The 72,089-nt window shown below is 38.4% G+C and overlaps 2 protein-coding genes, 3 long non-coding RNA genes and 1 pseudogene across 6 annotated transcripts; 3 read left to right on the top strand and 3 right to left on the bottom strand.

Moving 5' to 3' along the window:
- Positions 1-15,364: 15,364 nt before the first annotated feature.
- On the bottom strand, positions 15,365-15,483 carry LOC117134451 (annotated as a pseudogene).
- An 8,012-nt stretch (positions 15,484-23,495) lies between these two features.
- Positions 23,496-26,186, top strand: LOC103874788 (ethylene-responsive transcription factor ERF022). Its single transcript, XM_033291660.1, has one exon. The coding sequence runs from the start codon at positions 24,157-24,159 to the stop codon at positions 24,712-24,714; it is 558 nt and encodes a 185-aa protein (XP_033147551.1). The 5' UTR covers positions 23,496-24,156; the 3' UTR covers positions 24,715-26,186.
- A 2,462-nt stretch (positions 26,187-28,648) lies between these two features.
- Positions 28,649-30,823, bottom strand: LOC108872162. 2 transcript variants are annotated; one of them, XR_001958879.2, is made up of 3 exons: positions 30,373-30,823; positions 29,667-30,300; positions 28,649-29,483 (listed from the first exon to the last, which is right to left on the bottom strand). It is a non-coding gene; the product is annotated as an uncharacterized LOC108872162 (long non-coding RNA). The 2 variants fall into 2 exon arrangements; XR_001958878.2 differs by lacking the exon at positions 30,373-30,823 and having other exon boundaries at positions 29,667-30,366.
- A 19,755-nt stretch (positions 30,824-50,578) lies between these two features.
- Positions 50,579-52,515, top strand: LOC117134076. Its single transcript, XR_004458191.1, has 2 exons — positions 50,579-51,259; positions 51,340-52,515. It is a non-coding gene; the product is annotated as an uncharacterized LOC117134076 (long non-coding RNA).
- Positions 52,315-54,592, bottom strand: LOC103874789. The gene is made up of 5 exons (XR_634294.3): positions 54,335-54,592; positions 53,746-54,184; positions 53,061-53,143; positions 52,750-52,955; positions 52,315-52,672 (listed from the first exon to the last, which is right to left on the bottom strand). It is a non-coding gene; the product is annotated as an uncharacterized LOC103874789 (long non-coding RNA).
- Positions 54,593-59,675: 5,083 nt separating this feature from the next.
- Positions 59,676-67,718, top strand: LOC103874790 (probable serine/threonine-protein kinase At1g09600). The gene is made up of 7 exons (XM_009153231.3): positions 59,676-61,826; positions 61,913-62,197; positions 62,286-62,603; positions 62,683-62,910; positions 62,980-63,080; positions 63,157-63,496; positions 63,572-67,718. Exons 1-7 carry the CDS (start codon positions 61,386-61,388, stop codon positions 63,737-63,739), a joined length of 1,881 nt encoding a protein of 626 aa, XP_009151479.1. The 5' UTR covers positions 59,676-61,385; the 3' UTR covers positions 63,740-67,718.
- The last annotated feature ends 4,371 nt before the right edge of the window (positions 67,719-72,089 follow it).

The raw sequence follows: 72,089 nt of genomic DNA, 5'->3' as shown, positions 1-72,089 counted from the left end.
ATTTCCAAGAAAAAACTAACCCCATTGATGATGCGAGATCCTTCCGCAACGACTCTCGGCCTCGCCGATTCTTTCGTAGGAGGAGGAGCATCGAAACCGATGGCAGCCCAGCAAAGAAATCATCGAAGTCCGGAATGGGGGCCTCGCTCGAACCGCTTCCGTCGCCGTAAGCAAGGTTCGGATCCCATCCTGGAAGCATAGAGTCATCCATCGAAAACTCTATGTCGCCGAGATCGACATCTTTTCCCTTCCAAGAGCTCGACTCCGGCGCGGCTGTCGGAGCTTCAACGGGACTCTGGCCGTCGGGTTCGGAGTCGCTTCCCGTATCCGCGTCCAAAGCTGGACCAGGTTGCACAAATTTCAGTGCCTTCCGAACCCTTCTCGGCGTGAAAGAAGTCCAGAGAAGAAGGGACCATTCCTGAGAAGATCCCTCACCGCGATAATATCCTCAGGGAACGGAGCAAGAGGATTGATGAAGGGACGATTGTTCGGCAACCTCCGGAACAGTGGAATGCAACTCTCTTCGACGGACGCAGCGTCCAAACGAACAAAGAAAAAGAACTTCTTCCACGAGTTGAAGTTCGAAATGAACTTCTTACCACCGACATAAATTTCCGAGGGACAAACCTATGCTTATCCGTATCCTGACAAGTTGAAGCCTCAAAGCGCTTCATAATGATCGACGGAAAGGGAAAGGCCATGCTCATAGCTTAGGATCAAGATCCCAATAAGGTGCTGAATGGCAAGGGGTTGTCAACTGACTTATCGCGACTTCGAAACGGTCCAACACTCGGACGAGAATTTTGGGTATGGGGGAACCAGGGGCGAACAACGCACTATGAACACCTCATAACAAGTAAAGTACCCTCCGGGGGGTGTTAGCACATTCCCCGCGGCAGGGAACCCGGAACTCCACAACATCCGGGATGCGGTAGAACGACCCGCATCGTCGCGAGAAACTCGTCAGTGGTCCTACTTGCGTCTTTTCCCTCGACTACACGATGGACCAGGACCGGGAATGGCTTCTCCTTGGAGGAGGTCAACGAGCCGTAATGAGCAACCCACCATGCCTCGTTTCCGCAGGATGCACGAGTGAGGCACGAACTCCGTCTTCGGGACGACGAGCTCTTCGTAAGGACTCACGGACGAAGATCTTTTTCGCAATCTTTTCTTGCTCGACATCTTTACACTTCTCTTAAGAGAATAGAGGAAAAGGGTGGAGAGAAAGATAGAGAGTTTTTTTTTTTTTTTTGAAAAGATCTTAGAGAAAAACAAGAAAGTGAAAAAATTATGGAATAAGTTACCTCTCTTCTTATAAGACATGAGGATTTACTATTCAAGCTCGGACTTTCGCATATTAATTCCATCCATCACGCCTAACTTGCCAAAACATGCCTAACCGCACGCTAGGATCCCCCCATGCATGATCCTAACGGGCTGGGGCTAACTGTTGGGGTCAAAAACGGTTAAGAAGGAATTACCACCCGAAAATCCTCAGAGATCGTATTTTCGAAAGAGTTAGTAAAAGAAGGGATGTAATTTTCGTATACGAGGTTATTTCTTACGAAGAAGTATTCTTTGGGATTCAAACCAAAACGATCGTCCCGCTCGATCACTACGTAGCAACCAAGCTCGGGCCAAAGCTCGGTCGCTACGTAGCGACCGAGTGATCGTCCCGCTCGGTCGCTACGTAGCGACCGAGCTCAGCCAGCTCGGTCGCTACGTAGCGACCCGAGCAATCGTCCACCCGCTCGGTCGCTAATGTAGCGACCGAGCTCGAGCCAAAGCTCGTGGCGCTACGTAGCGACCGAGCTCAGCCAAGCTCGGTCGCTACGTAGCGACCGAGCGATCGTTCCCGCTCGGTCGCTACTTAGCGACGAGCTCGAGCCAAAGCTCGGTCGCTACGTAGCGACCGAGCGATCGTCCCGCTCGGTCGCTAACATAGCGACCGAGCTCAGCCAAGCTCGGTCGCTACGTAGCGACCCGATGCGATCGTCTGCCCGCTCGGTCGCTACGTAGCGACCGAGCTCGGGCCAAAGCTCGGTCGCTACGTAGCGACCGAGCGATCGTCCCGCTCGTCGCTACGTAGCGACGAGCTCAGCAAGCTCGGTCGCTACGTAGCGACCGAGCGATCGTCCCGCTCGGTCGCTAAGTAGCGACCGAGCTCGAGCCAAAGCTCGGTCGCTACGTAGCGACCCGAGCGATCGTCCCGCTCAGTCGCTAATAGCGACCGAGCTCAGCCAAGCTCGGTCGCTACGTAGCGACCGAGCTCAGCCAAGCTCGGTCGCTACGTAGCGACCGAGCTCGAGCCAAAGCTCGGTCGCTACGTAGCGACCGAGCGATCGTCCCGCCTCGGTCGCTACGTAGCGACCGAGCTCAGCCAAGCTCGGTCGCTACGTAGCGACCGAGCGATCGTCCCGCTCGGTCGCTACGTAGCGACCGAGCTCGGGCCAAAGCTCGGTCGCTACGTAGCGACCGAGCTCAGCCAAGCTCGGTCGCTACGTAGCGACCGAGCGATCGTCCGCTCGGTCGCTACGTAGCGACCGAGCTCAGCCAAAGCTCGGTCGCTACGTAGCGACGATGCGATCTCACTCGGTCGCTACGTAGCGACCGAGCTCAAGCCGAAGCTCGGTCGCTACGTAGCGACCGAGCACTCGTTTCGCTCGGTCGCTACATAGCGACCGGGCTCGAGCCAAAGTTTGGTCGCTGTGTAGCGATTGAACCTTTCCGAACATCGATACGACACCAGTCCTTGCATTCTCGTCAAACCTTCGAATGCTATCTCCCGAAGACCGTAGCAAGCTCAGTCTATGTTGCCCGCTATTCTAATTCATCGATCAAACTTCGCGGATTAGAAACCGCGGAAAACTCGTAGTAAACGTGTCGAGTCGGAAGACGGCCCAAAGGGACCTAAAACACGACTCGAGGCCCATCCTACGATTTTTCCTAACCAAAAACCCGTGAACCACAGCATGGTTCGCGCTTGGCTCGCGAGGAAGGATAAATGTCAAGTTTCCGCGGATAAATACGGAAGTTTTGAAGATAATTGTGAAGATCGGGAAAAATGGAATATCTCCATTTTTATGCTATGACGGCTTAAGGGCAGAAGAGTAAAAGCGTAAACCGATCTTGGAGCTAGTATATAAGGAGTCCTAGGCGAGGAGCACAAGGGAAGAACTTTTTTCAGAGCAAACTTAGCACTTAGAGCGATTTAGGCAACTTTCCGTTTTTGTTATTTCGAGCTGCGACTCAATTAGGTTTAGCCGTCTTAGGGTTGCTAGAACTAGGAATCTCGCCGACAGCTCTCGAGCCCAGGCTTATACCTTGTTGTAACGCTCATACGCAGATTCGGAATTAGATCTACTTTGCTCTCTTTTCGATTTCTTATTTTTATCGTTGTTATTCTCGTGTTCTGATTGCTTGACGTGTGGTAATTAACAGATATCCGGGTCCTCTGGGAAACTAGGGTTTTCTTAGTTTCCTTATTTAAACGGAAATCGACAGTGCGAATTTCGGTTCCCACAATAAGGACCTTCCCAGTTTGCTCCGAGTATTCCCGCGTTTCGTTCAGCGGTGTTTCCCGCCTTATCTCCCTGATTGAACCTTCGGTTCCGTACGTTGGAGTTATAGTATCTCGCAGCGGCGTGCTGGTAGTTTTGAATTCGGATGAGCGCTCGATCCCGGCGTTCGTTAATGAGGTAAGATCGTCCAAGAGCATAGCATTGTTGAGTTCCTCTCGTTCGGGTAAGAACCTTCTTCGAACACCGGGAAATTCTACTTCCGCGGGAATCATGCACTCCGCGCCGTATACCAAGGCGAAGGGAGTTTCTCCCGTTGCTCGCCTTGGGGTGGTACGGTGAGACCAGAGGACTCCCTCGAGTTCGTCGTCCCATCTACCTTTTTTGGCCTCCAAGCGTTTCTTCAGTCCGTCGAGAATGGTCTTGTTGATTGTTTCAGCCTGTCCGTTGCACTGCGGATATCTGGGAGTTGACTTGTTGAGTCGTATCTTCTACTTTTCGCAGAATGCCTCGAATCGGGTGGAAATAAATTGAGACCCGTTATCGGTTACGATTTCGTAAGGAACTCCATGCCTACAGATGATGTTTTTCCATACGAAATTCTCGACTTGGACGTCTTTTATACTCGCGTACGAGTCCGCCTCTACCCATTTTGAGAAGAAATCGGTAAGGACTAGAAGGAAACGCTTTTGCTTTGAATTATGCAGAGGTCCGACAATATCCATGGCCCAGCGCATAAAGGGATAAGGCGACGTGATGGAGGAAAGAACTTCGGCGGGTTGTCGGATAGTTGGCGCATGCCTTTGGCATTTTTCGCATTTTCGTGCGAATTTTTCGCAATCTCCGATCATTGTTGGCCAATAGTACCCGTGGCGTTTGATTTTCACGGCTAGTGATCTTCCGCCGGAATGGTTGCCGCATGAGCCGGAATGTATTTCCTCCATTACTTTCCTCGCCTTTTCTCCTTCCAGGCACGTCAGGAGCGGTCCGGAGAATCTCCACTTGTAGATTTCGCCGTCCACTGTTACGTAGCGTGCGGCCTGTGTTCGGATCTTGCGAGCTGACCATTTTTCGGCGGGCAGTTGCCCGTCGATAATGTAGTCTCGAATCGTCTGAAGCCATGGGGTATCACAACCGTAATCGGATTGCTCCGATGGTGGTGGTATCGTAATCTCTTCTTCCTCGTCGTCTTGACCCTCTATGAGATTGACAACGACTGGGGGTCCGATACTCGGATGTTCGATGAACTCGACCGGAATTACCCTTTTGAGTCCTGGATCGGAACTTGATGCTAAGGCCGCGAGGGCGTCCGCCTGGACATTCTCGGAACGGGGGATCCGGGTAAGGGCGAAACAGTCGAAGTCTTGAGCTAGACCTTGGACCAGTTTGAGGTACGCGTCCATCCGTTCGTCTCTGGCTTCATATTCTCCGCTGAATTGACTGGCCACTAACTGGGAGTCGCAGTAAGCGTGGAGATTGCGTATTTTTAAGCCGTGAGCCAAACGTAGACCTGCGATCAATGCTTCGTATTCGGCCTCGTTGTTTGAGGCATGGAATTCCAGTCTGAACGATTGTTCCAGGATCTCGCTTGTTGGAGATGTGAGACGGATCCCGATACCCGATCCTTGCTTGGATGAAGATCCGTCGACGTGGAGGAGCCAGGTGGAATTTGGTTCCTCGTTGGTTATTGCTCCCGTTGGAAGTTCGACCAAAAAGTCCGCGAGCACCTGTGATTTTGCGCTCGTCCTTGGTCGGTATTCGATGTCATACTCGCTCAACTCGACCGCCCACTTCGCCAATCGGCCTGATTGACTTGGGCTATGCAAAATTGTCCGTAAGGGAAAAGTCGTGAGGATAACAATCGTGTGGGATTGGAAATATGGTCGTAGTTTTCGGGCCGATGTTACGACCGCGCATGCCAATTTTTCCATCAACGGATACCTAGATTCGGCATCCAGCAAGGTTTTGCTTATGTAAAAAATAGGTTTCTGCTCCCCGCGTTCTTCCCTGATCAGGACTCCGCTTACGGCTGTTGCCGATACCGCGATGTACAAGAACAAAGGCTCTCCTTCCACGGGTTTTTGCGAGGACTGGAGGAGTAGCTAAATAACGCTTCAGCTGTTGGAAGGCGTTTTCGCACTCTTCCGTCCATTCGAATTTTTTATTTCCTCGCAGGACGTCGTAGAAGGGCAGGCACTTATCTGTTGATCGTGAGATAAATCGGTTAAGTGCTGCGATTCTGCCGGTCAGTCTTTGGACTTCCCGTTTATTCTTCGGCGAAGCCATCTCGATTAGAGCGTTGATCTGTTTTGGATTTGCTTCGATACCGCGGTTGGTGACCAAGTAGCCGAGGAATTCTCCTGATGCCACGGCGAATCTGCATTTCGTCGGGTTGAGCTTCATGTTATGGGAGTTTAGTTGTGCGAAGCATTCTTCGAGATGTGACACGTGATCCCTTGCTTTGAGGGATTTGACAAGCATGTCGTCGATATAAACTTCCATCGTTTTTCCGAGTTGTTTGGAGAACATTCGGTTCACGAGTCGTTGGTAAGTTGCTCCAGCGTTTTTGAGGCCGAAGGGCATTACCTCATAGCAATAGGTTCCGCGATCGGTAATGAACGCAGTCTTCTCACGATCGTCGGGATTCATCCTAATTTGATTATAGCCTGAGAAAGCGTCCATGAAGGATAGGAGTTCGTTGCCCGCCGTTGCTTCTACCAATCGATCGATATGTGGTAGAGGGAAGCTATCCTTTGGACATGCCTTGTTTAGGTCGGTAAAATCTACGCAAACTCGCCACTTCCCGTTTTTCTTTTTGACTACTACGGGGTTGGCGAGCCAGTCGGGGTATCTTACTTCCGTTATCGACCCAACTTTAAGCAGTTTTTCGACCTCATCGTTTACTGCGGTAGCACGTTCGGGTCCCAGCTTCCGTCTTTTCTGTTTGACGGGTTTGAATGTTGGGTCGATGTTCAGCTCGTGACATGTTATGTTAATGTCGATTCCTGGCATATCTTCCGCAGCCCACGCGAAAGTATTAAGGTTCTTTTTTAGACAGGTTATGAGTTCTGTCTTTAAAGGCTCGTGGAGATTGGCTCCGATCTCGACGCAGCGTTCTGGGAAGGCTTCGTCGAGACAGATCGTTACCACGGGTTCACAAGTTGGCTCGCGTTTTTCATCTAGAGCTGCGAAGATACGAGATTGCCAGAAGAATTCCGCTGAATCCTGACTTCGCGTATCTTTGCTGGAGGTCTCTTTCTCCGCTTTCTTAGGAGTAATTTCGAGGATCGGTCTCTTTCGTTTTAGTTCCGCGGCGAAACAAACCTGAGAAACTCTTGGATTTCCCCAGATTACCTCGACTCCGTTAGGGGTCGGGAACTTGAGGCAAAGATGGTAGGTTGATGGGATTGCGCGCATGGTGTTCAGCCATGGCGTCCCCATGATAACGTTGTAAGATGCGGGGCGGTCGACGACTAGAAACTCTGTGATGTTTGTCACGGTTCCGGCTTTGACAGCGAGTCTAATCGATCCGTAGGCCATGGTCGTTTCCCCCGAAAGCCCTAGCAGTGGGCTTGGGCATTTTGCGATCTCGGATTGACTGATCCCCATCTTTTCAAGAGTGTCTTTGAAGATGATATCGGCCGAGCTTCCGGTATCGATTAGTACTCTAGCGACATCGGTATCTCGAATTGTCAACTCGATAACAAGGAGATCGTTCCGAGGTTTGGCTCGATCGACCGTTTCTCCCCCCCTGAATGAGATGACATTCGCGCACGTCGAATCTCGCATGTCTTTCCTGATCGTTGAGTGGTTTTTGCGGGTTAGATTGATCCGTAAGTCCCCCTCCTTCTAGCGCCAAACTGTGGGAACCAAAATTCGCACTGTCGATTTCCGTTTAAATAAGGAAACTGAGAAAACCCTAGTTTCCCAGAGGACCCGGATATCTGTTAATTACCACACGTCAAGCAATCAGAACACGAGAATAACAACGATAAAAATAAGAAATCGAAAAGAGAGCAAAGTAGATCTTATTCCGAATCTGCGTATGAGCGTTACAACAAGGTATAAGCCTGGGCTCGAGAGCTGTCGGCGAGATTCCTAGTTCTAGCAACCCTAAGACGGCTAAACCTAATTGAGTCGCAGCTCGAAATAAAAAAACGGAAAGTTGCCTAAATCGCTCTAAGTGCTAAGTTTGCTCTGAAAAAGTTCCTCCTTCTGCTCCTCGCCTAGGACTCCTTATATACTAGCTCCAAGGTCGGTTTACGCTTTTACTCTTCTGCCCTTAAGCCGTCATAGCATAAAAATGGAGATATTCCATTTTTCCCGATCTTCACAATTATCTTCAAAACTTCCGTATTTATCCGCGGAAACTTGACATTTATCCTTCCTCGTGGGCCAAGCGCGAACCATGCTGTGGTTCACGGGCTTTTGGTTAGGAAAAATCGTAGGATGGGCCTCGAGTCGTGTTTTAGGTCCCTTTGGGCCGTCTTCTGACTCGACACGTTTACTACAAGTTTTTCCGCGGTTTCTAATCCGCGAAGTTTGATCGATGAATTAGAATAGCGGGAACATAGACTGAGCTTGCTACGGTCTTCGGGAGATAGCATTCGAAGGTTTGACGAGAATGCAAGGACTGGTGTCGTATCGATGTTCGGAAAGGTTCAATCGCTACACAGCGACCGAACTTTGGCTCGAGCCCGGTCGCTATGTAGCGACCGAGCGAAACGAGTGCTCGGTCGCTACGTAGCGACCGAGCTTCGGCTTGAGCTCGGTCGCTACGTAGCGACCGAGCGGGACGATCGCTCGGTCGCTACGTAGCGACCGAGCTTTGGCTCGAGCTCGGTCGCTACGTAGCGACCGAGCTTTGGCTCGAGCTCAGTCGCTACGTAGTGACCGAGCGGGACGATCGCTCGGTCGCTACGTAGCGACCGAGCGGGACGATCGCTCGGTCGCTACGTAGCGACCGAGCGGGACGATCGCTCGGTCGCTACGTAGCGACCGAGCTTTGGCTCGAGCTCGGTCGCTACGTAGCGACCGAGCGGGACAGCGACCGAGCTTGGCCGAGCTCGGTCGCTACGTAGTGACCGAGCGGGACGATCGTTCGGTCGCTACGTAGCGACCGAGCCTTGGCTTGAGTTCGGTCGCTACGTAGCGACCGAGCGGGACGATCGCTCGGTCGCTACGTAGCGACCGAGCGGGACGGACGTTCAGTCGCTGCGTAACGACCTGTTTCGAGCTTTCGTCGGACGTCTCGATTCTTTCTTCCGCCAAGCTTTTTCGTAAGGAAGAATCTATTTCGAAAAGTACTCTTCGGAGAAACTCTTATTTTCTTCTTCGGACGTTTTGAATGTTAAATTTGTCGTAACCGTTTTTGACCCCAACACTCCTGATCCACTTTTACTCCATCTGCACTCACAACAAAGCCTAGGAAGACCAAGTTATCCGTACAAAAAGTGCATTTCTTAAGGTTAGCAAACAGTTTTTCTTTTCTCAATACATCAAGAACAGACTTGAGATGATCTATATGTTCTTCTAGGTTCTTACTGTAAACAAGGATATCATCAAAGTATACTACCACAAACAAACCTATGAAAGTTCTAAGCACATGGTTCATCAATCTCATAAACGTGCTAGGAGCATTGGTTAATCCAAAAGGCATGACTAACCACTCATACAACCCATGCTTAGTCTTAAAGGCTGTTTTCCACTCATCTCCCTCTTTCATTCTTATTTGATGATATCCACTCTTCAAATCTATCTTAGAAAAGACACTAGAACCATGCAATTCATCAAGCATATCATCTAATCTAGGAATAGGGTGGCGATACTTTACTGTTATATTGTTGATTGCTCTACAATCAACACACATGCGCCAGCTCCCATCTTTCTTAGGCACAAGGAGCACAGGTACAGCACATGGGCTCATATTCTCACGGATATGGCCTTTCTCCATCAGTTCCTCAACCTGTCTTTGTAGCTCCTTGGTTTCCACAGGATTAGTTCTGTATGCTGGTCTGTTGGGAAGAGTAGCTCCTGGAACGAAATCAATCTGATGCTCAATCCCTCGAATAGGTGGCAAACCTATGGGATTATCTTCTGGAAATACATCATGGTATTCCTGTAAAAGAGCTGACATCTCACTCGGATACACCGGTGTACAATCAGTTAGAGACAAAAGAGATTCTTTAAAAATAAATAAGAGAACCGGTTGATGAGAATAAAGAGATCTTTTGATTTCACTAGCTTTAGCATAGAAGTTGTGTTGCTTATCTGGTTTGAGATCAATCTCTTTCTTTTTCTGAAGCTGAAGTTGATCTTCATGCACTTCTTTAGGAGTTAGAGGCACCAAGACAGTTCGCTTGCCGTTGAACTCAAAAGAATGTTTGTTGGTGAAGCCATCGTGAATGACACGTCTATCAAACTGCCAAGGCCTTCCAAGTAATATGTGGCTGGCTTCCATGGGTATCACATCGCAGAGAATGTCATCTTCATACCTCCCAATGGACAAGGGTATAGAAACCTGAGTAGATACCCTCATCTCGCCTTCTTCATTAAGCCATTGTAGTCGATAAGGTCTAGGATGTTTCTGAATTTTCAATCCAAGCTTCTTTACCATTATTTCACTAGCAACATTGACACAGCTTCCACCGTCAATGATCAGGCTGCAGACCTTTCCTTGCACCAGAAAACGTGTGTAGAACAAGTTCTCTCTTTGTTCTTGTTCCTCAGTTTTGTTTTGCAAACTGAGAGTCCTTCTTGCAACCAAAAGTCTACCTTGAACTGGTTCCTCCTCATACTCTGCTTCTGATAGTTCTTGATCAGTCTTTAGTTTCTCATCTTCAGATTCAAACTCTCCATTCTCCAGAAGAATCATAACTCTCTTGTTAGTACACTCATTAGCATAGTGCCCACGCCCTTGGCACTTAAAACACTTCACATCTCTTGCACGCGAACTTGTAGCCTCCACTTTACCCTTATCTTTGTTGTAGATGCTACTAGACTTAGGCTCTTCTTTTGGCTGTGGCTTGCTCTCCTTCTGATAACTTGGTTTATCTTCCTTAGAGGTCTGATATCTACTGGAACCATAGCTGCCACGCGCATAACTTCTTCTCTTAACTTGCTGCTCCACCAAGATAGCTTTGTGTAGCATCTCCTCTATTTCCAAGTAGTGTTGCATCTCCACTCTGTCTTGTATCTCACGGTTGAGGCCACCAAGAAAACGTGCCATAGTAGCTTCACTGTCCTCAGATACACAAGCTCTCAGCATAAGCAATTCCATCTCTTGAAAGTATTCCTCTACAGACTTTGATCCTTGTGTAAGCAGTCTCAGCTTTTGATGAAGATCACGGTGATAATGACTTGGTACAAACCTCTTGCGCATCACAGCTTTCATCTCTGCCCATGTTTCAATGGGAAATTCACCATTGCGCCTCTTGTTTGTAACCAACTGATCCCACCAGCTCAAAGCATAATCATTGAACTCGGTAGCAGCCACTTGAATCTTCTTAGTCTCTGAGTAATGCTGACAGTTGAAAACGAGTTCTATCTTCTTTTCCCACTCAAGATAGGCATCTGGATCAGCTTTGCCATGGAAAGGAGGGATCTTAAGCTTCAATCCTGATAGCTCATTGCGTCTATACCTTCGGCCCTCATGATCATGTCGAGATCTTCTACTGCTATGTCTCGAACCGGAGCTATGGCTACTTCTCTCATAGAAGTTATCAGTTTCTTCTGATCCAGCATGCTCACGCTGGCCTTGTCTGTTTCTTCTTTGCTCACGTATCTGGCCAGATGCTTGTTCTTGCCCATCATTCGGTCTCTGATCATACTTCTCTTCCAGAAACTTCACCATCGCTTCCATCACTTGTTTGGTGATTGCTTCTTGTAACAACTTATTCCTTCTCACAAAGGTTTCATCATCCTCCTCAGACCCCATTGCTTCCTGATACACGAAAAGCTTGAACCAGTAAGTAGTTCAAAAGAATTCAGAACTCAAGATTCAAATAAGGAAACAAAGTATTCAAACAAAGCGGCAAATGAAGATACTTGAACAACACGCGACGATTTGAATTCTATCACTTTCGAAATTGAAACAACAACTCAGATTTAGCAGAAAAGGATTCGAGATTCAACAGGTGATGATTTGAGATTCAATGGCTACGGATCTTATGTTATCAACAAAGATCGAAACACACAACCACACTAAACTTTCAGATTTAAGAAACCGTAACGTGATCAACAAGAATGCGAAAGGTTTTGTATAGAACTTGATCGAAATTCTTAGATCTAGCAATATGAGACACGAAACAATCAGATCTAACAATCTTGATAATGAAACAAACAGATCAAGTGAGAATAAACACACAAGAACCAAATGATCAAAGATATGAAACGATAAAGAGTAGATCTTATGAACAAACAAAAGAGAAATCGAAACTCCCCTTCCAGAGTGCTCTGATACCACTTAATGAGATCCTAGGACTCTTCTCTGGATGGTTTTGGATAGATCCTTGCATAAACGAATCAAAGACTCAAGTTTATCAAGGTGGTGGATCGAATGGTGACACAAGAGGCTGCGGAGAGGCTTCTTGATACTCCTAGGCTTAGATCGGATATGACACACCTTTCTAAAGCCCTTGGGCGTTGGATATTACACACCAACAGACTGGATACTACACACCAGACACTCTCTTAACTCGTGAAAGCAAGGGAGAAGAAAACACAAAGGTTTAAGTGAAAGAAAACTTGATGGATGCTAGGGTTGCCGTCACACACATATATATAGTGAAAGGCTTGGAACAGGCTCCAAGCATTTCGAAATTAAAGGAACAGGCTCCTCTAATTAATGTAGAAACAAAGACATAACTTAGATAGAGTTTTGAAAATAAAAGACATAAGTACTTAGAAATAAAAGATAACATAAGGTTCTCCATGTGGTTTGGTCCGAGAGTATCAACTAGGTGATAAGATAGCAAGACTATGGCCTCGTTAAAAACCTATCATTGCAAAACCCAATGGGACAAAAACAATGATAGGAAAAGAGCACACATAGCTTGCTAGCCTAGATGATACTCAGCTTGATGGTAAGATGGCTTGAATGGTGATAAGTGTATCTTGAAGTATCAAGCTTCCTCCAAGACATTCTTCTTGCTCCAAGGACTTCCTGATTAGTCCTCCAATAGCTTCTTTGAGTTTCCTAGCTCTGGCTCGAGTTATGGGACCTTTAGGAATGGTTAAGACCTCATCTTCTTCAGCTGGTTCATATCTAAACTCTCCATCTCTATCTCCATCAGCTGGCTGGTCCATGATCATATCATATCACAAGATCGATATGCTAAGAAGATCCTCGAAGAAGATGGTATGAACAATTGCAATCTTACTCATATACATATGGACATGAACGTCAAGCTATCTAAGTCGTCACGAAAAAGAGACATCGACGAGAGGGAGTATAGAAGAAGCATTGGGTGCCTTCGCTATTTATTACACACACGGCCTGATCTTTCTTTCAGTGTCGGTATGCTTAGTAGATATATGCAACAACCTAAGGAGTCTCACGGTGCGGCTTTGAAACAAGTACTGAGGTAATTGCGAGGTACTACTAATCTTGGTTTGAGGTTTACACGATCGTCAAGGCAAGCATTGGTGGGATTCAGTGATAGTTCTCACAATGTCGACGATGATGATGGCAAGAGTACAACCGGATATATCTTTTATCTTGGAGACAGTCCCATAACCTGGTGTTCTCAAAAGCAAGAGATTGTGGCATTATCATCCCGTGAGGCAGAACTTATGGCCGCCACGGAAGCTGCGAAGAAAGCCATATGGCTCCAGGAACTGTTAAGTGAAGTCGTGGGTGATGGTTGCAAAAGGGTGGTTATACGGGTTGATAATAAGTCTGTGATTGCACTCACTAAGAACCCCGTTTTTCATGGTCGAAGCAAACACATTCACAGGAGGTTTCACTTCATACGAGAGTGCGTTGAAAACGATCAAGTTGAGGTGGAACACGTCCCGGTAAATAAGCAACGAACTGATATACTTACTAAGTCCCTTAGCCGAGTTCGTTTTGCTGATATGAGGAGTTTTATTGGAATGCAAGTAGTATGTGAAGATGAAATCAAGCTTAAAGGGGAGACTGTTGGTTTAAGCTTGGGAGCTAGCTTGAACCACAAGCTATCCTAAATCTAATGTTATGTTTATCAATAGAGATTAGGAAATACTGAAAGAATAATTACTAATAGGATTAGGATTATCTAGTCCTATATATGTTGTTGTATCACCGACAAATTGTGAGAGGTGATTAAGCTTTAGTTTTTTAGTTATTTTTCTAAAGCAATACGAAAGTGAGTTTGTGAATTCGATCTTTTGATTTCTATAAAAATAAATTATTATTGTAGAGATTTGCAAAATTCTTTCGAGCTAAACTCATACCACAGTATTGTTAGACTACATACAACAATGATCACTCTCATAAATATAATGGTTACAACTTAATTTAAGTAATCATACTTTTTCATGTTTGTCGCAATTTTATAAATATCAAAGCTCATTTGAAATCATAAAGACTCATGGTTAAATGTGATTTTATTTAAAGTCAGTGAAGACCATATTAACTCATTTTGATATCTATATGTATTTAACAGAACATTTTTCAAAAATTTGTTCGGTTTTCGGTGCGGGTTGGACTGATATTGGTTTTCGGATATAACATCATAAGAACCGCTCGAATATATAGGTCAGGTCTAATAGAGTATGAGACTTTGATTTCTGGGTCGATTCCAAGTTGGTTTTTTTGGGTAAGAATATTCTTTATTAATTATGTTAGGTAACTACTAAGAAAATATAATATGTTGCAGACTTTAGGAATAAAGTTTAAATAATTAATTAAATTAATATGGAACACAAATATTATTAAAAAAAAAACAAAAATAAAAAATTAAATTTATTATAGTTAAAACAAAAAATATACCCGCCTTTTGAAAGGGCGGGTCAGAATCTAGATTAATTTATTCAACTAGACATTAGTTTATTCAAATTTTAAATATTTTACATAGACATTAAGTTTATCAATTAACAAAGCACATGATGTTAAAAATTGGGTTTAACCAGGTTTAAGTGGAATTTTAATAGAAATAAATATTCATAAAAACTCATTTAGTTTAATGGGTTTTAAATAGGTTATTCGATTAAAAAATATTTATTAAATGTGATTTTACTTAAAGTTAGTGAATACCATATTAACCTACTTACACATATATATATATATATATATATATCAGAATATTTAAAAATTAGATTTTTAAAAATATTTTTCAAAAAAATTGTTCAGTTTTTGGTGCGGATCGAGTTTGATATTAGTTTTCGGATATAACACTTTAAGAACCATTCAAATATATAAGTAAGGTCTAATAAAGTATGAGATTGTGATTTTCGAGTCGATTCTGAAACGATTTTTTTAGGTACAAATATTCCTGACTAATTATGTTAGGTACTAAGAAAATATAATATGTTGCAACCTTTATGAATAAAATTTAAAATTAATTTCTGAAATGCATATGGCATAAATGTATAGTTATGCAATTTGATATATTTAATATAGTTACCAAAAATTCAAATTAATATTAAACACAAATATGATTACAAGAAAAACAAAATATAAAAATTAAAATTTTCAAAAAAAAATTAAAAAAAAAATATACTCGTCATTTCAAGAGCCGGTCATAATATAGTAAATTATTGAACAAATAGACATATATGAGAGTTGTTTCAAAAAAAAAAAAAAAAGACATATGTGAGAGTTCAAATGAATAGGCTGATTTTTTTTTGAAACACCTTTTTTTTTAGGGGTGCAACACGAGGACTTCCCGGAAGATCAACTATTCTAATACTACTCTCGCCCAAGCACGCTTAACTGCAGAATTCTGATGGGATCCGGTGCATTAGTGATCATATGATTGCACCCGAATAGGCTGATTTATCTTTGGAAAAAAGGAATAGACTGAAAAGTTATTTTTGTTATATTCATTCATATGTAGGGTCCCTCGAGAATATGGACGGTGAGATTGACATGGAGACCTTTTTGACCACCGGATTATCCAGGTCCGTACGGATTGCGAGTGTGGTGGTTAGTGGCGGTGGTAGTGACCTCACGTAACCATTTATTTTCTTTTAGTGGAAAATTCGACACGCGAGGCTTTACTATAATCCAATAAATTATTTGGATGACAGTCTTTTTTTTTTCTTTTTCTTTTTTGTGAAACATTTTGGATGACAGTCTGGCTTCAGTAGTTTACATCTATTAAATCGTGTTTTGGTTAACATTGATAGATTTCTCTTTCTCCGCACCTTCGTAACGAACTCTACACTAATTTGGTCAACTTGATAGTCTATGGGTAGATACAGATTTCATATTCTTTGAGAGTAAATGTCATCATCACACTTCTGTCAGGTCTCGTGCTCCTTTTTTTCTACATCTTGACTCTTGGACATACGTTCAAAAATCGTGTTATGCTGTTTTATGGGATAATCAAGATTCGAGAGACTACGAATTAAACCAACGCGTGCTTGAAAGTTCAAACCAACACATAGAAAAGTAGAGAACAATTACTGTAATCAGCATTTCAAATAGTAAATGATTACATTTACTAAAACCATTTACTTGGTGATATCAAAATACTAAAAAGGAATTATTGGACAACAGATTTATAGAAACTCAAAATTTTAAGACTATCTAAATAATAAGTACCTATTTTTTCTTATCAAAACCATTTAATATTCTGTATGATTACTTGATTAGTACTGAACTTTAGAAAATCATATATTTAGAAATAATAAATACTAGGTAATAATTCGCGTCTTACGTGGAATATGATTATTAAATTCATTATTTTTTTAATAAGGAGACAGTAAATCTGGTTAAGTTGGATATCGGTTTGGTTTTAAGTTAGATTGAATTTCCTAAAATATAACAATCATTCTAAATCAATATTTATTTTGGTTTGTTCAGTTGAAATGTTTTATGTTTTTGGTTTTTCCGGTGATAACCAAAATTTACTATTATTTGTTTGCTTTCATGTTCTGAATTTTAGATAGTTTTGATGTCGAACCAATGGTTTCTTATTGTAGCTTCTAAACGGATATATAATAGTTAAAGAAAAAGAAAATAAAATTATTAAAACAAATCATTTCATTACAATTTGGTCGATAGAGACATAAGCATTAAGAAAAATTATATTTCAACTACCAAGAAAATTAGATACTTCAGTTGTGGTGAATATTTAGTTATAAGGTGTTTACGTCAAAGTCCACATGTATGTGTATGTAAAAGTATATAAAGGTGGTTGATAAATATATAAAAATTATGTTAATTAATATTAAATGATATTTTTGTTCAAAATAACACATGACATATAAAATTCTTAAAAGAAAATGAATTTAAAATAAAATAGACCTAGACATTAGTAAAATAAATTTTATATTAATAAAATCAAATTTTATCCATAAATAGGGGTGGGCAAGGATCGAATTTTCGGATATTTGGAGGCATTTGTGTCCATTTGATCCTTAGCCACATGGATATTTGGTGTCTCGGATATCCAAAAATTTTAGAATTTTAAAGGATATCCGATTTGATCTGTAAGCAAAATAAATGTTTTTAAAATAAATGAAGAAATCTAAAAATAATAATATTTTACTACAAAAATAAAACATTATTTAACCTTTTAAATTCTAATACCTAATATAATAAATTAAAATGTTGTAAAACTTATATAAACTATAATATATAACTTATATATATAATTCTTTAAATATATGTATTTATATGTAGATAGCGGATTGAATTGGATATTCGTTCCTAATAATATTAGTATTTGTGATTTACTTTTTTTTGCAAATATTGCATTTTTTTTTTTCTTAGTAGAGTTACGAATATCCAGATTTTTCGGTTCGAGTCAAAACATATAACGAATTGAATCAAAATTTATGAATACTTTGTCCAGCTCAATCTGTAAACAATAAAAATAATATTTTATATATATAATTGGTTTTTGATTCGTTATCCATTTTGATTCGAACCGAAAATTTCGGATAACGTGAATTTTATTTGAATCCTACATGTGAGTTTTATATTGAAAAAAACGTAATGTATATAGTGTTGACACATTTATATAGAGTTTAGCTAAGAAGCTTTCTACACTGTGATACGTCAACATACTAATTCTTAAATTGCTATGAAACTGTCTTATGTTCATTATAATATGAACGCATTTATTACCATGTTTATCTTTTAATATATAAAGGATGTGCTCACAATTCTAAATATATAAAAAAAAAAAGCAGCGATGTTGTCCGTATAAACAGCAGCGGGGAGATATAAAAGAAAAAAAAATGTTTTATATTATTTTTAAAAATCGGTGGCATTAACATAATTGGCTGTACAACATTGCCAATCGAAACCTTAATTTAAAATCAATGTTATAACTTATAAGTATTTTAAAATGTAAGAAAGAAGTATAAGTAAGTTTTTGTCAAAAAAAGAAAGACGTACGAACCAATTAATAAATTTTCTTTGCATTTGGTCTAAAAAGTTTACAAAAAAAAACACAATCTACTAAACTGACTAAGGGGACGACTGGTTTTCCCGCTACCACCCGCAAACGCAGCTTTTACGATTGGTAGCGGTTATCGGCGGTTTGCAACAATCACTCAAATCGCTTTAAGCCGCTTCAAACCGCTATGAATCTCATAAATTCAAAACTGGCTCCAGCTAGCGTTTGTGGTTGCGGACGGTTGCGGGAGGGTAAAAAAATTTTTTTTTTAAACAATATATATACAAAAGTAAAAATATTTAATAAAAAATTTAAAATTGAAATTATTAAAATATTAAAATATATCTATTATATTTTAATTAATATTATAAAATTTTATAATAAAAACAATTTCAATAATTTTTCAAAAATTAAAATTTTAACTTTCTAAATATAAATTTTATATTTATTATAATTTTATAATTTTTTATATTTTTATAATTATATTAAATGTAAATATTATTAATTTATTATTTGACTGTTACCGCATTTGGTAGTTAACCAGTCATAAGTCACCCGCAAACGCACTAATTTTTAACCGCAGTACCAGTCATACAAATCTCTTAAAACCGCTAGAAACCGCAACTGCCCGCATCCACAAACTCCCGCAACCGCAATCGATGCGTTTGAACCAGTCAGGCCCTAAGAAAAAATAATCAATAATCGTATAACTGCCAGCAAGGATAGTAAAATTAGATCCTTACGAAGTCGTTTCGGGCTATTTGAAGATCATGTATGTTTTTGTTGAGAAAACCATGTATGCATTTTTCTTTTTCTTTTTTTCATGTATAAATTTTGTTATTAAAGACATGTAACTATTGATTTTCTTTTAAAAAATAAATCTCAAATTATATAAGTATTTGAAAATATAACTATAAATAAATAATGCTAAATTATATGAATACTAGATTCTGATGCGCACTTTTAAATGGCGAGTATATTTTTTTTGTTTTTAATTTTTATATTTGTGTTTTTCTGTAATCATATCTAAGTTAATATAACTTTTGGTAACTATATTAATTATGTCAAGTTGCAGAACTATACATTTGTACTATATGCATTTCAAAATTTATTTTTAAGATTTATTCTTAAAATTTGTAACATATTATATTTTCTTAATAGTTATCTACCATAATTAGTCAAGAATATTCATACCTAAAAAACTTGACTCGGAATCGACCTGAAAATCAAAGTCTCATAATCTATTAGACCAGACTTATATACTTGAACGGTTTTTCAAGTGTTATAACTGAAAACCAATATCAAACCCAATCCGCACCGAAAACCAAACAATTTTTGAAAAATGTTTGAAAAACATATTTTAATATATTCTGTTAAATATATATATATGTAAATGGTTAATATGATTTTGGGGAATTTGCCAAAACTAATCCACAACTTGATTTTAACCCTAAACCTATACTCAAACTTGAATCAAATGCAAAACTAACCTAAAAGCCTTGTGAAATTACAGTCCAGCCTCTTGTGACCAAACAAAAAAAACAGAAGCTATTTTTACGATATAGCCCTAGTAAGTCGTCTGAGATGCTGGAAGTCGTCTGGACAACTTCAAAGTAAGTCTTCTGGTGTAGCTGATCTTAAAAATAATTTATAAATTTTTTAAAAAATATTTTGATAAGCGAAAAATTAAAATCATGTAATTATAAACAGTTTTAAGTGATATAAATTAAAATATAACAAAATTGAATTGTTTTCAACATAGATGAGTATAGGTAGTGAATCATGGTATTCTTTGGTATAGGATTTGGCAACATATGTTGTAGTATTGTATGTATTCTTAGGGTTAGATTTTGGAAAGCTTGAATGTTTTTTTGAAAAATTAATTTTTTACCTATACGTGTTTATTTTTGTGTATAGTAAACACATTTTAAGTTTAATTTGATTTTATGAAGTGTATAGTTAGTTAATTAAGTTTAGGGGTTATGTTTAGGGTCTAGACGACTTACATTTCAGTCGTCTGGTGAAGAAATTAAAACAGATGACTTACATGTAAGTCGTCCAAATATTCCCGCCTAAAATTTTTTAAAAAATTATTTTCCCGCTTAAATAATTTAAACCAGACGATTCGTCTGGAAAGTCTTCTATTTTAGTTTCCCGCTAAAAATATTTTAATTTCCCGCTAAAAATATTAAACTCTTTTGGATGACTTACAAGTAAGTCGTCTAGGAAGTCGTCTGAATCAAAAATATTTAACCTAATTGGATCTTTTGTCTCCCTATATAAAGAAAAATTTACACATTTTCTCTCCTCCTCTCAAATGGTTGCAACAAAAATGTAATGTTCATCATTCTAAAACTCTTCAACCTCTCTCTAATCTCTTTGACTTGAAAACACCAAACTTTATATGAATTTTTCAGTTTTGTCTCATGTATTTATTTACTAATCTATCTCTTTTGCAGGTTTTTAGTCAGATGGTACTCATCTTCCACAAATTTAAAGGTAGATCTATTAATTTTAGATATGTATTTTTGTGTGTTCTATAAAGGTAGATTTATCTAATCTTCCACTCATTTTCTCTATTTTTAAGTCATTTCAACGTTTTTGGATATGCAGGTTTTTCAGATCTAGATTTGAAGTCCAGATGACTTCTATACAGTCTAGACGACTTCGAGGAAGTCTTCCAGTCGTCTGGACTTCCTGGAAGTCATCTGGACTTCATGGAAGTCTTCTGACGAAGTCTCCCTTTCATAATAGATCTGAGCGTTTTGGTAAGTTTTTATTTCTGAATTTTCTTTATTTGGTAACTTCTTGTTGTATAAAGTTCTTACTTTTTTCCCAAACTAAAACTCTCCAAACCCACTCTAATCTCTTTGACTTGAAAACACCAAACTTTATATGAATTTTTTAGTTTTGTCTCATGTATTTCTTAATAATCTATCTCTTTTGCAGGTTTTTAATCAGATGATACTCATCTGCCACTAATTTAAAAGTAGATCTATTAATTTTAGATATGTATTTTTGTGTGTTCTATAAAGGTAGATTTATCTAGTCTTCCACTTATTTTTTCTGTTTTTAAGCCATTTGAACATTTTTGGATATGCAGGTTTTTCAGATCTGGATTTGATATGCAGGTTTTTCAGATCTGGAAGACTTCTGTGACGACTTACATGTTAGTCGTCTAAAATATAATGCACTAGACGACTTCCAGGAAGTCTTCCAGACTACTTCCACTTCAGTCGTCTAGACTTCCTGAAAGTCGTATGGACTTCCTGAAAGTCGTCTCGACTTCCTGAAAGTCATATGGAAGTCGTCTGGACTTCCTGAAAGTCATCTGGACTTCCTGGAAGTCTTCTGACAAAGTCTTCTTCCATATCAAGTGGAGTCCAAGATTGTATTTGTAGAGGAATGATCTATAATAGTTTTGTTTGTGGTCTGTTTTGTGAATTGCATGTCTACTCTTTTAGTTGTGAATTTTTTGTAAAATCAGTAATAATGTTTCCCAAGATGTAATACATGTGCTAACAATGTGTTTACACATTTACAAATCAATGAAATAATAGACTTCAGTAGCCTTTTTCTTATCTTTGGATCTCTCATATGCAATAATAAACTCCAATGGTTTTTTTCTCTTCTTAATAAACAAGAATGTTGGTAGCTTTATATTGATTTAACATTTTAAGAAGCATTTTATCCCTTTTTCCAACTCATAACAATAATCATTATTATTGTCTATAACAATAATACTTAAGAGATGGAAACAAACAATAGTAACTAGTCAAAGCATATCATATTTTTTATAAGTTTGCGTTGAAAAACTTAATCAAATTTAGTAAAACTAAGGGAGAGAACATATTTTGTAAATATGAGTTTTACATATCTTGAAGTTACCTATCACTCTTAAAAATACAAATTATTCAAAAACTAACGTAGAAGACATAAAAACTAGCGGAGAAGACTTCCACTGAAGTCTTCTCGGATCAGTTAGAAACTTTAATTAACGTGAATGTTGGTAACCTCATAAATATCACCAATTAAGTTATAAATTTCATTCAGTAGCCCAAATATTCATTAATAAACATGAATTAACAAGAAAATGTTAAAAAGTCTTTATAGTTTTAGAGAAAATGCAAGTTTATTAAACATTGACGCAGACGACTTCAATCTAAGTATTCCAGATGACTAAATTATAAGTCGTCTGGTCAACGCAGAGGTTATTTTTGCAATTGACTTTGAAATCTGTTATTTGAGACGACTGAAAAATAAGTCGTCTACTTTTGTTTTGTTAAAAAAAAACTCCAAAAAAGCTAGACGACTTACATTTCAGTCGTCATAGGTTAGTTTTGCATTTGACTGGATTATTTCAGAAGTTTGACTTTCCTGGACGACTTACATTTCAGTCGTCTCGTGAAAATTAAAATATCAATATTTTTTTTAAACTAGACGACTTACAATTAAGTCGTCATAGGTTAGTTTTAGCAATTGAAAAAAAAACTTTAATATTTAATTATATATAGACGACTTACAATTCAGTCGTCTGTCAGACGACTTACTTGTAAGTCGTCCAAGATTTACGAGGTTTGGCCAGAATCTCGGAATAAAATCATGGACGACTTACATGTAAGTCGTCGGGCGGATGACTGAATTGTAAGTCGTCTGGGTATGATTAAATATTGAAGTTTTTTTTTCAATTGCAAAACTAACCTATAACGACTTAATTGTAAGTCGTATAGTGTTAATAAAATATTGATATTTCAATTTTCACCAGACGACTGAAATGTAAGTCGTCCGGGAAAGTCAAACTTCTGAAATAATCCAGTCAAATGCAAAACTAACCTATGACCACTGAAATGTAAGTCGTCTAGGTTCTTTGGAGATTTTTTTGTAACCAAACAAAATCAGACGACTTAACTTTCAGTCGTCTCAGAAAACATATTTCAAAGTCAATTGCAAAAATAACTTCTGCGTTGACCAGACGACTTCCAGGTAAGTCGTCTACTGCCAGACGACTTCCCATGTAAGTCGTCTGACGAACAGATCTGGAAAAAAATTTGATTTCATACCTTAAATTGGTGAGATAACTTCCTTAACACACATAAGGCTTCTCCAAGCACACAGAATCTCAAACGAAAGTGACCCACCCATAATCGTTAGCTTATATGACTTTATGAACCATAAAAAATGTAAAATCAAAATCTTGGTTTTTTTTAGCTCAATGTGGAGAGAAAGTGAGAGATATGTTGTGTTTAGTTCATAAGAATGGAAAAAGAAGAAGGGTAACTCAATTTTGGGAGCATTAAGAGCTTCAAATTGGTTGTTCACGGTGGTTAGGGTATTGATGACAATGGCAATCTTGTAATTACTTGAAGATGATGAGGGTGAGAGAGTAAAAATGTCATTTTCGAAAGAAGAAAAAAATTTATGGCATTTTCGTGAATTATATGAACTTGTGGGGTGAATAGGGCAAAACCAATTTTCAAAAAATAAAGAGGTTAGTTTTGTGTTTGACTTTAAGTTGTAGGTCAATTCTGCAAAAAGCCTTATGATTTTTACCTGTAATATATTTTTATTGTTTTATATCTAATTTATTTTAATGTTTGTGTTAAATATTAAATGGTTGGGATGATATAATCAAGTTGTAAAAAAATGGCAATAATACTGATTTTCAATGAAAATATAAATTGTTTTGAATATCCTATAATGTTTAGCAGAGATTATAGCTGAAAATGCACCTATTTATTCACTTATTTATTTATTTAAAACAGCTTTCGAAAAATGCACTTGTTTATTCATGTTAAAAAAACAGCTTTTTAAATTATAGAAACCCATCGATTCTGTAGAATTAGACACATGCATGCATGACAGCATAGTCCCACTCCACAGGTAACTACGTGGGAAGCTCACTTCACCTGAAACCAAACAAAGTCATCCACAAAACTTCCATCCCATCATTTCATGTCTGTTCTTTTACTCTCTATATATACGATTCCACTTAAACACGGACTCTATAACTCTGTCCTCGATCTAATTAAGCACATTTCAAAACACACACCCCTCTCATAGGTATTAAACACGTTTGTATTAGTTACATGGAAAACAAAAATGTTGGTCAACTAGAACAATTCTCTGTTGACCAAGTGTCTTATAGAGGCGTTCGCCAGAGGAAGTGGGGAAAATGGGTGTCGGAAATCCGAGAACCCGGTAAGAAAACCCGTATTTGGCTCGGAAGCTACGAGACGGCCGAAATGGCCGCAGCTGCTTACGACGTTGCGGCTATTCACCTCCGAGGACGTGGGACACATGTCAACTTTCCGGAGCTTGCTGACAGTTTTCCTCAGCCGCAAAGCTCAAGTTCCGAGCACATTCAAGCTGCTGCTCAGGAGGCAGCACTGCTGTTTAAACCGGGCGTGTCGTCTACTGAAGCAGATCTCGGGTCGGGTCAGGGACATTCTCGGGTCGGATTGTCTCCGGATCAGATTCAGGCGATTAATGAATTTCCATTGGACTCGCCGAGGAGGGGGTGGATGCAGGATTTGGAAGTGGATGATTATGAAGAGTTGTACGGACGAATTTTTGGTCAATGCGATAGAGATGAGTATTTTGAAATGCAGCAGCTTCAATCCATATGGGATCTTAACTGCTTTTGATATACATAATTGCTTAAACATTTAATTCTTATTATGAGGCTACCAACCATTTAAGGTTTTGACTTAACTAATTATTTATTCAGTGACGTATAATAAACTTGGAGCCCCGAAGTATTTTTCTTGGGTTTAATTTGGAATATTCTAAGTTCTAACATTGAAGACATCGTATTTTCTTACACCAAAAAAAAATAAAAATCGTGTATATATATATATATATATATATATATATATATATATATATATATATATATATATATATATATATATATATAATCAACCAAAAAAAGAAACAGAAATTCAAGTGTTAATTACAAGGTTGGTTTGAATAAAATTTTCTAATTCAAAAATTACAATACTAGCTTCGTTTGCCCACTATATGTTTCGCTAGAGCGCTCTGAAATTGTTAAAGTATCATTAAATGTTTTCTGTCTTCGATGATAACCACTTAAAAAGTGAGGTTTAACTCATTGCTTCGGATGCCGGTTCTTTTGGAATCATTGCCGGAGTAGCTAGTCTTAAATGATCGCTTCAAGCTTACTTTCTTCATGACATTACAAACCCCGAATGGAAGAGAGGCTGTGATGATACATATGGCCTCGGGAACCAGCAGGTGAAGATTGAATATGCTGGATGATCTCGGAACCACCAAACGAAATCCATCCATCCATCCTCAGAACAAATATGGGATGCGGTAGAGACAACATCAAACACCAAGATCTTCAGAAATCAGAACCCAACTAGCACAATTTAAGGCTCTCAGCTAAGGTCCAGAGAACCTGAAACCGGTCTTCTTTACGCCTCAGGGCTGGCCACGTTGGAGAGGTGAAGTGAAAACCAATGAAGCATGACTAAAAGAAACTCAAAACCACTCGCAAAATGGCTAGAGCAATCTTGATTCTCAAACATGGAAGGACATGAGAGGAACAAGAAAACAGAGAGCAGCCTCGACATTGAAACATAAGCTACCATAAACGACAACTCAGTACAACAGTACCTAAACTGCACAAGCTAAACCCCCAAGGAAACAACAATCACACAACTGCCAATACCCTAAGCATGCGCCGACAGAGAACAAGACATCTGCTGCCTCCCCTGAGCTTAATCTAGACCTATTTCCAAGACAGGACACCAAGCCTCGATACAAAGAAAGTTACACACTCCACTCCACACCGAAGAACTGACTTCGCACACCAACCAAATATGAACCAGAGGAGAGAGGCAGTCATGTACCTCATGTGCCTCCACCGCTAAGAACGCTGAAAAGATCTACAACGAGAAAACTATATCCGCCTTAGCCTTGCCCTAAAAAGCTGACTTCTTCTGCCACAAAACCCTCGACGCCTCGTCTAAGCTCTAGAGGAAGAAGAGCTCAGCAAGCCAGATCTATCTCCCCCTGGAGCAGATTTTGAACCCCAACGGCAAGACCTCCACCAGAGAACATGCATATCGACGTTAAGCAGAAAGGTGAGAAGAGGAGCAAAGAAAAATGAGTAAGAGGAGGAGAAAAAAAATCATTTTCTCCATTGTCACTGAGTCAAATTTTCAATTATATATGTTAATTTTTTACGATAAACCCTTGGTATTACTTAAGAAGGTGAAGTCGAGAAATAACAAGAACTACCAGAACTCTTTAGTAGGAAGAAATCACTACAGAAAATGTGGATATTAATAGCGTCGTTAAATGCTATGAGTTTGATATAATAGAGTTTCCTAAAACGCTCAGACAGCGCCCATTATCATAGGTCTGACACTTTTGATATCAGATCTTTTAGATGCTATAGTTAAATAAACATCGATAGCGATTGGTTCTACAAAATTGTTAAAATGACATAGATATAATACTATAATTAAAAATTAAATTAATTATTGATAAAATTTATTAAATTAATTGATTAAAAACTAATTAATTTAAAATAATTGATTAAAATCAAATCAAAACTAATTTAGAAATAAAAAATTAAAATTTATTTATTAATTATAATCAGTTTACAAATAAATTCAGTTTACACGTTAAACCAAATTTGTTTTAATTGTAAACAAAAAATAAACAAAAAAAAACATAAAAAAATCCCTAACTCTTCGCGCCTCCGCCTCCTTTGCCGCAGAGCTCCACTTCCGCGGCCACCTTTACCGGATTCTCCACCATCGACACTTCAAACACGCTGTCAGCTACACCATCTGATGTCTTCTTCCATCATCCACCATCACGAACTTTTTCACCAATTCTCCTTCCCGTGTCATCATCTCACCGTCTTCCTCCGCATACATAATCCGACACAGCTCCGACTCGACTCCCTCTTCGACTCCGGCTCGTTCCGATTCCGGCAAGATATCTCCTTTGAATGGCATCGAGCCAAAGACAAGGACTTTCTATGAGAATATGACCCCGGTGAAGACGGATGGATATGAGAAGCGATGGTGGTGGTGACGAGCGGATGTACCATCGTCTCTTCAGCTTCTCATTTGTTGAATCGACCCTAAAAACAAAACAAATAAAATTAGATTTGAACTAGTAGAGAGAGACAGATCCAGCGTTGTTGTCATGTCTTCCTCCAGCCATGGCTTGAAGAATATGCTTTGATATTGAAGGAGATGACTGAGGAAGAAGACGGGACTGAGATGCCAACACGTTTCAAGTTCGATCCACCTGCTGCGCGAAACTAAGTCACAATTATCCTGGTCACCTAACACAGAAATGAGCCTATGCTTTAGGGCCCATTTGAATACCCGGAGAGAGGATCTATCCGTGGGCTGCACCTCCTCTTGGGGATTAGTCTGGGCCTCTCCATGGGCCTGGGATACCCCCAGGTTAATCAAAAAAAAAGTTTTGAATTTGTTGATAGGGATATTAAAGATTGAGAGAGAATCTACAGAGAGATGAGTTTTCAGAAGAAAAAAAAATAAAGGCAAAGAGATAGTCAAAGAGTCTGTCGACACGGAGAAAGAAGAAAAAGAAAGAGAGAGTATAGTTAGATTAAATCCAATCCAATGGTAAAGAATGTGATATGGATAGATTAATATTAGTGGTCAATGACAGATTTTTTTTTTCTATCTATTTTATGTTGTTTTATCTCTTAGTAGATTTGTATAGTAATTTCTATGTTAGATAATACAAAAATATGATTTTATATTTTGGTTTCATCATTAAAATTCAGTTTTTATTTAAATGTTAATGTATGTGATATAGCATTTGAAATATGTGATATGGTCTAATGTTTTTGATGTAAAGTAATGATAATATATGATTTGAGGTATATATATATATATATGTAGGTTTATAGTTTAGATATATAAAATAAAATGTTAAAATTTAAATTTTGAAAATTAACTTTTGTAAGTATTGGATAGTATAAATTTAGGATCTTTTAAATTTAAGACTTGATGTTAAAAATATTAGATTAGACTAAAGACTTTATATGTAGGGTTTAGGTTTGGGGTTTAGGGTATTAGATTTAGAGTGTATATTTAGTGTTCAAAGTTTTAAATTTGAGATTATAATTTTTAAATGATTAAATTTTGAGTTTAAGTTTAAGATTGAAGTTACATTATGAAAAGATTGAATTTTTAAAATTTATGTTTAGGGTTTAAAGTTTAGGGTTTAGGATGTTGTTATTTAAAAAACAAATTACAATTACCACATACAAATAAACAAAAAATATATTTATAAAATTAAATTTTTAAAAATTACATCCGGTTATAACTGTGAAAAAAAATAATTTTTTTTGTTAATTAAAACTAGAATTCTGGAGTATGAATGTATGATTAGGTTATATAATTATGGTAAATTTTAAAGTATACAGTTTGAGAGTAAAGTATGTTACTAATTATACTTTTGGTTTTTCATAAATATGTTTTAAATTTTGGATTTTAATTATACTTTTGGCTTTTCGAATACTTTTCGGTAATTTCAGATATTTAATTGCCAAATATTATATCATAGAAAAAAAATCAGGTACTGACAATCTAGAACCGGTCCGCAACCAAACCGAAACACTCACTTTCAGAACAATTTGGTCACAAAAACAGATGAAAGTAGAATTATGTTATACAAATGAAAAGACATGTATTGGTTCAAGGTTTCAAGATCACAAGCGTTTTGCAAGTAAACAAGCTGTTGGCAACCATGTTTTCTTTTTTAACCGAAGAAAATGAAATGTCCAGCTTACGTAGATAGCGATATACAGCAATCTCAACCCACCCTTGACTCCCATAAAGAAAGACGCAAGTTTTCTATGACAGGAGCTCTATGTAATGGCAGATTCTTGTCGATAAAATCCATAAGTACAAACAGTGAATGTTGGAACTAACGATAGTACCCTCACCAACAGTTCATTAGACAATTCACTGATGTTATCCATTTCTTACAATACCCTTCAAGACCTCAAAGAAAACAAGACCATAAGAAACAAAAAGCATTTGTCATTCAGAACATTTGACAAGGACTGATCTAAACTAAGACAACGACTCTCGCCTTGTTATGATGCTCCTCAGTCTAATTCAACACAACACCTTTTAACTACTTAGCAGAATCTAAAACTAAGAAACAGAGTGAGATTGGGAAACGTACTTCCTTAACAGACTTGGTTTTGGAAGCTTGCCTAGAAATCTCCTTCTCAACATCATCGCTGTCTTCGCCAACAGGAAGAAAACAAAGATGTCACAGAAACGACATATAACAAGAACATTATAACAGTCATTACCACTGAAGAATGCAAATCTGCATACACAGCAACATCAGCTGCAGATGGCGTCAAACCATTTCCCAAGACCTGGAATATGCAGAAACAAAATGTGCATTACGCTAAAAGATAAACCGAATAAAAATTCATCCTTTACCACTATAGATAAGACACTGCACTGTAACTCAAACAAACTAATCCCAACTTGTCAAAATGTGATAGAAACGAGAATAGAGCTCAATAAAAATTTCAATTTTTAAAGTTCAGAAGTACCTCCTCGTTGTTTTGTGAAGACACTTCCTTTCCTGATGCCTTCAATACATTATAATACAGCGTCTTGACATCATTCTCATCAGACCAATCTTGATGTACAATTCAATTTCACTACCCCCATTAGAACGAAAAACAGAATCAGACATACTCGGCTACTTTGCAACATAATCATGAAGAAAAAGGTGAAGCTTTCTTCGTCGGACTGATTCTTCACGGAGGTTTCTCTGCTTTAAAGTGACCGGTGACGAAAACCCTTTTGCCGACCGATGGAAAGTGGGGAATTGAAGAAGAATCTGGGAAGGAGCGAAGGATGCTAGAGACGAGGTGATGAGTCCATGGCTTCGCGGCTGTTGATGTAACTAATTCCTTCCTTGTGCTGCTTTGCCTTCGGCTTCTCCAATTCCATGGCTTAAGCGCTTGAAGCAGCCGTGCTTGGATTCTCATTATCATTCTCCTGCATTTAGATCGATAAACCTTTCCGCGACTTGTCTCTGAAACGAATCTAACCCCACCTCCATTTGATTCGACAACTCGTTGCGGCTGCCGGCGATTGTCATTGAGTCAACCGAGTGTTTCGATATTGAATTTGGAGCCAGAGAGAGAGAGAGAGAGAGAATGAGTGATGATAAGAACCCTAATCAAGATATAATTGTTATTTTTTTCTCAATGAGATAGAACAAAGAAGAACGATTGAACGAGAACGTACCTTATTGTAACAAATTAAGCAGCAAAATTTCTTTATTTTCCCACCGTAACAAACATAACGTTTTTAAATTGACAAACGCTAAAAAAAATCAAGCGTCGTTATACAAATAGCAAGACTGTTATAAGCGCTATAATATCCTTTTCTTATTAATAGAGAATCATTTTTGGAGAGTAACATTTATTTTGTAATCAATCTATACTATATAAAAGCAGCTATCAAGGCCATCCACATAGAATTTAAAGCCACCAATCATATTGTGACAAATCAGCATTTTAGATTGTTATTTCTAAAAATGTCAATATTTCAAAATAAATAGAAATTACTATCTAACAAGGTAAACTAACAAAGTAAAAGAAATTATAAATATGTTAACTTAATATCTATATCATTATTTCAAAATTTAATATAAAATAATGGGCAATTCTCATAAATAGATAATTTTTAAGTTTTGTTCACAAAAATTGATCACAAGGAGGAAAATGACCAAAATGTTTCATTTAATAGGTAAAAGGACACTAATACCCTAGATATATAAAAAATAAAAAAAAATATAAAAAAAAATAAAAAAAATAATTTTTTATATAGTTTTAGATTATATGTTTTCAAATTCGAACTTTTTTATTACCTTTTTTTTTAATTTTGTTTTTCGAAAATCTTTTTTATATATTTTTTACAATTTTCTTTTTGTAATTCGAAAATATTTTTTGAAACTATTTTTAAAATTTTTATTTTCAAATTTTTAATATTTATTTTATATTTTATAAAATTTTAAACCTCAAACTCAAATCCCCATCCCTTAACTCTAAATCCTAAGATTTGGATTAGTTAATCCTAGGGGTATAAGTGTATATTTACTTCTTTAATAAAACATTTTGGTCATTTTGATTCTTAGAATCTATATTTGTGATAGAAACTTTTTTAGTGCTATCCTAAGGTATTTCCCTAAAATAATTATAAAATATAATAATTAATTAAAATGCAAGATTTCCAAACAATTATAACTATATAAATTTATAATACATGATTTTTAAAATTTAGGCTATATGCTTTTGAAAATATTCACAAATAACATATAATATATATAAGTTGAGGCTAAAATTATTGAAAATATCCACATATTATTTTAAAGCAGCAAAAAATGTCAAAGCAGAAAATGTCAAATCAATACCCAAAATATGTTTCTTTCAAAATAAAAATAGAAATAATTATTAAATTTAGTAAATAATTAAAGAAAAATTAATAAATCGAAGAAATTTGATATATAAACAAAATCTTTGGAAGATTAACATAAAAAATGTTAAAAGGCTTTCATTAATAAGAGAAAATATGAAAGAGGCAGCAAGTTAGTACAAAAACAAGGAAAAGTAAAGAGGCAGCAGAATACATCCAAATTTACTTAGGGCTCTAATCTCCCGACCAGAATTGCTGGGGTGGAGCCCCGGTACAACGTCTAAGATTTACCAGAGCAGTAGCCTTGTTTCTTAGCAGAGAAACCAAGGAATTAAAAGTCTTGTGAGGAGGCATTGTAATCCCGTCATGATAACGGCTGTTCCGCCCATCCCATATAACATGGATTGCTCCTTGCTAAGCTTGAAAAATAGCCACCTTCAAGGTGGTAGATCCAGAATTTGAGATCAGCCACTGAATCAGAGTTGGCCACGAATGAGGGGCATTGAAAATCCCTAGCTTCACCATAAGATCTTTCCAAATATATAGAGAGTAATGACAGTCCAAAAACAAGTAATTTCTTGTCTCTTCATGGAGACCATATAGAATGCAAGTTTTGCCGATGTCATAACCCCAAGAATGTAATCTATCCAAAGTGGGATTCCCGTTGAGGACGAATAACCAGGACGTCAAAGAATGACGTGGAAGAGCTGTCCTGTGCGAGAGAATATTTGGTACTGACCACGTGGGTTTAGAGATTCTTATGTTATTCCACACTTGCCCAGAGATAAATATATCATGAGCAGGACTGATCATGAATACTACCTTCCATTGTTACACTGAGGCGTGTCCGAATCAGAAGACACATTTGTATGTCTCAAAGTCCCATGTATCTCTAACCTCTTTTTTTTTTTTTTCTTTGCAGCATGCAGGTGATCGATGGTAAGATTTTGTTGATACCCACGTCAACCAGATCAGTGAAGAAAGGAGACCTCGGCTGCTTACTTTCTGTTCTATAAACGTTTAGTAGAAGAATAATGAAAGCAGAAGCTGAAAAAGAGAAGAAAGAGGTACGTGAAGTTTTTCCACTGTTAGCGAAGCTTATTAAGAAACATCACTGGCTAATTCTCATCATTAGTGCAAAGATCAGGATCAAAGCAGCTGAGTTGAGGACTGATTACAGGATAGGGAGAGAGGAGAGTAGGGAAGAAGAAGATCAAAACCGGAGAGGACATGTTGCGGAGAATTCATTTCATTTTTAGAAAAAATTGGTATCCAATAACTATATTCAATTAAAGAGGAAGATTAGATAAATGCTTTTGAACAAAACCCTTGTGAGATATCTTCTAATTGTTTTTAAATAGCACATACAAAATAAAATAACAAAACAAAATTAATTTAAAATAAATCAACTTGCTATATATACTATTTTTGGAAAATAGTATATAAAAATAAAACTAACAAACATTTTTTAAAAAGAATACCATACCTTTAGAATCAAAACTATAAACATTTTAAAATTAATATCAAATTAAAAACTAATAGAAAAGTCATTAAAAATCATTTGCATCTTTGGACGAAAAAAATTATTTATTTTCCAAAGCAAATATGAATACAAATGGAATAGTATAATAACAAATATGAAGGCTAATTAAATAACTATAATACTAAGATATATATTAAAATCGAATTTCCTACTTGATGACAATTACTATTGACTTATGAAAACATTTCAGAGGAGGTTCAGACAGATAATGCTAGGTCACAGGAGGATATTGTGGAGGTCTCCAGAAAGTTACAAGAAGCTTATAAGGATGAAGAAGATTATTGGCACCAGAAAAGTAGGAATATGTGGTACTCTTCGGGGGATCTAAATACCAAGTTCTATCATGCCTTAACTAAGCAACGACGAGTTCGGAATAGGATTGTTGGCTTACATGATGCTGCGGGGAACTGGATTACAGAAGATATTGGAGTGGAAAAGGTGGCTGTTGACTATTTTGAAGAGCTGTTTAGTACCACTTCGCCGACAGGATTTGATAGTTTTCTCTCAGAGGTAACAACGGGTATCACTCCTCAGATGAATCAACGATTGTTGAGAGTGGCGACTGAGAGTGAGGTAAAAGAGGCTTTGTTTATGATGCATCCAGAGAAGGCGCCAGGACCGGATGGTATGACGGCTCTTTTTTTCCAGCATTCCTGGCATATCATTAAGAATGATTTGGTAACAATGGTAAATAATTTTTTGGTGTCTGGGGACTTGGATCCACGGTTAAATATTACTAATATATGTATGATCCCAAAGACGGAGAGGCCTACTAGGATGACGGAATTGAGACCCATTAGTCTATGTAATGTCGGGTATAAAATTATCTCGAAGGTTCTGTGCCAGCGGCTGAAACTTTGTCTGCCGTCTCTTATTTCGGAAACGCAATCGGCATTCGTGGCAGGGAGGTTGATAACTGATAATATTCTTATAGCTCAGGAGATGTTTCATGGATTACGGACTAACAAATCATGTCAAGGAAAATATATGGCAATTAAAACGGATATGAGCAAAGCGTATGATAGAGTGGAATGGGACTTTATTAAAGCTTTACTAGAGAAGATGGGTTTTGATCTTCATTGGATTAAATTAATGATGGAATGCATATCATCGGTTCAATATCGGGTTTTACTAAATGGACAACCAAGAGGCCTTATTATTCCGAATAGAGGGTTACGGCAAGGAGATCCGTTATCTCCTTATTTATTTATTTTGTGCACTGAGGCTTTGATTGCAAATATTAAAAAGGCGGAGGATGGGAAACAATTGACAGGAATGAAGGTAGCTCGAGCATGTCCTTCCATTTCACATCTACTGTTTGCGGATGATAGTCTTTTCTTTTGCAAAGCCCAGAGAGAGGAATGTCAAACTATTCTCAGAATCTTAAAGGAATATGAGATGGTGTCAGGTCAACTCATTAATTTTGAGAAGTCTTCGATCCAATTTGGACATAAAATTGAAGAGTCCAACAGACAGGAAATGAGAGACATCCTGGGCATTCAGAATCATGGAGGAATGGGAACTTATCTAGGATTACCAGAAAATCTTGGGGGTTCAAAGGTTCAGGTTTTTAGTTTTGTGCAGGATAGACTAAACAAACGGGTTAATGGTTGGACTTTTAAGTTCTTTACAAAAGGAGGAAAAGAGGTGATTATTAAATCGGTGATTACGGCATTACCAAATCATGTGATGTCTTGCTATCGATTGCCTAAGGCAACCGTAAAGAAACTGACAGGTGCGGTAGCCCAATTTTGGTGGAGCCCCGGGGGAAGTACGAGAGGTATGCATTGGAAATCTTGGGATAAAGTATGTGTTAGCAAGGAGGAAGGAGGACTGGGTTTTAAAGACATCACTGATTTCAATACAGCGATGCTTGGTAAACAGTTTTGGCGATTGATCGAGAAGCCAAATACTTTATTTTCTCGAGTTTTTAAAGGTCGATATTTCAGGAATGCCTCACCCCTGGAACCGATTCGCTCATACTCTCCGTCATATGGATGGCGGAGTATTACATCAGCTAGATCTCTGGTTAGCAAAGGACTAATCAAACGGGTGGGATCAGGATCTTCTATCTCTGTATGGAATGATCCTTGGCTCCCAACCACTCGCCCGAGACCAGCAAATAAAAACCAACACAATCTTTACCCTGACCTCACAGTGGCTTCTCTTATAGACCCCACTTTGGGAATTTGGAACTCGCAGGCACTTCAGGCTCTAGTGGATCCACAGGATGTGAAAATTATCGAGAGTATACGACTGAGTAGATATCAGTTGGAGGACAAAGATGGATGGCATTTCACAACAACTGGGAAATACACGGTTAAATCGGGATATCAGGTAGAACGAGTTTACCCGGATAGAGCAAAACCACCAGCATTTTTTGGACCTACGGTCGATGGTTTGAAATCATTCTGCTGGAAAGTCAGGTGTCCACCAAAGCTTAAACATTTTCTCTGGCAGTTGGTGACAGGGTGTATAGCGGTTAAGAAAAATTTACAAGCGAGAGGGATAACTGGCGATATATGTTGTACAAGATGCGGAGCTGAGGAGGAATCGATAAATCATGTGTTTTTCGAATGTCCTCCAGCACTTCAGGTTTGGGCTCTCTCAAAGATACCATCAAATCCAACTACATTTCCCACACAATCCCTTTTTGCAAATATGGATCATCTTTTCTGGAGAGTCTTTCCGCAGTTAGATGATCATCAGTTCGCATGGATACTATGGTATATCTGGAAAGGAAGGAATAGTAAGGTTTTTAGTAATCTGGATATTGATCCTAGGGATACGCTCAAATTGGCGGAAACAGAATCAACCCTTTGGGCTGAAGCCCAACTAGTGAATGAACAGAGAATGGTCCCACAGGAAGAGATTAGGTCTTCACTGTTAAATCCAGGACGATGGTGTTTCACAGATGGTTCCTGGAAAGAGAAAGATACTTTCTCCGGCCAGGGTTGGCACAGCACTTTAGAAGGCTTCGCTGGGTTGCTGGGGGCGAGGAATGTTCGGGCTAGCCTTTCTCCTCTACATGCGGAGATGGAAGCACTACTATGGGCTATGGAATGTATGAGGAATTTACGTCAATCTCAGGTTACGTTTGCAACGGATTGTTCTCAATTGGTGAAGATGGTTTCGGAACCAGAAGAGTGGCCAGCGTTTGCAAGTTATTTGGAAGACATCAAAAGTCTGAGAGCAAGTTTCCTACAATCAGAGATCGTCCATGTACCAAGAGCGCAGAATACAAAGGCGGATAGCCTAGCACGCAGTGTTAGGATTCAGCCGTCTTTCGTCGTTCACATGGATCAATATCTTCCGGCTTGGTTTACAGAGTCTATATGAGTCTGTAAAGTTGACGACAAAAAAAAAAAAAAAATGAAAACATTTCATATGTTAATATCTTCAGAGGGAAGTGATAGATAAGTTGATTAATTAGTATTTCTCTCCACAAACTTTCGCTAATCAGAACGTGCTGTATCTATTGTTACTTTTTTTTTTTCACTGAATTTTCATTGATCATCGAAAATTTAAACATATACAACATTACAGAGGAACATCAACAACAAAAAATGCCTTTGTATCCCCACTACCACTCAAACAACACAACAAAAGGCTCAGGTAGAACTAAGAACAAACATTCTCCCCCGAAACCCAACACCATAACTAACTGCCCATGAGAATCACTTCAGAGGTAACGGCTTTCATTGACAAAGAATTCAAAAAGCCAAGGAGGGTAACCAGTCTGAACATATGATCTCACCAATCCCTGCTTAGTAACGCTTTGAGCAATGAAAGATGCTCCTCTGTTCGCTTCTCTGCTTACCACTTGCAGCTTTCAACCAACAATTCTTGCCATACTGATTCCTATTTCACCTGCAAAGTGAAGGAAGGAAGGCCATGCTTGTGGTCTTTCAACAGCTCTAAACATTTCACAGAATTCACCAGCTATGATGATATGGGACATTCTGTGACTCTCCATACTCTCCAAAGCCCAAAGTATCACCACAAGCTTAGCCTGATCCCTAGATTGGATATTACTGAACGCTCTTCTACTATGGCAAAGCACAACACCTCTCTCTTACGAATCACCCAGCCACCACCCGCAAGATTTTTGGATTTATTCCAATCAAATCCTACATTGCACATAGACCAATCTTTTGGTGGCGGCTTCCACTTCTCCTTTCTCTTCTGAATATTAACTTGAGTCTCGGAAAGAATTTTTTCCTCCACCACTTGCGCTTCAAACCATTCATCGGCATCTTGATTGGCACACAGCATAACATTTGAAGGAATTGGAGTAAAACCTCTGAACAAGAGCTCGTTTCTCGACTTCCATAACGACCATAAGATCCAAGGCCAAACTCTAAAAGAATTTGGCACCACCTTGCGTTTCTTCCCCAAACTCAGCAGATAACTGAAGTTTACAAAAATCGAAGTTTGGTGGAAGCCATTTTGGGGATTAGGGATACCTGTGTAGGAAGTATATATGGAAAGGTCTTATGTGTAAATTATATTGTCATGTAACCCTAGCTAGTCTTGTATATATATTGTAACAGCATGCTCTAATAAGATTACGCTTCCCATTACATATGGTATCAGAGCTTTCGATTCAAAAACCCTAAATAAACTAGCCGCTTCTTCTTCTTCTTCTTCTTCCCCCTTCCTTCAGTCGCCATGACTCACCCAACCAACCATGAAACTGTTATCACCATTGATTCAGTCAAGCTCTTAAACGTCAACATGACCAACGTTACGAAGCTCACGGCATCCAACTTTCTTATGTGGAGCCGTCAAGTCCAGGCCTTACTCAATGGCTATGGCCTCGCTGGATACATCACCGGCGACACCCCGATCCCAACCCCGACGATCATGACGGCTGAAGTCGTCACGGTCAACCCTGAGTACACGTCTCACCAACGTCAAGATCAGCTGATCTACAGTGCCCTCTTGGGTGCGATCTCAGCTAACATCCAACCCATCCTCGCTACTACAGCCACGTCTGCGGAGATCTGGGCGAAACTCTCCGCCACCTACGCTAAGCCAACTCGCGGACACATCCAACAACTCCGTCAACAGGTCAAGCAATGGAAGAAAGGCACAAAATCCATTGACGAGTACCTGCAAGGCTTCACCACTCGCTTTGACCAGCTCGCTCTCTTGGGAAAGCCGTTTGATTTGGAAGATCAGATCGAGTTCATCGTGGACGGACTGCCTGAGGAGTATAAACAAGTCGTGGATCAAATCCAAGGGCGTGATGTTACTCCTTCGATAACTGAGGTTCATGAAAAGCTGTTGAACCAGGAAGTTAAACTTCATGATGCTACGTCTGATGTCGTACTCCCGATCTCTGCGAATGTGGCTCAGTCCCGCCCTCAGAACAACAACTACCGCAACAACAACTACCGTGGTCGCTCGAACAATCGCAACAGTGGTAACTCATGGTCCCCACAGCAGCCGTACGCACCACGCCAAGAGCAACAATCACGTGGGTATCAAGGCAAGTGTCTATGGTCATAGCGCGAGGCGTTGCTCTCAGATGTCTCAACAAGGAGGCTACACTAACCCTGCCTCGGCACCATGGCAACCTCGTGCTAATATGGCAGCTGCTGCGTACAACCCCAACAACTGGATTCTTGACTCCGGAGCCACACACCATCTCACTACCGATCTGAGTAATCTGGCGCTCCATCAGCCATACAATGGTGGTGAAGAAGTGACCATTGCTGACGGCTCGGGTCTCTCCATCTCTCATACGGGTTCCTCAATTCTTCCCACTCCATCTCGTCCTTTAAGCTTAAACAATATCCTATATGTTCCTAACCTTCATAAAAACCTTATATCTGTTTACCGCTTGTGTAATGCTAATACGGTGTCTGTTGAATTCTTTCCTGCCCACTTTCAGGTGAAGGATCTCAGCACGGGGGTCCGATTACTTCAAGGCAGAACTAAAGATGAGCTATACGAGTGGCCAGTACCATACTCCAAACCCACGTCTCTCCTTGCGTCACCAACCTCCAAAACGTCCCTCACCTCTTGGCATTTGCGACTTGGCCACCCAGCACAACCTATCCTAAACACTCTTGTTTCTCAATTTTCTTTACCTACTTTGTTGTCATCTCAAAAACAAACTCCTTGTTCTCATTGCTTAATCAATAAAACCCATAAACTGCCTTTTTATTCAAATACCATTGTCTCAACCAAACCACTTGAGTATGTGTATAGCGACGTCTGGATGTCCCCAATAAACTCAGTAGACAACTTCAAATACTATGTTCTCTTTGTTGATCACTTCACGAGGTTTACTTGGCTATATCCGCTGAAGCTCAAGTCGCAAGTCCAGGCTACCTTCATCGCATTCAAAGCACTGGTAGAAAACCGGTTTAATGAGAAGATCAAGACTCTATACTCGGACAACGGTGGGGAATATCTTGCGCTGAGACAATTTCTTCAAACTCACGGTATCTCTCATCTGACGTCCCCACCGCACACACCAGAACACAATGGGATTTCCGAAAGGAAACACCGTCATATTGTGGAAACTGGTCTTACTCTTCTCAGCCAAGCGTCCATGCCTACTTCATACTGGTCTTATGCCTTCACCACTGCCGTCTACCTTATCAATCGCATGCCCACCCCAGTCCTCAACAACACATCACCCTACGCCAAGCTCTTTCAACAAGTCCCAAACTACCATAAACTTCGAGTCTTTGGCAGCGCATGTTATCCCTGGCTCCGTCCGTATGCAAATAACAAAATGGCGATGAGATCGACTGAATGTGTCTTCCTTGGATACTCACTTACACAAAGTGCGTATCTGTGTCTTGATCGTGGCAGCGGCAGAACCTTTGTGTCTCGCCATGTCCAGTTCATCGAGGACAAGTTTCCGTTTGCTACTCCACCCAAACCCACACCCCAGCCTGAGTTGTCGCAAACCTCTCCCCCTTTCTCTGTTGTCCCACTTACCCTCTCATCACACCCGGCGCCACTCGTGTCTGCTCCATCTATGCCTTCCCCGGGCGGGGATCCTCACCGGCAGGCCACGCCTGACATTCCATCCTCTTCGTCTTCACTGATGAATGATGCTGTGCTATCTTCTGATAACACACAGGTGGACCCAGGTATTGAATCAACAACACCCTCTGGCAATGCACAGGTATGTACTCCAACTCCCACTCCTCCAATAATCACCACTCAACCAGCCCAACCCCCGCCACCTGCGAACCCAGCAACCAATATACATCCCATGCGGACTCGCGCAAAGAACCAGATACACAAACCAAACACTAAACACTCTCTCCTCACCATCAAACACCAAAGCACCCCACTGATCCCCACTACCGTAACCCAAGCCTTGAGGGATGAGCAATGGCGTAATGCCATGGGCGAAGAGATGGATGCCCAGATACGGAATCGAACTTATGATTTGGTTCCATCACATCCTAGTCAGCATGTTATTTCTACTAAGTGGCTCTTTTCTCATAAATATTTTCCAGATGGCACACTCAAGAGACATAAAGCAATATGGGTGGCGCGGGGACACAGACAACAGCAAGGCATCGATTACTCAGAAACGTTTAGTCCCGTGGTTAAGTCGCTCACTATACGACTCGTTCTCCAGCTTGCTGTCTCCCGCGCGTGGCAAATCAAACAGCTCGACGTCAACAACGCCTTCCTCCAAGGAACCTTAACTGATGAAGTCTATGTCAGCCAGCCACCAGGCTATGTAGATAAAGACCGCCCTCATCATGTTTGTCGTCTCCGCAAGGCACTCTACGGCCTGAAACAGGCGCCGCGTGCGTGGTATCAGGAACTCAAGACGTTCCTCTGCTCCCTTGGGTTCCGCAACTCTCTAGCCGATACCTCTGTGTTTGTTTACAATGATGCAGGTCGAATTGTGTATTGCCTCGTCTACGTTGATGACATCATTGTCACTGGTAGCAGTCCGGCCCTTGTCACGAGCTTCATCACTGCCTTGTCCAATAGATTCTCCCTTAAAGATCCAATGGACTTGGATTACTTTCTAGGCATTGAGGCGACAAGAACCGGTCATGGTCTTCATCTCATGCAACGCAAATATATCAATGACCTTCTCCGTCGCACCAACATGGTTGATGCAAAGCCAGTCACCTCCCCAATGGCAACAACGCCGAAGCTGTCTCTCAAGTCTGGCACTGCCCTCTCGGATCCGACTGAGTACCGAACTGTCATTGGTAGTCTACAATACCTTGCGTTCACGCGGCCTGATATAGCTTATGCGGTGAATAAGCTCTCTCAATTTATGCATTGTCCGACGGATCTACATTGGCAGGCTACCAAACGGATCCTTCGTTATCTCGCCGGTACCTCTTCACATGGCATCTATCTCCGTAAGGACTCCCCTCTGTCTTTACATGCATTTTCAGACGCCGACTGGGCAGGAGATGTTGATGATTTTGTCTCGACGAATGCGCACATTCTGTATCTCGGAACCACACCCATCGCATGGTCCTCCAAGAAGCAACAAGGTGTGGCGCGTTCCTCGACGGAAGCTGAGTATAGAGCTGTGGCTAACACAGCCTCTGAAGTGCGATGGGTCTGTTCTCTCCTCTCAGAACTTGGTGTCACGTTACCCTCGACGCCGGTGATATATTGTGATAACGTCGGCGCCACGTACCTCTGTGCTAATCCAGTTTTTCACTCTCGTATGAAGCACTTAGCCTTGGACTACCACTTCATACGCGACAATGTCAGCTCCGGGGCTCTGCGCGTGTCACATGTCTCCACTCATGATCAGCTCGCGGACGCACTTACAAAACCGCTTGCTCGAGCACGCTTCATCTACTTATCTAACAAGATTGGAGTTCGACAACTACCTCCATCTTGAGGGGGTATGTAGGAAGTATATATGGAAAGGTCTTATGTGTAAATTATATTGTCATGTAACCCTAGCTAGTCTTGTATATATATTGTAACAGCATGCTCTAATAAGATTACGCTTCCCATTACATAACCTGAGATAGCCCAAACGAGTCTTGCAAGAGGACATTCAAAGAGAATGTGATTGATAGATTCAGTTGATCCTCCACATACTTGACATCCACTGTCCACCTTGATTCCTCTAGCTTCCATAAGCTCCGCTACAGATAGGCCACCATTTAATGCTTTCCACAGAAAAACTTTGATCTTTGGAACCGTTAAGACCTTCCAAACCTTCTCTTTAAGCGGATTAATAGAAGGTTGGTTAAAAGCTTCCGGTTGAGATAGTCTAGTCTTCTCTTCAAAGGCTAAGTTATAAGCCGTTTTAACAGAGAATTGACCACTTCGAGTCAGCTTCCAAGAATAAAAATCCTCTTTTAAAACTGCTGGCTGATTCTTTAACAACATCTCAACATCTCCTGGAACAAAGATTTCACACAGAGCCGTTGGATTCCACAAGCGAGTATAGGTATCAATCAGAGAGCTCGCAATCAGGTTCACATCGAAAAAGTAGTTCTTAATCCAAGGAGCTCGCATACCTTCCACTGGATCATCAATCCATTTATCAATCCATACTCTAGTCTTTTGTCCATTACCACTCTGCGAATAATGCCTTTTGTCAGAAGCTCTCTGCCATGCAACAAACTACGCCAAGCGTAAGACGGCCTAAGTCCTAAGGGAGCTGACAAAAGTTCACCATTAGGAAAGTATCTACTCTTCAGGAATCTCGCAAGCATCGAATCCGGTTGAGATTATACTTTCCAAGCTTGTTTGGCCAACATAGCTTGATTGAAAGCTTCAAGATCTCTGAAACCAAGACCACCTTGGTCCTTAGAAAGGCACAAACGTTCCCATGCTACCCAATGAATCTTTCTTTGATGAGGATTAGCTCCCCACCAAAAGGCCGCTAACATGCTGGTGAGTTTGTTAGTGATAGATTTGGGGAGACGAAAACAAGACATAGCAAAGGTCGAAAGCGAGGAGCCAGAAGACTTTATCAATACCTCTTTCCCAGCCTGCGAGAGGTGCTTATAATACCAAAAATCAAGCTTCCCATGAGTTTTGTCTTTCAGATAAGAAAATAGATCAACCTTCGAACCCGAAAAACACTCTGGGAGGCCCAAATATTTGCTTGCTCCCCCTTGATTGGAAATACCAAGAGTATGTTGAATTGTTGCTCTTGATTCTTCACCGACCTTGTCACCAAAAGAAATGGAAGATTTCTCACGGTTAATTGTCTGCCCAGTAGCCTCACCATAGAAACTGAGGATTCTTTGTAGCGCTGAAGCTTCGCTCACTGATGCTTTACAAAGGAACAAGCTGTCGTCAGCTCAGCAAACAAGAGATGGGAAATAGCTGGACCCTCCTCTGAAAATCTCATTCCACTGATCAAACCATTTCTCTCCGCCACATTAAGTAGATGCGTAAGCCCCTCAGTGCAGAGAACAAACAAAAATGGTGACAACGGATCGCCTTGGCGTAATCCTCTCTGTGGATTTATCAACCCAAACGGTTGATCATTAATAAGAACCGCAAAGGATACTGATGTAACACACATCATCACCCACTCAACCCACTTCAAGCTAAATCCCAGTGCCAACATCAGACTCCTAAGATAACTCCATTCCACACGATCGTATGCTTTCGACATATCAGTTTTCACCGCCATCATCTCCTGAGATATTGGTTGATGCATTTTGAGGGTGTGAACCGCTTCGTGTGCTATGACTATGTTATCAGATATGAGACGATCCCTAACGAAAGCAGATTGATTGGACGAGATAATGTCCTGTAAGAAAGGTTGAAGCCTTCTTACCAATATTTTTGAAACGGATTTGTACAACACGGAGCATAAACTGATGGGCCTTAAATCCTTCATGAACTCCGGGTCATTAATTTTGGGAAGAAGGAAAATGTATGTGAAGTTACAATCTCTAGGGAGAGAGGCCATCTGAAAGACCTCTTGTATCTCACTGGTGATCTGCTCTCCTACAAGATCCCAATGCCGTTGAAAGAAGAGCCCAGTCATGCCGTCAGGACCAGGCGCACTGTCTGGATCAATTTAAAAGATCGCTTCCCTAACCTCCTCTTTAGAAATGTCTCTTGAGAGGACCTCATTCATCGAATCAGAGACTTTTGGAACCATACTTTCCAGAACTGGAGTGTAGGGCCGAGGATTAGAAGAACGGAAAAGAGTCGAGAAATAGTCAATAGCAACTTCGGCTTTGGCGCCTTCCGACCATTGATCCTTTCCATTCTTGTCCTTCAGCTTATCAATCAGGTTTCTGGATCTGCTTGTTTTGACCGAAGAGTGGAAAAATTTAGAGCAACGGTCCCCATGAATCATCCACTTATCCCTGCTCTTTTGTTTCCAAAAGAGTTCCTCTTCTTTGTAGGCCTTAATCAAATCCTTCTTAATGATATTAATCATGAAAAAACAAGGATAATCTCTTGATTGGATCCATTCCAGTCTTTCTTGCAACAAACGAATCTTGTCTTGAGAATTGTAGACAGATTGTTTCTTCCACCGGCTGAGAGCATTTCTACAACTTCTTATTCTCTGAGACACTGATTGATGCCGACCATTACAGTTCCTCGCCCAAGCTATGCTAATCTGTTTCTTCACATCATGTTGGATTAGGAACTTCTTATCAAATCTGAAATGACCTTTGAAAGCCTCATGGTTAGCATAGAAGTTTAACCAAATAGGTCTGTGATCAGAACCGCGCTTCTCCAAAAAAAATTGGTTCGAGCCCGGAAATATCTTGAACCATTCTTCATTTCCAAAACTCCTGTCTAAGGCGCACTGAATCCATTTATTCCATCTTTTGCCACCCCAAGTCAGCTTGTCGCCCCTACTAGACAGTTCCTCCATACCACAGTTCTTCAACATGTCTGCAAAGGGCAAGAAAGAAGCCTCAGACCGTCTTGGACCACCTGATTTCTCTTCATTATTTAGAATCTCATTGAAGTCCCCTATGAGGCACCACGGTTCTTTGCGATTAGTTCCAATTCGGTTAAGTCTTTCCCACACCTCATTACGCCCCTCGATGATCGGATCTCCATATATACAAGAAAGAAAAAAGGTAATCTCTCCATACTGTACCAAACAGTCCAAAATGTTTTTATCTGCAAATTTTACATCCATCTTCATGTTTTTCTTACAAAAAAGGGCAAGGCCTCCACTAAGGCCATCAGGGCTAACTGTATAAACACGATCATACCCCAACCACACCTGAGTATCTACCAAAACATCGCGACAGTTCTTCGTTTCCATCAAAAAAAGAATCTTCGGGAAGATTTTTTGACGCAACTCCCGAAGACGTTGAATTGTCAGACCTTGAGGCTGCCCCAAGCCCTGACAATTCCAGCTGATTATGCTCATTGGGCGTTGGGCGATCCCTCACTTGGGATCACCTTAAGGCATTGCGCCTTATTGTTTGACCTTCCACCCATTTCTTGCACCACTTTCTTCCTCTTTCTGCTACCCATTTCCTGCTTACCCTCTCTTCTGTCTTCACCATCATCAAACTGTTGTACCATCAGACCTGAAGATAACTTCTTCCTCAAACCTTTAGGAGGACGCCTGCGCACATAACTACTCTTCCTGATAGTCCCGGAAGATCCAGGCTCATGAGAACCTACACGGAAAACCGTTGAACTATCAAAGAAAGGATTATGCACACTGGCTTCACTACTGTCGTCGAAGAAACCAAGCTCCAACACCGGCTCACTAAGAGTGACCTGAGGTTTGAAGGCTTTAAACGCTCCCGCCATAAGCTTGTTGGGATTGACATTTAAATCAAATGAGACCTTCTTTTGACTTTTCTCCCTGTAATCAAACACCAACCCTTTTCCTTTGTTTAAATCAGAAGTAACCACGGGGGCAGCTTCTAAACGCAGAACAGAACGTTGAGCTCTTGGATCAGCTTCAGCCTCTTTGACTGTACTTCTCAATTTATCCACCTTGATTGCTTTGTCTTCCCCTGTATCAGCAAGCATATACCTCCTCATTTCATCCATAAACTCCTTCGCGATTCTTGGTCTCCCTGAAAGAGGATCCAAGCCAACCTGAGACTCTTCCAGAACACCATAAAGAGGATCCTCCAGATTTATCATCGCAGCAGGGGCCTTCTGTAACGCTACTTTAGCTCTGTTTCTTCTAGCTTGAGATTCCTCCTAACGTTTCCTGATTTCAATCGGACAGATGCTTTTTTCATGATTGAGACGCTTACAAGTAAAACATCTCTTTTGCAGTTGCTCATAATCAAAATGAATGGTCGCCGTCTTTCCACCCTTACGATTTATAACTCTGGACATCTTTAATGGATTGGCCACATTGAACAGCACCTGAAAACGGATATAGTCTTGGGTGACAGGCTTCAGAAGGTCAAACGCCACCACTATGACTCTTCCAATCATGTCTCCAAGAGTTGTTAAAGCCTCAGTAGTGTAATATTCTTCTGCAATATAGCTGATCCTCACCCACAGAGGAATAAACTGAAGATAATCCTCCGGAGGATATTATACCCAACGCTCAAGCACCATCGCCCATTCATTATAAGTCTGAACCCCTTTTTCCAGAACATCAAGAAGATCATATTCGGAATTAAAGATAAACTGAAACCTCTCTCGAGATAAGGCGATACCACGAACTTTTCCTTCCTTTTGCCACTTTCGAGGCATAGTGATGATCAACCCCAACATACGCTGGCACTCAGGGTTTAAAGACCTCCCCATGATACTGAGACGATTTTCTTCTATGGAAGTGAATCCCAGACGATCTGGCATGGTAAAAGGCTCCTCATCTTCTTCATCCAGGGACAAAGCCATTAAGGCCCGATCCATAGCCACAGACATATTTGCAGACGAGAACTAGACGGAATAGGTCTTTTTTTTTTCTTTCTACAACCCAGATTCAAAAGCGATAAGAACACCGAACAGAAACACTGAAAAGATCTTTCTTTTAAGCCAAAACCCACTTAAATATAATATAAGAGGATAAGAAGGGAAAAATAAAACGTGTTTTAAAGACCCCCACTCATCAAAGACGAGTTGAACTCTCTTTCTATTAAAAGAACACTTTAACCCACTTGGGGTTCCTAGAGAGCAAATTCTCACTCTTCTTTCTCTCTCCAGAAACGTATTAGCTGATTCGATTTCAATGTGTAAAATGTTTATATCTATTGTTACTTTAAAATATATGTTGAGACTATTATTATTTTTTTTTTTAAATCAAATATGATTTTAAATTATCAATCAAAAATATGTCAAAATATTATTTTAATTTATTCTTTTTAAAAATTAATTTTTAAGAAATTTTTATTTAGTATAAAATAAAATTTCATATCAAATCAAAACTAATAAAAATAGATCACTAAAAAGGAATTAACTTAATATAGATACTAAATGGTTGAAAATTAATATAAATTTAATTAATAAAAGTAATTGGAGATTTTCCAAAAAAAAAAATCATTCTGTTTATATATAACCTATAAAATTAAAGATAATCTCACACGAGTTCTATCACATAAAGATATTTAAAGGAACATATTTATAAGGTATATATATATCAAAAATTAAAAGTCTAAGAACATAAATGACTATCAAAAATATTTTAGTAATAATTCCAACAATATTTAAGGACTATCATTATAGCATGAATGACACCAAAAATAACATGAGAAATAGACAATATTCATTTATTAAGATACTTATATATTATCTAATATGCTGATAAATAAACTAAAAACGATAAATTATTATAAATTTCTATCAGTTAAGGAAAGATGTTAAGATTAAAGTGACTTTGTTATATATGAAATCTATTAAATATTAGCCGGCAATAAAAACTACAAAAACAATTATTAAGTAATAAGAGCTTTGAAAAGATAGTACAATTTGTCATGTAAATGACAAATCAAACAAATTTTAGCTATCTTACCAAAATTTTATTTTTATTCTTATATCAAATCTATTGTAAATAAATTATACAGTAACATAAACTTTAGTGCTTTACAACATAGTTAATTAGATCAAGTATAAGATAAATCTAATACGCAAGATTATTTATATTATTATCTTAATAAATAAAATATTAATTAATATTTATTAAAATTCATTATATTGGTTTTCATTATAAAATTATCTAACAAAAACTATTTAATATTACTTAAATCTCATAAAATATTAATGATGATTAAATTTAAAATATTTATTTTTTGCTATCTCATATATATTTAAATAATTAAATAAAATCTTTTCAAGAACGTTTGTGCACACAATATATACACATATATATAACCACACATTCATTATAAGAAAAATTCAAAAAACAAAACAAAGTTAAATATTATACTGATAGGTAAGCCTATATCTTATTCAAATAAAATAGATCAAATATATAATAAAGTATTTATAGTAGTATATAGCACAGTATATGCATCGAACAATATATATAATACTATAATTTTATATTTTATAAGAAATATAAAGACATTAATAATGATCATTTTTAATGATACATACAAATAAATAGCTAATAAGTATTTTTTCTAAAAATTAAAAGAATATAAATAGGGAAAACAGAAAATAATATCTAAAATATACTAATAGATATAAATTTGTATAAATTAATTATAATTATAATTTTAAATTATTAAAAAATTAAATTAAATTATTAAAATAGAATCGCGCGTAGCGCAAGTATAAAAAATCTAGTACAATACTAAAAGACAAATATAAGCCATGGAGAGAGAGTGTCCGTGTAGAATAGGAAAATCAACCAATCATAGAGCCCGAGGTTGCCACGTCATCTCATTAATTTTTCATAAAAAATGAAAAAATAATGCGAAGGAAAGGATCTAAGTCGGGTTAGTATGACATAAACATATGACAGTTACCATTAAGCCATTGAAACTTTCTTGGACACATATACAAGAATCACTAAGTATATAATCACAAACTAATATATTCTTTGAAAGTGTGAGAACATTGACAAATATGAAAAAAACATAAATTTTTGTTTTCGTGACAAAGTTAATAATTTGTAAAAATAAGTTTAACATATAAAATTTTGTGACAAATATGAAAAAGCATAGATTTTTGTACAATTTTGACAAAACAACTCAAAACATAGTTCTCTAATGTCTTAATAAAATATTATTTAAGGGTGCAATAATTAAATATATCAATTCAATAAATTTTGTAATTTATAGAAAAACAATAACACAACAAATTTTGAAACATTTGTTTAACCTATCGATTTCTTTTCATGAGAATCCAACTAAAAAAGATAAAAACAATTAGATTTACAAATATTTAATTACCATTTTCTTCAATTTTGATTAATTTCAAATTGTAATAATATATCTTTTTGAAGTTACAAAAAAAATAATGTTCTTTTTTTTATTACACTAGCATTATATATCGATTCTATATACACAAATAAATATAATATAACAAAATAAGCTTGCTTTCCTCGATTCATATGAAAACTTTTTAAGTTATCCACCAAAGCAAATTTAATTAAATCAATCAAATTGTTAGAATACAACAAATTAATATATAATTTTATTTTAAATTAAATTATTTTAAAAGTGTATTTTCATTAAAAACAAAATAATAAATAAGTAAAACTGATTTGATGGTAATTTTTATGACATATATATATATATATATCTATTATGTGAAAGAAATAGAAGCTTAATATGGAAAAAATCATAAATACAAAAAACTCTAAAATTCAACAAAAAAAATGAATAAAAATTAAACTATGATATCACTTGAAAGCTTTTTAGACAATATTAATAAAATATTTAAGCGATAATTAGACAAATTTGATTTTTTTTGCTAGCCAAAAGTTTATTATTAATTAGCATCAGTTATTTCAAGATGTTTAAGAAATGATGGACAAAAAAATAGGATGGACATAAATGATATATGAACTATGAATAGTACTTTGTAAAGCTGACTTAGATAACACATTTGCACATCCATTTCCAGTCTTTTTTGATGCTTAAATTCAATTTGTTCAGAGCAGTTATTCCTCAAAGAGATCATATGAGATATTGTTTTGATATTCAGATTTGTTTCTTGACTGTTAAGAAGATTGATAACTGTAAAAATGTCTCCTTCGAATATGATATGTCTATAACCGAGTCTGCAACATGAGACAAGTTTGTTTAAAAAGTAAATAATTTTATTTTTCTTATATTATATACTCCCTCCGTTCCTATAAGATGTATGTTCTGGAAAAAAAATTTGTTTTAAAAAGATACATTTTTTATATTTTCAATGTATGATTTTATGACAAATTTTAAGTTTCAAAAAAATTAATGGTATTTATTGAATTTCTATTGGCTAAAAGTTATGAAAAATTGTTATTCACAAAAAACAATGCATATTTAATGAGTTTTCTTAATATATGTGAAAAGTCTAGAATATGCATCTTTTAAAAACAGAGGGAGTAATAAATATATATTATTTACTGATATTAAAAATATAGTTATTCATCTATCACAAATATCTATGCAAATATGTGAATCAAATACAACAATCAAACAACATAATGATTTCCACAAAGAAAATTTAAAAAATATATTGATGTTATGTAGTCTTATTTTATATTCTTTAAATAATATAATACAATATTATACTTTATTTTTTTAGAATTTAGAAATACATATAATATATTTTCCGCGCGTAGCGTGGTTAAAAAATCTAATTTATTTATAAGTTTGCCATTATGGCTAAGGTGTAGTCATTCTCAAGTTCTATTCTTAATAATCCTTTATTTACTAGATAGATTACACAATATATGTCATTGGTACGTACTCGTCACGTAACATAATTAGCTTGAAAAAAAGATTATACATATATTTTTTTTTTCTTTAATCGATCATACCAATTTAATAAGATGAATTTTTTTCATTTGTGAGATTAGGTCGCCGATGTCGGATGTCGGATTTAGAGCAAGGTTAATGAGAAGGGGAGGTCATTGAGGTTAAAGAGACGAGCGAGGTAGAGTCCTGACATGCCGTTGTGGTGGCGGAGGAATGAAGAGACGACGGAGAAGAAGTGGAACAAGTCAGGGAGGCGAGGTCATGCGGAAGATGACCTGCGAGGAGTGGGAGCTTCGAAGATTACTATGGCGGATTCGTTCGGTGCTGTCGTTTTGGGTGGTATCTTTGATTTATTGCACGCTGGGCATCAGACTTCAAGGTTAATTATTGTTTTCTCTGTGTGATTTCTGCTTGAGAATCGGAACTAATTTATAAATATATTTGTTGGTGGGGATGGAGAAATCAGGTGGTGGAGCTAACCATGGATCGAATAGTAGTGGGAGTATGTGATGGCCCGATGCTGATGAACAAAGAAGTAAGCCATCTATCACTCTCGAATCTATTATCATCTTTCCCTTTTCGCCTAGATTAGTTTAGCATCCTACACCGTTTGATATAAGCAAGACATTTGAGAACGAGGAATCTAGAAAATTATATGAGATTGAAGTCTCTCTTATGGCCAAAAATGGATTGTATTTCGAGTTTTTATCTTTGTACTAAATGTTTCTGTGGTTTAAAGCTGAAACTGTTACGCTTTGTTGATGAGCTCAAAAATTTCAAGGTCTCAAAGGAATTAAAGAGTTCAATTCCACTGGACCAAAGGACTTCCACAATTACTTATTAGTTAGGATACACAATTATATAATATACTAGGGGTTGGCCGGCGCTACGCGCCGAATTTTCTATTATTGTTATTATTTTAAATTATTTAATAGAATAATTTGTGTTAATAATTATATTTGTTTTTTATTCTTTTGTTATTTTTTTGATATTGTTTTATTATATTGATAGCATATATGATGTTTTTAACTTTTATATTTTGGAAATTGTTCAATAATTAAATAATTTAGTTTAGAAAGTATAGTAGCCAAATTGGTCAGTTATTATATAAGATCATTTGATAAATTCACACAGTTACTTCGCATATATCCAGCCATGTTCCTTGTCTAAAGACCGATAAAATCTAAGCTGCAATCTAACTTGGAGTAAAATAAACATAATAAAAATAAAAAGAGATGAATGGTATTTATTTTTTGGTTTTCAAAATTTGTGGTCACCTGGACTTGTTTTGGTGCAACCTTGATTGTTGGAAAATTTGTAACAAATATTACATGCCCGACAGTGGTCATTGTCTTAAAGATTGAGGTTTTGAATTTTCCTATTGGCTACCTTACAGAAAAGAAAAGAAAAGGAATCACGACAAATCAAGCATCATATTACAATTATGCAAGTAAATTTCATGCTCAACAAAATCAGGTAATCAACACAATCAAATAATTTAATCACAGCATACTCGTCGCACCAAAAAAAGTGAAAGAGAAGCTAGTATTTCACATGAATATCTCGCATGAAGACTAAACAACCAACACACGTTTTGTGTTAATTGTTTCTCCTCTATTGGAATAATCATTAATTGAAAACAGAAATGAGTGAGTATTGTGCGGGCTCTTGCATATCAAAAGGGGTTCAACGAAGCGTTTCTCCTTGGTGTCTTGTCTTGTCTGCAGCAGGTTCATAAGAAACTGCATTTGTTCCTTCTTCTCCATGGTCTCTAAGACGCTCCGACTTGAGTCTAGAACCAAAGATCAAAACCATGAAAGATGACTGTAAGCACAAATTAAGAGAGTTGAGAGCAGTACAGTTGAATACCGTGCTATATCTGTAGACGGTAGGCCGGTAGTGAGATTTGGGACACATTTAGAGGCTTGGTATTTTTGTTTCCAGTGTGCTGTATGGTCATCGCCTCATCGGAGAGCAGTAACGCGTAAATAAGGTACCTACGAAGATGATCGGCCCTTGGTAGGATGAGGAAGGTCAAAGGCTTTTGATGCAAGCAGATTCAAGGCCGAACAATCCTAGATAAAAGGGCCAGACAGATTGTTGGTTGTCATCAACTAAGCTGATCAAGTTTAAGAAGAAAAAAAAATTGATAGTAGAGTACGCGGGGAAATAATACTTACAGGTACGTTGGGAAAAATTTTAGCAGATTTGAGAAATAAGAGTCTGCTTCTCCACACTGAGAGCACAACAGTAAGTATTGCATCTGAAAAGTATAGTCAAAGAGCTAATATAACGCTACTAAAAATATTATACTTTCATGTTCCCATCAGTGGCAATCTAAATGTTGCAATCCTATAAACATATACATGAAATCAAACACATATATCTTGATGAACTATCCATCGGGAATCAAAAAGAGAGCATCAAGAACAGAGGGGAGTGTAAACACACATCATCTCATCATTTATGGGATGCTATAGAGAGCGAGTCAAAGAGCTAATAGAACGCAACAAAATTCATAAATTCATGTTCTGACCAAAGGTTTTCACAATAATTACCAATTCAAAAAACGCATATTTGAAGTCACGCTTAATCTTCATGAATTATCATTGAGAATCCGAAAGAGAAAACCGAAAACACATGGGTGTACACACATCATCGCATCGTTTATGTAATGGTATAAGGAGAGTCTAGGAGCTAATAAATAGCAACAAAATTTCAGAAAGCATGGTATTTACAAAATCATGAATTTTTCCAAATAGAACTTTCTTAGTTAAAACATAGAAATTGAAATCTGATCTAGAGATTTAAATCCAGCTTCAGGATCGGCATGTGAATACGCACAAAAGAAAAGAAAGAACTAACCATCAAATTGCATGAAGCTGAATAGTAAGCTCGAAGTATAGCTCGTACATCTGACCCATATCATCAGTATTTCAGTTCAAATACCGAAGGGTTGTGACGGCCATAAGGTACATGATGTACATAGCGATGGTATCGGTGGCTCAGAGCCTGAGCAGAAGCTATGTTGCTTTGTTGACTGCGGCCAAATAAGAACACTTGTAAGAAGAAGAATCCAGAAAGTGTACAGGTTTTTAAATCGAAGTAGACAGTAAGAATAATTAGCTTTCGATTGACGCCCATCAACTCTCAAATCTCTTATTATTTCCAGCTTCCGAGAACAGAATTTCTTAATAATTCAAGTTTCCAAAAACATAAGAAGCCTCGTCACCACAACCTTCCTACAACGGCTAGCCTTAAGCTCAGAGAAATAGAGCTCCACAACAACATGACATCGAAATCTCTAGCAAAACCAACAATATAAACATTGAGAGAGAAGTATGATCATAGAAAAAGGAAGGAGTTGCGCAAAAAAAAAAGAAAAGAAAAAGGAACGGGATAATGGGATAGCAATATAGGGATCGATAATTGAGAAAAGGAAATGTCTCAGTACCTTTCCATCAAGCCAGGACCAGATCACTACCCATCGACGCTCCACCTTTCTTGACCATAACCAGATTAGTGGGTATTGAGGTTCCAATTCCATAACGATTGCCATTTCTCAGCTGGGGAAAGGAATCGAAACAGACAAGATTCCTCAGATCGAAACGAACAAACAAAGTGAAGGAGACGTGTTAGGACTTTTTTGGTCAAATGAGAGATTGGGCCTTGTCATTTCTACAGAAACATAAATGGCCCAAATTGAAGTCAAGAAAACTGGCTTGCGGAAATAAAAGATGGACACGATAAAAGATGGACACGTGTCCTTAATTGCCCTCTCCTTCCTGATGACCTGGAAGCCTAAGAAGAGAGAAAAGTCTCCTTTATTAATAAAGATATATATATATATATATATAATTATTCATTAAGGATAAAAACGATATTAACTAGTTTAACTTTTAACGTGAGAATTTTGTTACAAAAAAAAATAACTTCACAAATAATAGTATACTAGGTGTTTTGTCCGCACATGCGGACATAATTTCCTTATGAATATTTATTAGTTTAACTTATTAATTCAAAAACTAACATAATAAGTTATTATCTCCTCGTGAACTCTTTTACTTATATTGAAGAATAGGATTAGATCACATTTGATAACATATAACCGCAAAACTACGGAAATTGAGCAAGCTTTCCATACCAAGCTTTAAAAGTTAAAACATACAAGTCCTTCTTAAGCTTGCATATGGTTAAGATACTCTCGTGATTGAAGACCAAATTATTTCTCCATAACAATTTTTTTATCAACCTCACATTTATAAAATCATTCTTCACATATAACTGCCATAACCTCCAACCAAAACTTGTAGCTAAAGATATGAGTAAGCCGTACAATAGTAATCTTTGTTACTGGGCTGAAAATCTCATCATAGTTTTCTTCATACTTTTGAAATAACCCTCGAGAAACCAATCCTACTTTGTACTATCAATGCTTCCATCAGCGTTTCGCTTTAATCGATACACACATTTACAAGAGATGAAAATTCTTGGGTTTCAGAACCAAATCACGAATTTTATTTTTCATGTGAGCATCCTTTTTGGTCGTTGATTGGTGATAGATGCACAATTATTTTCCTCTTTTTTTTATCTTGGTCAGTGTCACTCTTTCACCTTGAGTCTATGATTTAAGACTTTTAATGTGACTTAGAAAATGAATATTATGTTCATCAATCTTGGAGGAACACACACCATCTTCATAAACCAAGACTTGAGGTAGCCCATAGTATAATAAACCTCTTTCAAATAAACCTCACAAGACACTATGTACTTATGTGTCTCCAGATCCATGCCCTTATAGTCTTTCCATTATTGGTCGTAACTGACAAAAATGCACTTCTTTATCTTTGCCTCCAACTTTTTCATTTGAAAGTAGAACACATTTATGTAGCCGACTGATCCTATGTTTTATTTGCCTAAGAGAAGTTAAGTCTTAAAGAATATATCCATGTCGTAGACCCCGAATAATACATTGTTTTAACCGTGCTTCCAAAATATATTCAACCTAAACAGGAGTATTAATCTCAGAGTAAAGGTTCTTTATCTTGATGAAGAACTATGGAAATTGAAGACTCCCTTTGCTTCTCTTTTGCGAGTTTATTCTCTGCTAGCTGTAGCCTAGCCTCATTATTCTTATTCAAAAGTTGATCTAATGCTTCGAAATGTAAATAGCAAGTTTACACCTTGTGACACACTCCAATACACCTGCAAATATGAAACTCTTCAAAGCAAACTCCGCTTTAGCATTTTTCTGTGTCCACTCCTTGGTTGCTTCCGCGGTTGTATCATCTCCCCTTTTTGATGTTGTGCCACTATCGCCAACGCCATTCCATAAGTCCTCACTCACCAACTATGGCTCCATTCATGATTTCCATAACTGGTACTTAGATTGGTTTAATATTTACATTGGCAATCCAACAACACGACCCATTGGTTCCACGCTTAAAACATATCCGAGCTCTCTTTTAACCCCGATCTTGATAATACATGATTATAATGACTCTGATATCATTTAAAAAAGTTTGGATAGTGCTTAGAACTAGTGTAAAACCATAATACCCAAAAACCTCCAAAGGAATAAAAGACCTTTAAAGTATGAATAAGAATATTAAAAAAAAACATCAAGAGAAATCTTAAAAGCATTTAAAAAAAAACCCAAGAGAACTTATGAGAAACACTTTATAACTTTATATTACAAATGGTGAGCTGAAGAGATGTTTATAACTTCTTATACATCTTATAAAATATCTAGATTATTCGACCACAACTTTAATTACTTCCTATTATTTTATTAATCTCTAAATTTTTCTACTGCAATATCTAGATTTTATTAGGTTTTTTTTTTCAAATATGACTCAAAATTTGAAGTCAAACACAAACATGACCCATGTTTTTTTCATGAAACTTTATTTTGCAATATCCATCCTAGAAGTTTGAATTATTCACAAAAATACTACTACTTTTTTTTCTTCCAAAACTGAGTGTTTTACTCATTCATCCCCATCTTCCTCATTTATTTATAACATTGCCATTGTCATCAAAGCACCAACCACCATGAACAACCAATTTCAAGCTCTAAAAGCACCTAAAATCAACATATACATCTTTATATCCTCATTTTTTACACACATAAACCATTTCATTTCACTTTATCTCTGATTTCATCCAAAAAATCCTAACGATTTTTTTACAAAACTATAAGCTTATTAGAGTTACTTAAGTTCATGATTTATGGTCAAGAATGAGTGAGTAACTTCCATTAAGAAGTTATGTGTACTTGTAAAAGCTAAACTTGAATTTCACCGGATCTAAAAATGATTTTTGATTTTTTTCATATCTGTTTCGCTAATACGACTTCTAGAGAAGTCTTCAAGTCAATGCATAGGTTAGTTTTGCAATTGACTTTTTATGTGTTTTTTTTGCAATTGACATAGGTCAACGACTTTTTTATCTTTTTTTTAACAAAGTAAAATTAGAAGACTTATGTAGAAGTCTTCTAACTTTACTTTGTTAACAAAAAAAATGAGAGGAGTCTTCTCGGGTAAACAAGTTATTTTTGCAATTAACCGAAGTTTGTCAAAAATTTGACTTTTCATAGAAGACTTCATGAAAGAAAACTTCTCGGGAAATCTTCTTTACTGTTAGATGAAGTCTTCTCACTATCGCAAGAAGTCTGCATAGATTAGTTTTGCAATTTAATTTATTTGATTGTTATTTTTTATAAATTTTATAAATTACTTTTAAGATCTAATACATGGGAAGACTTCTTGAAGACTTTCGGAAGACTTCGCTTTAGGTGAGAATATGTCAGAAGACTTCCTTCTTCTGACAGTCTTCAAAAACCTAACCTAATCAAATAACTAACTAAATAGCAAAAAAAAAACAATTTATTAAACTTAAAACAACTTATAAAGTGTTTAATATACACAAAACTAAGCACATGTAGGTCAAAAAAAAAACAATTTTAAGTTAAGATTCCAAAATCTAATTCTAAATAATAGCAATACTATAACATATGTTATCAAACCTTAAATCAAAGTCTTCTGGAGTCTTCTAAGCCATATAATAAAATAATTAAGCAAAAACAACTTCCGTAAACTTGAAAGAAATTTAAAAAGTGTTTAAATCAAGTTATTAGCTAATCACTAAACACATATAAGTCAAAACTAAAAAAAAAAGAAGATAAGATTTCCAAATCTAACATATGTTACCAAACCCTAAACCAAGGACTATCATTACTCAATCTACATTCACTCACCTATGTTAATAATAATTCAATTTTAGTCAAACTAAATTACATCATTTATAAATGTCTATTATTACATGATTTCTATTTTTTCCCTTTCAAATTTTTTATTATTAAATTTATAAATTATTTTTTTTAGATTTAATACATGAGAAAACTTGCCATGGAAGACTTCTGGAAGACTTTGATTTAAGCGAAAAACCTAAATTCTACTGAAATTTAGGCGGAAAACCTAAATTCTACTAAAATTCAAGGGGGAACAGATCAGAAAACTTCTTAGGAAGTCTTATAGAAGTCTTCCAAACCATAACCCCTAATCAAATTATTAACTAAATAGCAAAAGAAAAAAAATTCACTAAACTTAAAATCAACTTATAAAGTGTTTAATATACAAAAAACTAAACACAAGCAGGTCTATTTTTTTTTTCTAAAGTTATGATTCCAAAATTAAACCCTAGAAATATAAACATTACTATAACATATGTTACTAAACCCTAAATCAAAGCTATCATGACTCAATCCACATTCACTCATCTATGTTGAAAACAATTCAATTTTAGTTAATATAAATTTCCATCATTTATAATATTTTATAGTTATATGATTTAAATTTTTCTCCCATATAAATATTTTTTATAAAAATTTATAAATTATTTTTAAGATCTACTGTATGACACGCGGAGGGTTATAATGGTAAAACTTAATACATATTTTTTGTTTGTTCATAAGATTATTATTGTAATTTCACCATATAAATATTTTTTATAAAAATTTATAAATTATTTTTAAGATCTACTGTATGACACGCGGAGGGTTATAATGGTAAAACTTAATACATGTTTTTTGTTTGTTCATAAGATGATTATTGTAATTTCACTAGCCTTTTGGGTTACTTTTGCATTTGATTGAATTTAGGGTATATATTTATGTTCAAAATCATGTTTTGAGTTATATTTGGCAATTTTCCCAAATTTTATTAAGGGTAACATTGACTTTAACCGCTCTAACTTGTAACGTGAGAGCTCAATTGCAAAAATTCATTTCGAAATTAAAAGTATACTAGGATAAGACATTCGCCTTGCGCATGGTGAGTTTATTTGTATATATTATCGACATTTATTTATATATATTTGATCATTTTATTTATTTATATACAATGTTTTTTTGTTGCAATTATATAATTTCTTTCCAATGGACCAGATCAATTTTTATTAAAAAATGTGGAACTAAACTATAATTAATATATCATGGGTTTATCGGATTGGACATTAAACAAACTATTTACAAAAATCTTATTTTTTTTTCCACCGAACACATTCTTTAAAAAAAATAACAGTACTGTTTCCGTAGTTGAATTATTTTGACCTTTATTTTCTATATGGTTTTGAAAGGTTTCAGACCAACCTTCGAATTGATACATGTCGTTTTAATGTTTTAGTCGTATGCTTAAGGAAAACTTACATATTTATAATTTAAAATCATTTTAAAAAATTCAAAATATAACATATAAGAAAAATATAACTTATAAGTTTTACTCATTTTTTTTAATTTAAAGTCGTTTAAAAAAATTAAAATATAATATATAAGGTTTCTTCATTTATTTAATTTAAAGTCATTTTAAAAAATTCAAAATATAACATATAAGAAAAAAATCTAATTTTTTATTACATGGTTAATGTGATTTTTTTAATTTTTTTAATAATATAAAATTTAAAAAAATGAAGAAGGATGCAAAAATTGTTATAAAATCTCTATTATTCATATTCAGTGATTGCCATATATATATTAATCATATTAGATAATTTTGTAGCTTTTATTTAAGGAAAGAAAACACGCTTCTTATATTTTTTTGTTAATATAATGTTTCCTAGTAATTGGATTTGGACCAACATTTTTCTCAATTGATTCTTAAGTTGTCACGTAAGCTAAATTGTCATCATAATTAAATGACACAAAAGCAGAGTCTCTTTTTAATTAATACAAACTTAAGGTTACAACTTTTTAAATGATTCTCAATTAGTATATAGGGGATATATATATATATATATATATATATATATATATATATATAACATTTTTATATTTTTATTTGAAAATTTTATCCTTTGATTTTCCAGTATTAAATTTAAGAAAATTTATATGTCATATAAAATACTAGTAGAGAAATAATGTTAATGAGGAAGAAATACTTTTGTAAACCAATTATATTGGTTTAATGGTTGATATCTGATAACTCCCTCGTTTGATTTGATTTCAAATGGAAACAAATCTGATTTTATTTAAAAGTTGTCATTTTGTTTTAACTTTGATTTATAACCGACCCGGTTTACTGATAACTATTATTTATTTCAAAATATAGTTTCCATTTGTGTTTTGCATCAATAACTACATATAAGCTATTTTCAATGAATTTCATTAGATGAATCAAATATTCTAGAGGAATTATAAAATTTTGAGATTTCATTGTTATTTGTTTATGAATTTTTAAAATCTGAGTAGAATTTATTGTTATTGGAGTGAAGAATTTTAAATTCCAATCAAAATCTTTTATTATTAGAAAAGTGTAGTTTTCATTGATATTAAGATTCTATTAAAGTCTATTAGTATTGAGATGTAATTTTTTTTTTACTTATAAGACTCAATTTTGAGAATATCTTCTATATCCATAATTTTTTTTAAAATCTATGTAATAAAATAAATTCACATACAAAAACACACAAAATTGAAGAACGAAATAATACAAATCACAACTTTATTACTACAATCCCATTTTCATGCAAACAGTTTGAAGTATTTGGATTTTTTCTAAAAAAAGAAAAAGAGAAATAACAAATATGTGTGTTGTCCCAAGATTGAAGGGTTCTCCTGATTTTACTCTAATGCAAACCATATCTTGCATCATTTGTTTTCCATCTCTCTATTGACAATCTTTCTTTTCCTTATTTTCCCCGGATTTTCCGTTTTGTTGAACCGCTGCTGCAACTATGATTCTCAACATTTGTTTGCTCTTGAATAGTAAAACCTTGTTGCGTTTGTTTCTATAGAATTTGCCAACTTCTTCACCAAATTCACAATCTTTTTTGGGGTTTAGAAAAACCCCTTTTGGTTTCTTGCCGCAAAAACTTAGATTTGCATTCATCTCGATTAATCTGTCCAAGTGATAGAGAGATCTTTGATGCTTGGTGCAAGGTCATGTTTTAAATCATTGTAGAGTAGTAGGATATTTGCGTGCGTAAACCAAGGCAGAGTTATTATTATTATGGGCTGCATTTGCTCGAAAGGAGCAGCAGAGGAAGCAGACGATCTTTCATCTCATCGTCATCAGAAAGGAAAAGAGTATTGGAACAAATCTTCCTCGGTGCAACTGATTGCTCCTCTGCCTTCAAGTAAAGATGATTTCTCGCACAAAGCGGTAGATGGAAGCTCTGGTGGTGGACGAAGAGCGAGCGGTTTGATTGTTCCTATAGATGATAGTCACGAGGGTAAAACAACGATCATAGAGAGACCTTCGAGGTCTCATCGAGGAAGAAGAGTTTCAGACAATGGCAAAGGAGGAGGATTGATTATTTCGAAAGTACCTCGTAGCGCAGAAGCAGATCTTATTGCAGCTGGATGGCCTTATTGGTTAACCTCTGTTGCAGGGGAAGCCATAAAAGGTTGGGTTCCTCGCCGTGCAGATTCCTTTGAGAAGCTTGACAAAGTTAGTAGTAGTCTCTTTCAACTTTTCATTTGTCTGAATCATACAGTGTATTGGTTTGTAATGATATTGTATTTTTTTTTTTGCAGATAGGTCAAGGGACTTATAGTATTGTGTATAAGGCTCGGGATCTTGAGACGGGCCAAATAGTGGCGATGAAGAAGGTGCGGTTTGCTAACATGGATCCGGAAAGTGTGAGGTTTATGGCTAGAGAAATCAACATTTTGCGCAAACTAGATCATCCAAATGTTATGAAGCTTAAGTGTCTTGTCACTTCAAAGCTATCAGGTAGCTTGCATCTTGTTTTTGATTACATGGAGCATGATCTTTCAGGTCTCGCCCTTAGGCCTGGTGTCAAATTCACCGAGCCACAGGTACTTTAATAAAAGCTTCCGTCAACTACTCACCCATGTTGTGTTCTCTAAGACTAACAAATCAAATTTCACTATTCTCTGTGATTAGATCAAGTGTTTTATGAAACAACTTCTTTGTGGACTTGAGCATTGTCATAGCCGCGGAATTCTTCACCGTGACATCAAGGGTTCGAACCTTTTGGTGAACAATGATGGTGTTCTCAAGATTGGAGATTTTGGTCTAGCCAGTTTTTATAATCCGGATCTTGAACAGCCGCTCACTAGCCGTGTAGTCACATTGTGGTATAGAGCACCTGAGCTTCTACTGGGATCTACAGACTATGGACCAGGCATTGATCTCTGGAGCGTTGGTTGCATTCTAGCAGAACTCTTTGTAGGTAAACCAATCATGCCAGGAAGAACTGAGGTGAGTTTTTAGATTCAGATTATTTGTACTGCTTTTTTAGCCTATAACCACTGATTTTAAACTGATTTGTATCTTGCAGGTGGAGCAAATGCATAAGATCTTTAAGCTGTGCGGTTCACCATCCGAAGACTTTTGGGAAACAACAAAGTTCCCACAGGCGACAAGTTACAGACCGCAACATCCTTATAAGCGTGTCCTACTAGAAACGTTCAAGAACTTACCATCTTCTTCTCTAGCTCTACTTGATAGGCTTTTATCTGTAGAACCAGAGAAAAGATGCTCAGCTTCTTCTACTCTATTGAGTGAGGTAATGTGCCCTCTTCTTGTTTGTTAACATTTTTGAGTGAGGTAATGATTATCTTATTCATCTCTCTAGTTCTTTACAACCGAGCCACTCCCTTGTCACATCTCAAGTTTGCCCAAGTATCCTCCAAGCAAGGAACTTGATGCAAAGAAGCGCAATGAAGAAGCAAAAAGGTGAGAGTATGCAATGAGAGGTCCATGAATGATCAGAGAGATCCTAAACAAACTTTTCATTTTTGCAAAATTTCAGGAAGAAAGCAGAAGCGGTGAAGTGGCGTGGACACGAATCTGCGAGAAGAGGTGGAAGAGACTCCAAGGTAACACCGGAGTTCATGGCTTCAGGGCACTCTAATGTCTCAATCAACACCCCATATGGGTTCAAGAAAGAGAATGGAAGAGGAAAGCTCTTTTCTGCTTCAAGTTCAGTGATCCATCCAAGCTTAACCGCAACATTGAATAAGAATAAAAGCTCTAGGATCAGTGTAGGAGAGGTGAGAGCTAATCGTTCCAACAATGTGCCTGTTATAACAGGGGGCTACTCATCTAGCTCTTCGCAAAAGGAAAGTGTACCATCACGAGAACCCACAACGGTAATAACTGACTCTTTAACTCTTCTTCCTTCCTTCCTTCCTGTTAAATAATGTTTCCTTGATATATTGTTTCAGAGATATATGCGAAAGAAGAACAGAATGCACTGTTCGGGTCCGTTGATGCCTCCTGGTGGCAACATTGAAGACATGATGAAAGATCACGAGAGACGAATCCAAGAAGCTGTACGCAAGTCCCGCCTTGAGAAATCTGTAACAAAGAAATCTGTCAAAGCATGTGCTTAAGCAATGAAACAAGATAGAAATTGATGATACACGAACTAGATGATTTCATAACTTTGAGTCACAGACTGCCTCCCAAGTTCTATTATGGCAAACCTATGTTTCATGCCCTGCTCTCTCTATCTCAGCTATTTCTTTTGGTTAGGGAAGCAAACAGATGTGCATATTAAGAACTACTCCTTTAGTAAGTCAATTTATAGATAGAAGTTATACATTTGGCTTAATAGAGAATATATATATATATAAAAAGCCTTAGTTCTCTTAGAAACTAGGCATCAATTTCAAAACTAGTACATATCCAGCTTGGGTATCCGGCCCAGCTCTGAGTATTGACCGCCCATTAACTGCAAATCTCTTGCCACAAGTTTTCTGGTGAAGCTCCGCCATATTAAATCGGAGCTGCAAGCGGCAACATGCCAGTAATCTGATTCGATCTTTTCTCTAAGCTGATGTAGCTGCCAACCGGCATTACCAACAAAGAATCTGAAGTCCTGTGGCTTAAGAATTCCCTTTTACAAGTACTGCAGCTTCATCCAAAGTGTTCCGAGCACCAAAGTTTAGTCCCGGCATGACTTCTTCAAACCCATGTATCTTGGTTTTCAACAGGAATAAAGCCGTGCGAACGTTTTGGGTTGCCCGAAACCAATCCTATAAATTTCTTCGATAAAAGTAATAATACAAATTACTAGAGAAAATAAATATATATAAAAAAACTAATAAACAAAATGATAATTATATAATATTTTTTATTTTTATTTTAAAACAGTTATTGTAAAGTTTTTACTATTAAATTTTATAAATATTTTTAGATAAAGTGATGAAATTACTTAATTTTTATGCCATGATCAAACAAATATAAAATTTTATCAACTTTACATTTTTGAAAATATTTTAATAATGCATTAAAAACTATAACCACCAACCAATCTAATTACTCTAATTCTTTAATAATTAACAATTTCTATATTTTTGTTACTTAGGAAACCATGTTTTCATTAAATTTCCATTTTTTTTAATTCTAACTATCAGATTTCTTTGTTTTTATAATTATATTATGCCTTTAATTTGTTAATAATAAATGATGTCTTTGATTTGTAATTTTTTTTCCTGTCCAATTGTTTTTTTTTGCCATTGAGGCACGGCACTGAAGAGGCCCACCAAAGTACAAGGAATCTTCTGAAAACGTGGTAGCGAACTCGGTTTTAGTTGATTTATGTGCTTGATGTTTTTGTAGAAGGAACGACTGATTAAAACTCTATATGGCCCTTTCTAGTGGGTGGTTTGTTCCTGTTCTAAGAAAAAGCACAACGGTTCTCGCAACTGCTCTATAACCGTCTAGCTTCTCAGTGGGAACTAGAACACAGCCAGTATCGGGAAAAGGAATCCGATGTGCCGATTTCAGGACCCTTGGTTTAGATTCCTGAGATGATTTTCAACCCTCAGCTTCTGCCTTTTCTATAGATTATGGAAAGTGATAATCTTATTAGAACCTTTGTACAATACTTATACAAGTAGAGAGTAGCTAGGGTTTAAGAGAAGAATAATTACATAGAGATCCTTAACTATCTATATTCGCATATATATCCAATACGCCCCCTCAAGATGGAGGGGATGTTGTCACTCCAATCTCGCTGCAAGCTAGATGAATATGATTCCTCGGGAGTGGTTTCATTAGTGCATCTGCGAGTTGATCTCTAGTGGAAACATGTGCAACTCGTAACTGTCCAGCCTGTATCATGTTACGCCTGAAGTGGTAGTCTAAGGCGATATGTTTCGTAGACCGGATATTCAAAGGAATATTTGACTGAGTGAAACACCGGGTTTGCGCACAGATACGCGGCTCCAATATTGTCACAATATATGACTGGTGCTATAGGAAGATCAATGCACATATTGGAGAGCAAGGAGCATAGCCAGGCTACCTCTGAAGCTGTATTTGCAACCGCTCTATATTCTGCTCCCGTTGATGAACGAGCAACTCCTTTCTGCTTCTTAGAAGATTACGAAACTTGGTTTCTTTCTAGGTAGATGATGAAGGAATTTGTTGAGATGTAAGAAGAAGCCATGACTGCGAGTGCCAGCCAGATATCGTAATACACGTTTTGCTGCTTGCCAATGCTCCATAATCGGCTGATGCATGAACTGTGATAGACGTGTAACAACATAAGAGAGGTCAGGTCTGGTGAAGGCCAAATACTGGAGGCTACCAAGAAGAGAACGATAAGGGGCATCATCAGGTAGAAGGTTTCGACCAGCAAGCGTCAGTTTCAGTGAAGTTGGCAATGGCGTGGAGACTACCTTGGCATCTCCCATGTTATGTTTACTGAGTATATCATTGACATACTTCCTCTGCATTAGATGAAGTCCTTGAGGTGTCCTGATCGCTTCGATTTCCAAGTAGTGGATATCAACCGGATCTTTTATAAAGAATCTTTCAGCAAAGGATTTTATGACTTGTTGAACAACAACTGAGTCACTGCAAGTTACCAGTATGTCATCGACTTATACAAGAACATATGTGACAGTGTGACCATGAGTGTGAACGAAGAGAGATGCGTCAGCGGATGAGTTGATGAAGCCAATCGTGAGAAGATGATGTTTGAGTGAGAGATACCAAGAGCGTGGAGCTTGTTTTAGACCACATATTGGCTTCTGGAAGCGACAGAGGTGGTTGGGACGATATTTATCAATAAAACCAGGTGGCTGCATCATGTAAACAACCTCAGTTAGATCATCTTGGAGGAAGGCATTATTGATGTCTAACTGTTTCAGAGTCCATGACTTTGTCACTGCTATTTCAATGACAAGTCTGATGGTGGTCTGATGGTGGTAGACATAATGACTTGACTGAATGTTTCAGAGTAGTCAACTCCATATCTTTGTGTGTATCCCTTGGCTACTAGTCTGCCTTTGCATCGCTCTTCCTTGCCATTTGCGAGGTACTTCGTTGTAAAAATCCATTTGCACCCAATTAAATTCTGGTCTGGTGAAGGTGGTTCCAAATCCCACGTATAATTGACAATATGTGCATTGAACTCTGCTATTGCTGCTTCTCGCCATTCTTTTTCTTTCATTTCTTGAATAATTATAGTTGGCTCTGAGGAGTGTTGCTTTTGTCCTGCAAAGTGAAGAGTTAATTTCTGCACCGGTTTTAATATTATTTTTGGCTCTTGTTTTCATTTTGTGGTGGTTATGGAACTGGATTTTGTGGTTCACTTGGTTGTACAGACGTGGATGATTGGGTTTGGGATGTATTTTCAAGTTGTGTTTACTGAGCTATGGCTTGCAACTCATTTTGTTCTTGAGCAGTGGGCTCATGGGAAGAGACGGTTGGCTGAATCATGGGTTGTGATTCATTTTGAGAAAGAGCAGTGGGCTCTGAGGAGGAAGAAGATGATGTAGTTTGAGAGTTGGAAGGTAATACATGAGGATTTGGCGGAGGAGGAGAAGTGTGGTGAAGGTTCTTAGGCAAGGGTCCCATAGATGGCTGTGGCATGACCGGGATTGTTGTAGCTGCAGGGGGTTTGAGTATTAGGTGTGGTTGGGGTCTGTGGATCACATACTCTTGATTTGGCTTGGAACGGGAACTCTGTCTCAAAAAATGGACATGTCTTGACGTATAAATACGGTTAGTATCAGGTTCAAGACAGAAGTAAGCAATCTGAGTAGCAGAATATCCAAGAAATACACATCGCTGTGATTTCTCCTGAACCTTATGAGCATTGTATGGCCTTAACCAAGGGAAGCATAATCACCCAAACACTCTCAGGTTCTCATAGTTCGGTATTACTCCAAACAGTATCTGAAACAGAGATCGCATCGAGAGAGTTAGTGTGGGAACCGAAATTCGCACTGTCGATTTCCGTTTAAATAAGGAAACTAAGAAAACCCTAGTTTCCCAGAGGACCCAGATATCTGTTAATTACCACACGTCAAGCAATCAGAACACGAGAATAACAACGATAAAAATAAGAAATCGAAAAGAGAGCAAAATAGATCTTATTCCGAATCTGCGTATGAGCGTTACAACAAGGTATAAGCCTGGGCTCGAGAGCTGTCGGCGAGATTCCTAGTTCTAGCAACCCTAAGACGGCTAAACCTAATTGAGTCGCAGCTCGAAATAACAAAAACGGAAAGTTGCCTAAATCGCTCTAAGTGCTAAGTTTGCTCTGAAAAAAGTTCTCTCCTCTGCTCCTCGCCTAGGACTCCTTATATACTAGCTCCAAGGTCGGTTTACGCTTTTACTCTTCTGCCCTTAAGCCGTCATAGCATAAAAATGGAGATATTCCATTTTTCCCGATCTTCACAATTATCTTCAAAACTTCCGTATTTATCCGCGGAAACTTGACATTTATCCTTCCTCGCGGGCCAAGCGCGAACCATGCTGTGGTTCACGGGCTTTTGGTTAGGAAAAATCGTAGGATGGGCCTCGAGTCGTGTTTTAGGTCCCTTTGGGCCGTCTTCCGACTCGACACGTTTACTACGAGTTTTCCGCGGTTTCTAATCCGCGAAGTTTGATCGATGAATTAGAATAGCGGGAAACATAGACTGAGCTTGCTACGGTCTTCGGGAGATAGCATTCGAAGGTTTGACGAGAATGCAAGGACTGGTGTCGTATCGATGTTCGGAAAGGTTCAATCGCTATACAGCGACCGATCTTTGGCTCGAGCCCGGTCGCTATGTAGCGACCGAGCGAAACGAGTGCTCGGTCGCTACGTAGCGACCGAGCTTCGGCTTGAGCTCGGTCGCTACGTAGCGACCGAGCGGGACGATCGCTCGGTCGCTACGTAGCGACCGAGCTTTGGCTCGAGCTCGGTCGCTACGTAGCGACCGAGCGGGACGATCGCTCGGTCGCTACGTAGCGACCGAGCTTGGCTGAGCTCGGTCGCTACGTAGCGACCGAGCGGGACGATCGCTCGGTCGCTACGTAGCGACCGAGCTTTGGCTCGAGCTCGGTCGCTACGTAGCGACCGAGCGGGACGATCGCTCGGTCGCTACGTAGCGACCGAGCTTGGCTGAGCTCGGTCGCTACGTAGCGACCGAGCGGGACGATCGCTCGGTCGCTACGTAGCGACCGAGCTTGGCTGAGCTCGGTCGCTACGTAGCGACCGAGCGGGACGATCGCTCGGTCGCTACGTAGCGACCGAGCTGGCCTGAGCTCGGTCGCTACGTAGCGACCGAGCGACGTCGCTCGGTCGCTACGTAGCGACCGAGCTTTGGCTCGAGCTCGGTCGCTACGTAGCGACCGAGCGGGACGATCGCTCGGTCGCTACGTAGCGACCGAGCTTTGGCTCGAGCTCGGTCGCTACGTAGCGACCGAGCGGGACGATCGCTCGGTCGCTACGTAGCGACCGAGCTTGGCTGAGCTCGGTCGCTACGTAGCGACCGAGCGGGACGATCGCTCGGTCGCTACGTAGCGACCGAGCTTTGGCTCGAGCTCGGTCGCTACGTAGCGACCGAGCGGGACGATCGCTCGGTCGCTACGTAGCGACCGAGCTTTGGCTCGAGCTCGGTCGCTACGTAGCGACCGAGCGGGACGATCGCTCGGTCGCTACGTAGCGACCGAGCTTTGGCTCGAGCTCGGTCGCTACGTAGCGACCGAGCGGGACGATCGCTCGGTCGCTACGTAGCGACCGAGCTTTGGCTCGAGCTCGGTCGCTACGTAGCGACCGAGCGGGACGATCGCTCGGTCGCTACGTAGCGACCGAGCTTTGGCCCGAGCTTGGTTGCTACGTAGCGACCGAGCGGGACGATCGTTTGGTTTGAATCCCAAAGAATACTTCTTCGTAGAAATAACCTCGTATAGTTTATTTTTACGAAAATTACATCCCTTCTTTAACCTTTCGGAAATACGATCTCTGAGGATTTTCGGATGGTAATTCCGTCGTAACCGTTTTTGACCCCAACAGTTAGCCCCCCAGCCCGTTAGGATCATGCATGGGGGGATCCTAGCGTGCGGTTAGGCATGTTTGGCAAGTTAGGCGTGATGGATGGAATTAATATGCGAAAGTCCGAGCTTGAATAGTAAATCCTCATGTCTTATAAGAAGAGAGGTAACTTGTTCCATAATTTTTTCACTTTCTTGTTTTTCTCTAAGATCTTTCAAAAACTTTCTATCTTTCTCTCCACCCTTTTCCTCTATTCTCTTAAGAGAAGTGTAAAGATGTCGAGCAAGAAAAAGATTGCGAAAAAAGGGTCTTCGTCCGCGAGTCCTTACGAAGAGCTCGTCGTTCCGAAGACGGAGTTCGTGCCTCACTCGGTGCATCCTGCCGAGAACGAGGCATGGTGGGTTGCTCATTATGGCTCGTTGATCCCTCCCAAGGAGAAGCCATTCCCGGTCCTGGTCCATCGTGGAGTCGAGGGAAAGGACGCAAGTAGGACCACTGACGAGTTTCTCGCGACGATGCGGTCGTTCTACCGCATCCCGGATGTTGTGGAGTTCCGGGTTCCCTGCCGCGGGGAATGTGCTAACAACCCCCCGGAGGGTTACTTTACTTGTTATGAGGTGTTCATAGTGCGTTGTCGCCTCTGGTTCCCCATACCCGAAATTCTCGTCCGAGTGTTGGACCGTTTTGAAGTCGCGATAAGTCAGTTGACACCCCTTGCCATTCAGCACCTTATTGGGATCTTGATCCTAAGCTATGAGCATGGCCTTTCCCTTTCCGTCGATCATTATGAAGCGCTTTTGAGGCTTCAACTTGTCAAGGATACGGATAAGCATAGGTTTGTCCCTCGGAAATTTATGTCGGTGGTTAAGAAGTTCATTTCGAACTTCAACTCGTGGAAGAAGTTCTTTTTCTTTGTTCGTTTGGACGCTGCGTCCGTCGAAGAGAGTTGCATTCCACTGTTCCGGAGGTTGCCGAACAATCGTCCCTTCATCAATCCTCTTGCTCCGTTCCCTGAGGATATTATCGCGGTGAGGGATCTTCTCAGGAATGGTCCCTTCTTCTGGACTTCTTTCACGCCGAGAAGGGTTCGGAAGGCGCTGAAATTTGTGCAACCTGGTCCAGCTTTGGACGCGGATACGGGAAGCGACTCCGAACCCGACGGCCAGAGTCCCGTTGAAGCTCCGACAGCCGCGCCGGAGTCGAGCTCTTGGAAGGGAAAAGACGTCGATCTCGGCGACATAGAGTTTTCGATGGATGACTCTATGCTTCCAGGATGGGATCCGAACCTTGCTTACGGCGACGGAAGCGGTTCGAGCGAAGCCCCCATTCCGGACTTCGATGATTTCTTTGCTGGACTGCCATCGGGTTTCGATGCTCCTCCTCCTACGAAAGAATCGGCGAGGCCGAGAGTCGTTGCGGAAGGATCTCGCATCATCAATGGGGTTAGTTTTTTTCTTGGGAATTTTTAAGTGATTGTCCTATGTATGGATTTGTAACACGCCTATTGATTTTGCAGGGCCTGAGCTTGCTGGGCTCGGCCATCGAGGCGGGTCATAGAGAAGCCATGGTCTACCGTTTCAAGGCGGAGAAAGCGGAGCGGGATCTCGCCCGCGTGCAAGGCGAGATGCTGGAGCGAGAGGCACAGCTTACTCGTGATCATGCGCGGGCTGTTCGCAGATCGGAGAGGAAAGGCAAAAGAGAGATCGTCGAGGTGATGAAGACTCGCGCATCTCAGTTCCAGGTTGAGTACGGGAATCTTAAGAATGCCTTTACCTCGGTGGGCGACTTTCGCGAGTGCCGTGGTTCGGTCGGAAGTCTTTGGAGGACGCAAGCCGACGACTATGTGTTTGAAGAAGAAATGAGCTTGATGAAGAGTGGGATGAGTGACCGTGCCCACGCTGAGGCGCTTATCCCTCCGATCGACGAGAGGATTCAAGGGTTCTGGGATTCCATCCCGGTTTCTCCTGATACCGAGGAGGTCCCGATCGATTTTCACGGCGGTGGCGAGGAAGTGGATCGTCCTGCGGATGCGTTTGGTGCTTCGTTGTCCGGGGACTTCGACTTTGGATTATGAGGGATGGATCAGTTATCCTTGTTTTCGGTCGAATGTGGCCCTTTGAATTTGGATTTCGTTTAGGCCACGATGGCCGTATTTGTATTTCCGGGACTGGCCGTTGGTGGCTTTGAATCCCTTGCCGCTTTACGCGGTTTATTTATATGATAAATGTTTCGTTTCGAGTTTTTCCTGAGTAGGGTTGAAGTAAATACGAGTTGTCGTCTCGTATGTAGTTCTAATTAGACGTTCGATCTGTTGGTTCGTTCGTGATTTTCGTAAAAATTTATCTGTCTTTACGATTTTCGAGAACATTGAGATACGAACGGAGAGGCATGGTTTATGATCTCGTATCTTTTAGATATCATGCCTTGAGATGTTTGAGACCAGAGCGTTGGGTTTAGGGCAAGAC

The sequence above is a fragment of the Brassica rapa genome, chromosome A05 (genome assembly GCF_000309985.2).
Source record: "Brassica rapa cultivar Chiifu-401-42 chromosome A05, CAAS_Brap_v3.01, whole genome shotgun sequence".
NCBI lineage: Eukaryota > Viridiplantae > Streptophyta > Magnoliopsida > Brassicales > Brassicaceae > Brassica > Brassica rapa.
Note: the sequence above shows the minus strand (reverse complement) of the source record. Positions and strands in the feature narration are given on the sequence as shown.

Coding starts and splice junctions, on each gene's coding strand:
- LOC103874788 (XM_033291660.1), top strand. CDS start 24,157: ATGGAAAACAAAAATGTTGGTCAACTAGAACAATTCTCTGTTGACCAA.
- LOC103874790 (XM_009153231.3), top strand. CDS start 61,386: ATGGGCTGCATTTGCTCGAAAGGAGCAGCAGAGGAAGCAGACGATCTT. Junction 61,827..61,912: donor CCTTTGAGAAGCTTGACAAA/GTTAGTAGTAGT, acceptor TTTTTTTTGCAG/ATAGGTCAAGGGACTTATAG. Junction 62,198..62,285: donor TCAAATTCACCGAGCCACAG/GTACTTTAATAA, acceptor CTCTGTGATTAG/ATCAAGTGTTTTATGAAACA.